At 30.2% G+C, this 72,089-nt stretch overlaps 1 long non-coding RNA gene across 1 annotated transcript; it reads left to right on the top strand.

Annotated features, from left to right (window-relative positions):
- Positions 1-46,860: 46,860 nt before the first annotated feature.
- LOC119683317 lies at positions 46,861-48,475 on the top strand. The gene is made up of 2 exons (XR_005252644.1): positions 46,861-47,029; positions 48,390-48,475. It is a non-coding gene; the product is annotated as an uncharacterized LOC119683317 (long non-coding RNA).
- Positions 48,476-72,089: the final 23,614 nt, after the last annotated feature.

The following is a 72,089-nucleotide window of genomic DNA, read 5'->3' as shown; positions in this document are numbered from 1 at the left end:
TTATGAGCTTAACTATTGCAATTCGGGGTGTAACACATAGATAGCATAGCTCTTCGTTCTACATACTTCAAAACTTGTTACGAAGGTGTAAGGAACCATAGAATGTTCCTAATTCCTTTCTCATCACTGTTGGCTATTGTCTATACTACTGCAGAACACAACAGAACCTGCACCATACCATGAGAAGAGACTCATAAAGCGTGATATTTGTTTATCGAGAGGTGCCCTTATTATTTGATTGCTTGATATTTTGGTTGAGTCTCTAGACTGACAATCTCTAGACTAAAATAACAACATCTTTCATGACTTCGAACTTATAGTTGCCAATAATGACGTGGGCTCCAAGCGTCGCAAGGAATTGATTTGCTGACAGAAAGTACTTAGTTTTCCTAATTTAAAACAAGACCACTTTGATTCGTTCGTTTTTTTATGTTGGAAAAATCGGCCATGGCGGTGCGGGTGCCAAAAATTTTAGTATCATTGGCATATCAGTATTACATTTTTATAAAATATTGTGCGAATATGGTTGAAATCTACTATTAGATTCAGATTAACGTTTTTAAGATTAGATTAAAGAAAACAAAGGGTTCAAAAAAACAAGCAAAACTTATTAAAAAGAATTAAATGGCGTTCACGTACCCTTCAAGATCTAAAACGCATAAGATCTAAAATTCCAATCAAACTCAATCGTCGAAACTAATCCATGGCAACAAATTCATATTATTCCTTTTATGATCTCAACTAAATATTTAAAATTATAAATAAGGCTGCCAGAAAATTAATTTAATATTTCTTTTGAAGTTATTAGCAAAAATTATTTTATATATTTGTTAAGAGCATTGAGTATTTTTAAGAACATGAGTAGAGTTTTTTTGAAAATCTAAATGCCAACATTTTCCTTTATAGCACCAATGATATAAATATGCAATCTTGATAGATATACTTTATATGACAATTAACATCAATTATAACGAAATAACTCAGACTTTTTGATTAAAATATTAGGATGAAGAACAACTCTTCTTCACAGAGGTATTTGAATGACTCGTCTTTTATTTTAAATATGAAGTGAATGAAAAAGCGGATAGGAGGTTTAATAATGCCTAACGTATCGTCATTATGTCGTCACAATAGTGGTATACCCGGTTTGCACGGACTAAACATAATCCTCCTCACGTATCAACCGTTTCTATCCTACAACTTTAACGGGAATACTTCAGGATAGGATCCCTATGTTGGTTTTTCATTAAAAAATTTTGTTTTTCTTTATTAGCCTGCATCCAGGCCTGGTTTAGGTTTATTTGTTTTTGGCCAATTTCTAGATAGTATTTTTTCCATTTGAGTATGGTCGTAACGAATCGGTCTATGGCGGTCTAGTTTTCTTCAGAAAGGATCATCTTCATTGTGATATTTTCGACATTTATTTCACTGACTATTGTTTCAAGTGATGTTCTTGCGGTGTTCCATCTGTTGCATTTGAAGATGGTGTGTTCAGTGTTGTCTTTGTCTGCATCTCCGCATATATATTTCGGATCATTTGCTTTGCAAATGCGAAAAAGGTATTTTTGGAAATATCCATGACCAGAAAGGGATTGAGTTAAGTAATAGTTTACTTCGCCAGTTTTCCTCTCTGACCATTTCGCTACATCTTGGATCAATCCATCTTCGAAAAGGAAGATGGAGTAATTATATTTTTGTTATGACATTTTCAAATTTAAATTTGTCTGCCTTAACAGATACATGGTATATTAAATAAAAGTGACAAATTTGCTATTATCTTTCATAAGGTTTATTAAACCTAAAATTTGTTAATACATTTTATTACTTAAATACTTTACACATATCATTGGAGTTACATGATAACTGAACCACTGTTTATCAATTGTGCTTCAGTAAACTAATTTCTTTCACACAGTATGATTACTAATATATTCTCATAGAATTATCAATTACTATCAATTGCAAATTACACATAACCAAAAACAAAACTTGTAAAAAATCTATAAATCCAGGGTTTGATTAAAAAGCACGTATGCCCTATAAGCCATTCAAATCCATATAGCAACACCTACAATAATTACAAAAATAACAAAGAGCAAACCAAATATCAAAACCAAGGCAAGAAAGACCAATTATTTTTAGCTATAACAACAAAATTGCCCATAATGAGACATAAGACGTTGTGCTTAGCCTATAATGGATTGCACCGAATTGGCAACAATTGCAGGTCAAGTCCTGCAACACCGAGTATTAGACAGCAAACGAACGTTCGAGTAAAACACAAATGAGATGTAGTCTCAGCTGCAATACCCGTACAGGCTTGGGCTTCGACTCAGGCTTTGATGCCGTTTTAATGCTGACAAGAAAATTGTGCGATCGATCCATCAATGAGCACGTAATTTTAGGATTCCCTACTTAGCTGCGGGCACTTAAAAACGATATCGTTGCAAATGTTGCATCCAGTTCAGTTCAGTTGCGCATGCTGACGTCTTATGTCTATTGGTAGCAAATTGAGGCAACGTTACCAGACACAATGTTGCCATCCAAATTGCAGTATCGCAATTTAAAAGTTTTTAGCATTAAATGACAAATTTGTTCGCCGAAATGTAAAAATATTAAAATAATTTTTTTAAACAATTGCAAACAGATATCAACAATGGTTGTTATGTATTGTTGAGTTGCTTGAAAATATGATTATAAGTTTTTACTTATATTTGTGTTGTTTTTTTTTTGTTTTATAGCAATTCAAAGTGATCATGTAACAAGTGTTGCTAGCACGTTTAGTGTTGATGATCGATCACGCTACAATTTTGTCTGATTTGAAATAATTTTTGATAGTTTTGTTTTAAAATTGCTTTTTGAAAAGCAACGGCAACGGCAGCAGCAGCAGCAGCAACAACATCAGCAACAACAGCAACAACAGCAACAACGATTATATTATCAATAGCAAAGGGAAATGTTGCGGCTTTGAGATTGTGGCTTTATTGAAGGTGTTGATTTGATTACTTTTATATAAGTTAACCAAACCACATTTCGAGGATCGTGATGCACAATTGAACAACAATTTTATATGCAGTTTTTTTTGGATTTTGGTAAAATTTATTGCAATTGCATGAACAGCACATTCCTTTTTGGCTTTAGTACAATCTTAAAATTCAAGGCATTAACCAAGCACCCAAAAATATCTCTAAATGTGAAAAATGATTTGACTTTAATGACTGCCACTGACTGTGGTTCCGTCAGTTTGGTTTGAGAATTAACGTTTTAGGCGAAATAACGCCATTCAAGTCGGTCATAGAGCTTTTTTTAGTATACTCATATAGGTGCACAGATAATGTGTTAAATTTGTGGCCAATTTTTGTTGTTGGAATATTATATAACACAAAAGTGCATAAAAATACATGTCTTCATACATTCCAACGGGTGTTAATCGCAGTTAACTAGCAATTCATGGCTGATTTTTTCATTTGATGAGATAATTTAGTTTTTGCGGCTTATTGAAATGTTTATACTGAAAATGATCGAAAAAAAAACGTGGGAATTTTTTATAGATAAGAAATTATAACAAAACAAAAAACAAAAACACTAAACTATTTTTACATAAATTTATTAAGTTTTTACAATTAGAAAATATATTAATCAATAATCAAAATGAAAACGAATTATCAATATATAAAGACACGTCATCTCTGGCGTATGTAAAATAAGACAAGGCATCTTTGGCAAGAAAAGACAAAGCATGAAAAAAAGGGGTAGATAAAAACAAAGAAGAAGAGAAAAGAGAATAGAGCAAAAGCGAAGAAAATAATAGAAGAGAAGAGAAGAGAAGAGAAGAGAAGAGAAGAGAAGAGAAGAGAAGAGAAGAGAAGAGAAGAGAAGAGAAGAGAAAAGAGGAGAGGAGAGGAGGAGAAACAAAAACGAAGACAAAGAAACGAGAAGATAGGAGAAGAGAAGAGATTAGATGAGAAAATAAAAGAAAACAAAAAAAAAAAAAGGATGAAAAGAAAAGGAGAGAGGAGAAAAGAAAAGACGAAATGAAAAGACAAGAAAAGAAATGAAAAGATAAGAAAAGAAAAGGAAAAGAAAAGAAAAGAAAAGAAAAGAAAAGAAAAGAAAAGAAAAGAAAAGAGAGGAAAAGAAAGGAAAAGAAAAGAAAATAAAATAAAAAGAAAAAAAAGATGAGAGAAGAAGAGAGAAGAAATCACACTTACGAGTACATATTAAATCTTGATATCTTATAAAGCTTTTACTACTTTCGCAATTATTTCTTAAAATAAGTTTTTAAATTTTATCATGTGGTTATATTATTGGTAAGATTGACATAAACATTATTTTTATATCACATTTCAAATAATTAAACATAATATATAATAATTTAATTTATTTAAATGTGATTTAAATATGATAAAAATAAATGGGGATATGATTGCAACGTAGGATTCCAGTAGAGCACTGCATCCATATTAATACCCTATGTTGGGTAGTTTCTAATATTAGATGAGCAAAAGCAAAGCCAAGTAGACATAAAGTATTTGGCTAGAACTCCAAAATAGAGATAATAGCATTCATTTGGATAATTCCTAAATTAACTTGTTGGCAACTTCAACTCTTTTCTACTGTGGATGCGCATTCCTATAGCCGATCAGTTAACTCAGCTCTAAGTCTAGCAGTTATTTGCACAAATGAAGAGAATCTTCTTCTTTTCAATAATATATAAATTAGAGTAGTTGTGAGTTCACTTTTTTAAATATTTCAGTATTTATGTGAATGAAATAAAAGCTTATAAATTATTTTTTATGTCTGTCTTCATATATATATATATATATATATATATATATACGTGCGTCTATATAAATATTGCTGACGTTTCAAAGCTCCTGTCTTAGGACGAATACTTCGCCTTAAGGAAAAGATCAAAAAACTTCGAATATCCGGCGATATTGATATAGAAGACTATATAAAAAACAGAAATAAAAGCTATATATGTATATGGTTTTATTTTATTGACATCTGTTTTTTTTTTTAGAAACGGAAATACATATATAAATTATTTTATTATTTTATAACAGTATTTTGTCAGTGAGTAGTAACATTTAGTTAAAAACAGTTGTATAAATGAATGTATAAATAAATAAGTTGGCTGATTTTAAAGAGAAAATATCACGTTTTGCATGTATAATGAATGCTTTTGTACTTAAATAATTAATAGGAGTTAATTGAAGTAAGACAATTAGGCGTTTTTATTTAAGTAACACATAAACCTAAGTGCAACTTCGACATTCAGAGTGAAGTCATGTCACTAATAAAGTACAATCGAATTATGAAAATAATTTAAAGCTGTTACCTTAACAATTTCCCTTTACTTGAACCTCTTAAACCTTTCAGTTACAAGTGTCTTAATGCGAATATTTGAAAATATGCGGCGATCGCGCCAGAAGCGTAATTATAAACGAAATACGACCAAAGTTTCTGTTTCCTCGAACGTTAAGTACTTACTTTATGCGAGTACTTAATCATAATTCATATTAAAACGGTTTTCGGCAATAAATTGGCATTTAATTTAATTCAATTTGAATTACGTTTTTACTTAGCTGAGTTATGCATAACGTAGAACCCCCACAGCGTAATTTTCAATCAGTAATACAACCGAAAAATTATCATGGACTCAGCGCACACAACAGCAACAAATGCGTAAACTTTCTCATAAAGTGCCACACTGTTTATACAGATTATCAAATTGATTCCAATTAACACTTGCCACCGCAGGAACCACGACGGCAACAATGCCCCAATGCAAGCCAATCCTTTCGCATTATCCGCACAAATACATTGCTGTCCTTATACCCGTACACATGAGTACGCGTAGTATCTTTCGTCGTTCGGCGTTCAGCGTTCAGCGTTCGGTTATATACAAATATTTTTATATAAATTATATTGGCATGATATAAACTTTATTGCTTGCTATTGTGGCTAAAAAATTGTTTTATTACTGGATATATGACCAGAGTGTAGTGCATTCTGGGACTTTGACCAAAATATAAGTTATATGCGCGATTTCATAAATTTGTTCAAAAATCGAATTGACAAACGTTTCGCTTTTGTGAATAAATGCGGCTTAAATGAGGCAAACTTTTTTAAGCCCTGGCACACTTAAACTCACTCACTGCCATACACGGACAGCGCGGACAGATAGTCGAAAAGGTTCGCACTACAACATGCGAAAGCACGGAAGGTGAAGTTTTGGTCTCAGGGCATAAAGTCCACCTTATCTTTTTTATTTTCTTTGTTGGCAATGCCGCGCATCTGAGTTGCAGTATGACTTGGCGTGGAATGGTAGGTTTAAGCTCAGGCTCAACGTGAAATGATAAATATTTCATAATTTCGTTTGGCATTCAATTTCTTTTTGTGTGACACATAAATTACGAATTAACGCTTTAAGCTTTTGCGATCGTTATGAGAATGTATCTGTGAGTATAAGATTCATATGATACATGGCAGTTAGGAACTCTTGCTCAGATTCAAAGATATGTTACAGCGGATACAGCATTTACATTTCGTTCAGATATGATTAGCAAATTTTTCAAAGTACGATAAGTAGACCATAAGTGAAATTTCAAAATAAATAATAGAAAAAAACATTTCTAAAAAGAAACATATTTCTAAAACATTGTAGTTCAGAGAATATACAATAACCTATAGAGTTAACTCTACTTCAGTAGTGAAAATATTAGGATTAAAATATTTTTCCATTATCAGTTTTGTCTACTTGAAACGTAATCACCCAAAATTGTTATTTGATTTGAATGGTAGCAGAACTTCATTTACTGCTTAATATGTGCAAGGTCACTTTCCTACTATGTCTTAGTATGTATTGCATGTTTGCATACAAAATTTTTAATTGGACGATTTTATATTTATATCTAGTATCTCTTGATATAATAGTTACTGGTGATATATCCGGAGATTTTGTCCCTTCGATACTTACCTTATTTGAACAACCCTTGTTTTTAGTATATTCAAACTTGGCTAATATTAACTTGGATTTTTTGCAGCCCACACTACCGATCTATTTGTATAGAAATTTAATTGAATTATACTTTTACTCAACTTTTAACAAGATCAATAATTGTTCCTTTTTAATTTTCTTTGCTTAAAATAATTATCAAAACCAAAGTGTAGTATCATGTAATTACATAGTGATAAGATTTTAAAACTTATTAGTTGTTTCATTACAATACAATAAATAAACGATACACGATACAATAAATAAATGTATACGTATTTCCAAAAAAAAAACCAAAACCCTAAAACAGCAGTAAGTTCTCTTTTCTGTTACGAAAATAGGCGGCCGATTGAACTGCAACCCGTTGTTCTCCTAGGTATTACTGCCAAGGCACAGAAGTTTAGAAGAATAACAAATTACAGATTTAAGCATAGCGGCAGCAAAATAACACCTAAACCATCAAAAAATCAAAAAAAAAAAATATAAACGTTCTATTTTTTTGTATAGTGTAATCTACTTTTTACTAATAAATAAAATAAAAAAACGCTGATAAAGTTTATACGTTTAACTATAATCACGAGTTCTTAGATACACTAACATAGCAACTAATAACTAACATAGATGCAGATGAGCTTACAGATCCTCCATTAACACTAGATTTCGCTCTTACTCTCAAATCTCATCACTAGGAAGATAAAACGAAGTGCTGTATTGTACTTACTCGCTCATCTTTGGATTAATTTCAAATACTAAAAATCTGAAAGATAATATGTATATACTATACAATAAAATGCGATAGGTATGGACCAGAGGTATTTGACAGTCTTAAACTTTACTTGTAAAAACAGCACAGACAAAAGCGCTTAGATGGTCAATATTTTCTTTTGTTACTATGATTGGAAATTCCATTATGAGAAGCTATGACATGGAAATAGCACTTTAGTAACTATAAGTATGTTACACATCAGAAAAATATATGGAAACAGTGATATATTTTGGCCTTCCTCTTTAGAGTCATTTTCTCGAATAATAGAGGTTGGAAAAATTTTTATTACTTTCTTCTAGTAACGATTCTACATTCGGCAAGTTGTACTTTAATAACAAAGATGATAAAACGAGTTACTAATCGGTCAGTTGTAGCGACAAGTCAGCAGATATCCTTTAGCTGTCCATATTTAGCGATTTTCCACATTTCTCGCAAGAAAGCTGAAGAAATAAAATGAATAAAAAGTAGTTCATCACTTTGATTTTGGGTGATAACAGATCTTTCAACCTGATCGATTAACATTTTGCAATTGCCAAAAAAATACTTCCCTTTTAACCTGTTTCTCCTGAAAGCTGGGTGACTGTGTAGTCACAGCTAAAATGCCAAATTATTTCTTTTGAAAGGAATGCGCAGTTTTTTTGCGTGAGTTCCTCCACACCAGTGATCAGAGAAAACTGTAGTTCTGGAAGTTAATGAGTACCTAAAATCTGGAGTTGTTATATAAAGGTCATGTTAATTAGAAAGTTACACATGACAATAATTTACACTAGTATATAAAAAAATAAAAATTAATCGAATTTTCAGCTAATGTTAAAATTGTTCAATCATTTTTATATCAATCAAAATGGATCTTAGTTGTTGAATGCTATCATCAAAAACAAATATCAGACTTTTGTGTGCCACACATTATAATGATGTGTGTCTGCTACAAATGTAGAACTGAATTCGATACAAATTCATTATAGTTATTTTATAAAGCATTAGTTCCATATTATAAGGGAAAAAAAACTTGTATTAGTTCGACGTATAAGTTCGTAAAAAGAAAAATTTGCATAAATTTAAAGCAATTGAAACATCAAATTCAAATATGCAAATAAATGGCCATATCGTAAAAATGGACACATTAGCTAAAAATGGTCAGTAAAATGATGTATCAGCTGTCAGCCATGTTGCGGCAACATTGTCAAATATTGGACAGCAATGTTTGATTCACTAAACCGTTGATAATTCATGTGTAAATATTTAACAATCTAACGAAACCATAATTTCTTCATATGTACGACAAATGCTGATAATGATAACGACTAAAACGATAATGAATAAAGTGTTAATGATGTTGATGACATATCCACCCGCGAGTCAGTATCATTTGCAGCATTCAAGTTTTGCATACATTAAACTTTGGTAGCAAGTAGAAAAATAATTTTCCCTCATTTTATGCACATGAAGCAGCAGTCAGGCAACAAATCAGTGTGTATAATTAAAAAATATATGCAAAGTGGCTGCTTGCACAGAGTCACTGAGCCTGAGTATCGATGTCAACGCTTTGGGCAAAGCGACATGGTTAAGGAAACGTTCGCCAATTAGGGTTAAACATCTTTTGCATATACTCATAGAGATTGTACACCATTATATAAACTAATACATACACGAGGCTGCATAATTATCGAGCTACATGCTAAATGCCACAAATTCATTTGCATAATTTTGGGCGTTGTAGACAATCACAGGACTACATATAGACGGGCACATATATGTTTTGGTCTGCTCCGTTCTTTTTGTTGGTACATTCATTAATTCATTTAATTTTCAACGCTGGTGTCCAATTTCATTAGTAGCAACCACAGTGGCTACTCTCTGACAGATTCGCGACCATCTAACCCATTATTTCATTCCTTGGCATTCATTTCATTTTCATATCCTTTTTCTGCAATTTTTTTTCGTTGTTAATAAATTTACGCTTGTTGTGAAATGATATTTCAGCAAATCTGTCATTTAAATCTGTTCGCTTGTCACATGTCTTCATTTGCATAAAATGTAAAACATATGAAATTCAATATTATCCTTTTGTTTGCTTTCGGTTTCTTTTAGACTTGCAGTTTTGCTGTAAGGTTCAACACTTTTGGACAATACTTTTAAGTTTTTACCACGTTTATCACTGTAGTTGCAAGGTACCAACTTGAGCGATAGGAATAGGTTACACCAAAATTTTTTATTTTTTAATATAATTAATTTAGTTTCATACGAATTAGTTCGTGTATTTTTTGTGTACAATTATTGTTAGAAGGAATTTGTATGTAAATAAATTCGCTTAATTAGTTGACGCTATTTTTGTTCACCATTATAGGGTAGCTTTACCTCGGTTGTCTAATGATATTTCATAAATTATAATTGATATTTTAAGATTTATGTTAAAAATGCTAATATGCAACAATTTGAATTATATGCAATCGTTTCTTTGGCCTTTGTTAAGAGGTTTTAACATAGTTCCTTTACCAATCGTAACTCATAAATCAGACAATGGAGAATTCGTTTTCAATTATATTTCACACCACATGCAAAATATGTTTAATATGTCAAAAATGCAACAAACTGTCATAGTAACAATAACAACAACAACAAGAAGAACCAGCCTCACAATACTTTCTATTAATAATTTATAACAAACGCGTACACTGTACAAAATGTACAAAAATATAAATTCACAAAATTTCTGCAACATTTTTTGCACACTTTTTTGTTTTGCTAGCGCAATATGTTGCTGAGGTTCCTACCATGGCTCACAAGACTATTCTTTTTTTCAACGATTTTAAGGCTTTTTGTTTGCAGTTTTAAAATTTAGTGTTCGTAGATTGGTACAGACCTCCCAGTGTGCCGTAGTGTAAAGCGCGTATTGCACCTTAGGAAATGCTCACTTAACAACATGTAGACTATCAAAACTTAAGTAACAACAACAGCAATGGCAGCACAAACAACTTGTAACGAGCTTTGCACATTACTCGTATTGTTGCTTCAACATGTTGCTTATGGCTGCATTTGTTGTCATTGCGATTGTTGTTGTTAGTTTAGCTGCTTCATCATAATTTTTCACCAAACAACACCTCACCAGTTGGTCCACCCGCCACGAGGAAATGCTCACACATATGCTGCATATGCTTCTACCGTTGGACTAAAGCCACCCAGGTAAGTGCGCATTTTGCGCATTAACGCTAGAAATAATAATTTTTAGTCGCTATCAAAAGACTTGAAAAATGTCCACAAATGTTCAAGAATTTTTTTGTCCGATTACGAGTTCAGTACGCAGTTTTCTAAAGATGTCCGCGTGAATGTCTAAAGTACTTAAGATGATTTGTGTACAGTTTTTCTAGCTGGTAGTATCAGTGAAAGATATTTGACAAAAAAGTCGAGTTCTTAAAGAACTCCTAATAATAAGAATTTCAAACAATATTTCAAAGCTAGTGGGAGAGTAAAGATAAACTAGAAATGTATGCAATAAATGTTTTTTTTGTTTTGTAAATCACATTAAGCCTATTTTAAATACTAGTTCAATTGGTAAGAAATTATCAAATAAAAACAGACGATTATTCTTAAGATTAAGTAGAGTTTTATAATTTGGTTTTTACGTATATGACGCAGACTATAACTAGATGTAAAGTACCTAATCAGTAAAAACAAAAGTACTATGATGACAAATAATAGCTGATTATGTGAGGCGAAAGGGTGTCTACCGATCAGTCACTACAGCTAAGAACCAGCTACAACAACCTGATCATACAAGGAACAAATATGTATGATATTCGAATTCGAAAATATTGAAATACATATATAGAGGTTTTTTTTTTAATTCCATAATGATAAATACACAGATGTGTGTTTACCTATCGCTCGTAATGATGCATAGGGCGGTAAGAATATGCACATGTAAAAGGTCTACAAACAGCTTCAGTGGATAACAAAAATAATGTTAATAGCAAACATAAATCAATGTTAATATTAAACTAATACAAGAGCTAAACTATTTTTTTTGCTTAGTAAAAAACAAGGTGTTTTATCAATCCTTAAATATTCTACATACAGGTTGATTTTTTTTTACGTTTTTTGTAATTTAGTTTCAAATATAAATTCATTTTTTTATATACATATAGTTCTCAAAATAGTGCAATTTTTAAGTTGTGGATATATCGAACGGATACTGGACAAGTCAGTTTCAATTTCGGGTTTGGTGGCAAATGTTTGCAAACACAGGTCGACAATTGGAAATGTAGGTTCCAATTCCCCAGGCGCTTCCTTGGCAATTATATGTCCGAAATATTTTGTCTTCACTACTGACATGACATTATACTTGTATAACTGATAAAAAAATGGACTTTAGAATTCTACTTCCTTTAAAAAACATCTCGTATATCACCGAATATGGTCCGAAAATATAAATATATTTTTTATTCAATGCCATATTATTTTTTCATATATTTTATTTTTTGTTGCAAGAAGAATGCTTATGTACAACATCGCCCACTTAAAATCACTTTAGAGTGATTGGTTATGGTACAATTATAAATGATTGATTATGATCGCTATTCGATATCCAATCATATTACTATACTAACAGTACACAGTCTAATAAGTAGGTATGCACTTAATGAATAAAGATTTTTGTTGAATATGTCGTTTAGAAAAGAAAGAGACGAATTTTTCATATCGGTTCTACGACTGGCACATGCCTCAAGATCTCTGTCCTTTATAGGTTCCTACTTTCTTAAATGCCTATCCGACCTAATACACAAAAAGATTGCTCAATTTTTCAGAACCATACGGTGGTTTTTTGGTTCACAATATGGATATCGTTGTGCTTAATTTTTTTTAGTCACATAGTGTATTTTAAAATTTTTCTGATTCATCTACAATCCAAAATTGACATATCGGGTAATGTACATTAATAGCATCATAATCAACTGCAAGAATTTGATAGGATATTTTATTTCGTGAAAATTCGTATCAAGAACGCAATCGTTTAGCAAGATTGTAGTGTTTCATTTTTCTATATTTCAGTTGTAATTAAGATTTATATATAAACTAGTTGCAAGAATAAAAAACATTTATAGGTTCAAATCCCTGCATAATTGACAACTCAATAGCAACTACAATTTCGTTCACAGCTCCAAAAAGTTTAATGGGCTCAACTTTTGCGGCTGGCTTTATGGTTTCCTCAAAATTGTTGTATATTTTTTCATTAAAATCACATTCAGCTACTGGATGTGGTCGTCATCTGCGTGTGGCAAAATATTCCAACTACTATTTTCAGTTATGAGTTTACGCATTACTTTTTAACTATTTTACTAAAAAACTTTACTCAAAGTAATAGTTTTAATATGATTGATGATTGCTATTTACTAAAGCAACTCTTAACTATTGTAATTTTTAGGAAAGCTTTCTCCTTAAATATATTTCTTTATTTTCATAAAAAGATTTATTTGCCAATAATCGATCAAAACTTATAGAAACACGCACTTTAAGTAATGTAGAATAGACAAATATAACAAATAACATCACACAGATGATAAAGTAAATAATCTACTAAATAAAATTGAAAGTAATTTTATAATATTTTGATATATTTTGATAATTTTATTTATATATGTATATATCGAAAATATCTATTTTGGAAGTTATTTTTAATTGTAATCACGAGTTTATATAATGGTATCAATAAAAAGTTTAAAAAATATTTTATACTGTGCTGATGACTTAAAAATTTGCTTTAAATTCTTCATAATAAAATACTTTGTAAGTAGAAATTATTACTAAAATATCTATTTTGCTATTATTTTGAGAAAAAGTGAAAACACTCAGTTCCAACCACTATATTACCAAAGGTTATTCATCATCAGCGAAGTGCAATCAAAAAAATTAAAACAGAGTTGATAAAAATGTTTACCGCAGGAAATGTGCTAAAAAACATAAATTAAAAAATTATTATTTTGCTTATTAAAACAAAAACAAGTAAATTAAAAAATTTGCATATAAATCTGAAAATTTCACTGCCCTTCATTATCGGTTGAAACAAAAACGAAGAAAATCCAAGAAAAAAATATGAATTAATCCTTGGTACTAATAATTTTATCAACTGCAAACAGTTGACAAAATCAGCAATTATTCATAAATGTGAAATGAGAAAAAAGTTCAAATATTGTTCGAATTTTCGAAGGCAATATAGACTTAAGAAGTACGCTACATAAATAACAACTCATCGTTAATATTTATTATTGCTATACTATATAATATAGGTAGATTTAGAAATTTAACTACCCAAAAGTATTCTGTTTTAGAAAAAAACCCGCTTACATAAAATTAGGTGAGATCATGAGATGTCGACCCGCTGTTTTAAGGCAAGAAGACTGATGGATGATATTCATATTTTGATCCAAAAAACTACTGCATCGTGTGATGCAGCGAACAATGTAATTAATGTGAATGTAATTAATGCGAAGAAGATACTTAACGATATGGGAATTTCTATATAGCTTCCGGCGCATTTCCGGTAGAGTAAGAACAAAAGAGCAACTCTTACTTACTTCTTCTTTAACCCACAACTTTAGTAGTCTTTAAAGGAAGTTTCCATTTGGTCGGCATGTCAACTTTATAAAGTGTTCGAATAGTATAGAATCTTTATGGACCAGGGAGAAGAGATAAAGATCAATAGATTCCATATTATATGTGCAATTTGGTCCGAGTTATAGTCTTATAACCAATTTAGCCTATTTTAAATATGTAACATCACTTTACAATGCAATAATCACTTTTAAGACACAATTACGATTCTTAATAATAACTTTGATACTAGAATTTACTACTATAATTACTTTGCTTTGTTCGAAAAAAATCTTTGAATATATAAATTTTTGAGAGCAATTATAAAAATATGAAACTAGGTCAGTTATTCTTATTTGTGTTTTTACTACTTAATACTACTTAATTAGCTTAATTAACAGAAGTATGAGCTGTAAAAAGTTTTCTACATTTCTTACCATCATCCCTTACCATCATTCGTCATCCCATTTACAAATATATTTCAATTATTCTTAAGTTTATTTATTGAAACATTCATTCAGTATCAAAAGATAAAGAGTAGATTTTTAAGCCTAATTTAAAATTAGAAGAGATAGATTAAGTGATAAAACTTAACTCACTTCAAGAGAGATGGAATTTGCCATATACTTTAATTAGTTCCGCTTAAGTAAATTAATGTTAATATTATCAGTGGACATAAAGTAAAATCAAAACCGTATTAAGGTGTATTAATTGTATTAAGAAATCAAAAGATCCTCATAAGTAAAGTTATGATTCGTCCAGTACTCAAATATAGATGAGAGGAATGAATTTCTAAATCACATCAACTACACTAGTTTTAAAGAGATTAAGTTGAAAAATATATACCTTAGTGCTACTGAATGGAACTTTGAATGCAATAAACAAAATTCCAACTTTTTAGATGTCTCAGGTATCTTCAAAGAATACATCCTAAGCAAGTGGCAAAACTAATATTTACGAAGGCGTTGGATGGTGGAATACAGGACGAGGAAAATATGGATTGATGATGTTGTACGTAATATTAAAAATATTGATGTGCGTGATAAGGAAGCTGTTATATTAGAATAAGAGAAGTGAAACGTATTGAGGAAGCAGTGGCCCATCAAGGACTGTAATGATAAAAAGAAGAGAAATACTTATTGCGTCTTTCTATTTAACTGCCTTTTTTAAGTAATCAATACAGTTAGCATTATATATCTTGGAAAAAAAATCTTTGCTCGAAAATACTTGTTAAGTATGAACACTGGAAATAAGTTCTTAATAGTGTTCATTGGACATTTAAAGGTTTAAGAATTAAGTAGTCTTTAATTAAAATCTGTATTCCATATCTATTTTATATGTTAACAGATATTTAGTTAAGGAAAATTTTAAAATATTTAATGAGAGCAATATATATTCTTTTTCTATTATCTGGTAAATTCTAAATAAACTAAGAAGTGATTCTACAAAATCTAGAGTACCTTTTCGAAATGTGGTATAATTTTCCTTTCCTTTTTTGAAGTAAATTGTGTATAAAACAGACCACGCATTTCTTACATTTTTCTTCACATAGCAGGAAATTGACTTGAACTTGTGTGCATTATGTTTGTATCTAGTATCTATGAAATGTTGTATATTTTTGTAAGTCTGCATGTAGAAAAAACAATTATTAATCATCTTTCGCGCGCATAAATTTAAAAATGCGCATCTTTGTTTTGCTGCACACCCCAGTTTTGCTTCGAGTGAGGCTGCAGGATATCCTTTTTGTTGTTTTCTTCTGTTTTACAGATTTTATTCCTTTTTCTAAGCATTACGAACCAGTAGTAGCTTATGTAGGATATCTTTTTACTTCTTTGTTTTTTTTGCTCCAATTTTGTGTGCTGGTTTCTTTTAGCTTAAAATAATGAATTTTGACGATAAAGGACTTAATAAATTTTCAAGTTAATTAAGTTCACTTTTGGTAACCACAAAATTTTAAAGGGGAAGAGATTTATACGTGTTTGGAAAATTATTTTTTTAATTTATACAAATTGTAAAATAAAAAGCAATAATTACACTTTGTTGAACAAATATAAGGTGAGTATTACTGGTGAATAAAATTACATTTAGAAGAGCTGAGTTGTTGGACGTGACATCTAGGTGCAATCGATTGCATAGATTTATTATTTAAAAAATAAAATATACCGATTTTCTCCTGATATGGAGATGACACATTTCATATTTTAATATGGATACAATTTAGATGAACTAATAAGCGGTTATAGGCGGTAAATAAATTAGCACATAACCATTATTTTTTTGCAATGCAACTATTTATAAATAAATAAACTTACAAACAAATATATAAAATTATTATAATCTAGCATTATAATCTAATAAGTCACGGTGAGTCAGTAATTCTATTAGTAGAAGCAGTCAGTTAATCAATTCCAGCTAATTATTGTATTTAAATTATTTTTCAATTATCTTGACTAATTGCAATTTGTTTATGATGTACTTCATTTTTCTGAAAATACGGTTTAACTGAAGGATTATGCTTAGAAGTTAAAATAATTAAAATGATTTATAAATCAGATGTTTGTTTTTAACTTTCTTCAACGTTCTTCACTTTGTCGATACGAGTATATATGCCATATATCAGTTATAGTGTAAAGAATCTTTTTAAATGGTGATTTATTCAAATATTAAAAAAATTAGTATTCATTCGATATGATCACTAGATTAGCAATCGTTAAACCTTTAATACACAGTAAATGAGTTTCCCAATGAAATCAAAATTTCTTACTTTTTGTAATCATACAACCGCAAAAGAATCCTGTAAAACACCTCTAAAACATTGTATAGAATACTTGAAAAAGTTTTAATAAATCAGTGACTAAGTATTTTCTTACCTTAAATACGAAAATTGTGGTGGACGGTTCATGCATACAACCAGGGTAGTTTCTCAAGGGACTGATGCCTCCCGAAATTACTAAAGTGACTATATTTATATGTATCTATATGTATTTGAAAATAAATGATTGGAAAGCTGACGTAAATATTTGGCTGTTAGCTTGAGACTATTAATGTTTTGATTTAATACTATGAATACTTTGAGACTTTGATAGCGACTCTTAATGCCTTTATTTGTACACAATTAAGTTTTCTGCTTTATTTTCAAAAACACAAAGTCACACTTGGTCGAATCTGGTGAATTTATTAGTATGCATTGTGGGTCTGACATTATAGTCAGTTCCAATAGATGAAGCTTTATTGTCACTTATAAGTGCTTCAAATATGGATTGTCTAGTGACTTTAATAAACTTTTTTGGTTACATTCATGAACCGTTGTGTTTAATAAAATGTACAATGAATTTCTAACGGAAATATGTTAGTGTTTTACACTAAATAAGGAAATGATGCTAATTCAAATAAATAGATTTATCTGTATTTGATTATATGTATTTTTAATTGAGTTTTGATGGGAACAAACAATAAAGAGATAGTTTTTCACAAACTTGCATATTTCAAATATATGAAATAGGTAAAAAGAGTTTATTTCAACATAATGTTGTTATTAAAACGAATTTAATAACAAATATATTCAAAAACCTTTTAAAAAGTCCATAAATAAATTTCTCTGATAGCCTGCAAATCACACATATATATATAATCTCTGACGAAACAAAAAATAATGAAATCGTTTCCTCTTACAGAACCACAAATATGCAAACAATCTCTACTAATTAGTGTACGTAAGCAGCTGTAGTCAAAGGCACTGGACAAAACTCAGCCGTCTTATCCTTAAAATCCCACAAATTATGTACTCATATTGACCACTTGAAAATCCGATTACCTACGCAGTGGGTTGTCCAAATAGCCACGCACACCTTCACACACAAATCACCCTCAAAACAAGGCAGAATGTGCCCGAGACTGGTTGCAAATGTCGCACGCCTCATAAACTGATTGTTTTCCCTTTGTAGTTTGAGGACATACGGCGAAGTATGCAATATTCTTGTAGAATATTTTGTACAAATTAAATTTTCTTTAAACAACAAAAATACTTTTAAGTAAATATACAAAATATACATAGTAAAAAAAAATAATAAATAAATCCGAAGTGGACATTGTAAGAAGAAAATTAGATTTTCAGCTTAGATTATGGCATAACAAAATATTTTATTTTCCACAAAAATCATCTTCCTTCTTCCTCTTCTTCTCCAATGTATGGGACATAGCAACAATGTGGCCACATTGTTTACTTACTCGTGGGCATTTTATCATGATCATGAAAATGCGTATTTTTTGGTTTAAATCTCATCTTTTCTTCTATGAAATTTTTGCTGAATTTTCTTTTTAAGAATTTCTTTAATATTTTTTCAGAGTTTGTTAAAGCAGTACAAGCCTTAGAAGATGCAAACATTATGCAACAACTGCTGCTGCTGCTGCTGCTGCTGCCGCTGCTATTTCTATTGCTTCTGGTCATTGTTCTCACAGTTGCAGTTGTTATTGTTGTCAATGATTATAGTGACATTGTCTGCTTAAATTGCACAGCACAAGCCAAACTCAGCCAGGCCGAGCCCGGTTTACTCAAGTCAAGTCATGTTGAGCCATTCTAAGCCAAGCTGGATCGTTCGTTGTAGGCCTATTGTTTTGAGAAATTTGTATCGCTTTTTTAGAATCTATTTAGCACACAATGGCGTTGAAATCGTATTATTGCTTTTTGAGTGCTCTTTATGAAAGATTTATGGGTTTTCAGATTTTCCTAGTGCTTGTCCGTTTACAAAGTTCGAAAAGTTGTAATTTATTAAATAATAAAAATATACCTAATTGATATCAACTCTGGTGTACGACAGAGACCTAAAATGTCTAATAAAAAAAATTCAGAAAAGAAACTATTTATAACTAATCAAAATTTTTAACTACATAGCTATTAACACTTTTTATAAAAATATTAGGTTAATATATACAACTACATATATATAATTGATAATAACTGACGCTATCGGAGTCGCTGTTAGGCCGATTGGAAATTATCTTGTTAGAACCTATTAAAAGGTATGTTAGGAGAGACGTTTGGCAGCAATGAACTATTCTAACAGTTGGCACCATGGTATCATTACACAAAAAAGATAGCAAGGTAAAATGTAGCAACTATAGGGGTATCACCCTGTTAATTGCAGTCTACAAGATATTTGCTTTAATTCCTAATATGTGTTTACAAACCTTCTATAAAAAAATTATTGGTAGCTACCAAGCTGGATTTAAACCAAGTGATTTTAATAAGTGATCAAATTTTCGTCATAATTTTCGACAAATTATTCAAAATTTGAACGAATGCAGCCGAGATATATATATATCTACTATTTATTAATTTCAAACAAGCGTTTGACTCAATTAATAGAGATGCAACTGTGGAAAATATTGAGATATTTCCACATACCTTAAAATTTTATAAACTTAATCAAGATGACGGCAATGGGCGTGTCAAGGTAAATCATTTATCTAAAAGTCTTGAAACGCAGAGTCTTACACCATATACTTGGTCTAGTGAGAAAAGGCAACTTCTATCGGCTGATATATTCCGACGAATGTCAAAAAGAGTTTGGTGAACCAACGATAAGCAATTGAGTAAAATTAAAGCAATTAGGTTAATGTCCAAAAAATGAACCTAGATAACCCAACAAAAAAAAAATATTCCAATGCGCACCAGAAGGAAGAAGAAGAAAAAGAGGTCAACTAAGTTTATGCTGGATAGACAACGTTGAGCACAACGCAGCTGTGTGGAGGAAGAAACTGAAGAACTCTAGCAACCGACAGAGATAATAGAAACAATTACAAATGGAAGCTAAGTTCAACTAGGATCGTTGCGCCATTAATGACGATGAACTGTTGAAGTAATTATTATTTCGAATTTTTAAATATCTAATTAATTGTAGATGTATTATTACTCATTTGTTACAACTTTTTATTTTCATTTAGAATAACATCATCGCAACTTTCTTACGTTTTGTTCCCTTTATTAGTATATCTCGATACAATCAAACTAGATACAAATAATTTATAATACGTCTTATAGGTAAACTTAAGTTTTCTTTCTTTATTCATTTTGTTTCTAATATGTATTGACTTTGCGATTTGGTCTAAGTCTTATATACATACTATATCATTTTTACATATCATCTAGCTACTATAATAGAAGTTCATTGTTAAGTCAAGATTATCGCTATATAAAAGCGTTACTAACATTTTTTATTAATTATGTTGAAAAATCTATATTGATAATTTGTTTAGTCATTTAGTTTAGAATTCGCTATACACGAATTCCCATATTTTCAGCTTTATTTGATTAATCTGCAAATTCGCTAATTATACGAGTATAAACGATTTTAAGGCAAATTAATGCTCGTCCGAAATCGTAACCATTGTTTAAAATGCAGGTGTAAAAATTATACTTATTGCTTTGCTAAAGCACTACAAAAATTTAAATTGTTTGTCATTCTTATAAATACATCTTCCTTACTAAATTGTCATCAGATCTTCATAAAAAAAACTAAAATTAATGTTACTTAATTAATAAAAAATCAAAACTACAAAAATACAATAAAAATACAAAGATTGCAACTGGAAACTTAATAAGTAGCGTAATTGACTATAAGAAACAATGCATACTATTTCCACATAATACATATATAACTTTTTTAATCACATTAAATAAAGTTTGAGGTTTATTAAATCTACAGTGGTACGCGTATCAATGTTGTTAATCCCAGAAAAGAATATTAGAAATGAATAATAGGTCTTTTGTTTTACAATAATAATACTATTTTAGATTAACTGGAAGTAGCATCCATTGTTGCACCACGTAGTCTCCAATAAATAGAGCTATACTCAATAATCATTTAGTAATACTACATTGATAATTTTCGTTTTTAAAAGCTAGTTGATTTTATCGATATCCGTCAAATGTAGTAATGTTTGACGTAACTTACAAATGCTTATGCGAACAAGGTTCCAAGGCAAGGTGAAAAGTCCCAGCATTTGCAAATACGTCTGTTCTACAGTTCCTTGCAATATCTTTACATGATGGTACCCAAAAAACGTAAATTAGAAATTGTTTGGGATTCTCGTTAAAGCATATATACCAGATATCTATAGTTCTTGTTCTTTTATTATTAGTATTTGAGTCTATTGATACAGTTATGAGAAATATCATAACTTTTGAAATGATCTATTTATTCGAAAATCTGTTTATTCATTGTAATCTAGATAACAATTTTAAGGATATCAACGCTTGTAATTGGTATACCAAGGAGACGCAATATTAAATGCAAAGTTTACCTGGTATTTCTTCTTCTAGAAGTCAGTATTCTTCACTATAAGTAAAAGATGTATAAACAGTGTATAACGATTAATTAGGATATGATATGTTTAGCGATCAATTTGTGTAATGTAATATATATGAATATAATATTTAATGTGTACGTTATAAGATTACATATTTATGAATTCTGAATTATTGTGATTATTTCACAGCAAATATTTATGTACTGTTCACTCATTCAAAAGGATTTCTGCTCTAATTGATGATATAAAACAAAAGATATTCTTCTTATAAGGAAATATTTTGCTATTATAAATAAAACAATTAAATGTTTGAATATTGGTTATCACTGAAAATTCAATTAGTATGTGAAAGTCATTTGCATGACCTCAACTCGCTTTCATATAAAAAATCTCAATAAAATTAAACTTGGAAGTAAAAATGCAAAAAAATTTTTATTGGCAGCTCTGAAGACTAATTTGACGTGTGAGTGCCAAGCTACGTTTCCAATTTATACGAGGGCTGTACATAAATTTCTTAAAATTTACAATATTTATACGATTTTAAAAATTCATGCATAAATACATATACATACACACATATATATATTTCATTAAATTTTTGTTAGTTTAATCTCTTCTCTAATTTGCTGAAAGGAAGAAATTGTAATAAATTTTTTCGCTATTAAGTAATTTTTAATAAAAATAAGATACCTCATCTATCAAATATATATTCAAGAACTTCTCAATTTACCTTGTGTTACCATTAATCATAATGATATCACAAATGGGTTGTATGAGTAGCATTCCAAGAACAGATATGATCTTCTACGTCGAAACAGTATCCAAACAACTAAACTTGGTAGATAACAAACAACAAACGATTTATATAGCCTTTACTTGACATTTAAATATTTCAAAATAGTTGGATAAGGTATTAGATTAGACTTGCAGTTAGGCTAAATTGTCATATAAATGATTTTTGTGGATATTTTATAATAAAGAGAAAGATAATTCAATTTATAATGACATTTTTTTATATTCAGTTGAAGCAAATATCTGGTTTTTAAAATTTAAGTGTTAAGAACATATTATTCTTTTACAGTTTTTACAAACTTTTTCAATATTTTTTTTTATAGGGAGGCCTGTCTTTTGATATCAAAATATGTCAAGTCACAATAAAGCCTATTTTTACCTTAACATTTTTGGGTCTTTTGAGTATATTTACACGACAACCTATCCTTATCTTAGTATTTAAAATTCAGTTTATACTATGTGCCCATTACCTTCATTAAAGCAGTTTATTTGATTTAAGTCGCTAATTACACTGATTAATCGTACAAAGAGCTTTAGTGCTTTTTAGCTTATGCAGCATTGCAAAATATATTTCCCAAAATGGAAATTATCAAAATTTGACGTATTTGACACTTGAAACAAAATGTAAATAAATAAAAAAACAAAAATTAAAATAAACAAGAAGAAAGAATTCCAAGTACAAAATGTTTTATTTTATAAATAAACATTCTTATAACTTTCTGACACAAAAAGCTCTTTTACATGCATGAACGAACTTATGCTAATGGAAACGATCAATTCATAGTTTGATTAATATATAATACATTGATTTAGCTGCAGTGGGAACATGGTATTAGTTTAATTCAAATAGGTATTGAAAGAAAATGTAAAAATAGAATCTATATTCCACGAAGAACATATTAGTTAACTACTTTGAGCAAGAAGGATATATAATACTGGATTAGAAAATACACTTTAAAAACTTTACTTACATCCCCCGTTGTATTCACTAATATACAAGTACGTGAAATTTTCGTATATAAAATTATTGAAATAAATTTAATAAGTTTGGATATAAGCACGCATTGCTTGAGGCACCCGGAATTCCAATTTGCCTCACATATTGCCTTATGCGAGGACACTCATCTAAAAATAATCATGTAAGAGAAGCGTCAAAAATATCAAGAAAAGCCATAAAAACATTTGAAGTCAATTTTCTTTAAAGCTTCACTTCACTGCAAAACGAGACTCTGCCGTTGGTTAGTTCATCAATTCAACTTTGACTGGTGTAAAATACCGAAAAACGGAAATTATAATGGACAATTTCTTTTAAAATATGGAATATTTTTGGGGTCTGTTTTATATCAAACTTTAGGTTGCCATAATTGAAAAATTATAAAATAATTTATTATAAAGAACTATGTTTTCCATTAAATTTATAAATAAATTTTGTACAATTAGTATATATAATGAATAAAGTACAAACAAAATTTGATCCATCCTACTTAAAACACTTAAGTCAGGTTTAAGAATTAAAACTATTACACGCCTCATTGTAAATCACTCCCAAATACCTGTAAATATATTTTTAATAACAATTTTGTTTTTTTTTTCTTTTTTAGTTTAGTCGCAACAACAATAAACAAAAAGACAATTTACTTAAAATATTCTTCCTCATGCTGAGCGCGATTTGAAATGTCGATTAACGTAAGATACGTAAATTTACAGTTTTCATTGGAAAAAAATTGCATAAAAAAATTATAAAAGTAATGATGAAAAGCGCGCTTGGACTCGCCTTCACACAGTTTTCAGTTGAATTGCACACACTTTAGCCTTTATTGTGAGCCAGCCGATTTACCGAAGACCTCAAACTGATTTCAGCAATAAGCATTAGTAAAAATTGCAATTGTTCGGACCGCGCACATGCAGCGCTGCAGCACTAAGTTCATTTTGATAAGAGTTACGAGTGGTGTGAGTGAGCGAGTAACCTAACCTATGCTGGTAAGATTGCACGATTCCAATGGCACATCACACATAGTAAAGTGTTTCATCGAAGATCGATGAATGCTGCTGTGACGCTATGCGATTGAAGGTATCTGCTCCTAATGGCCTTTTAACGAAATCGAAAAAGGAAAATAAGTGCTGAAAATTGAAAAATAAAAAACGAAACTCTAAACCAAAAATAAAGTGGAAAAATCGTACCGTTCAATTGCAACTAACGAATTTCACTTCACTATAAAAGCAGCCTAACAATCTGAGGTGTATATTGAAATAACATCGCCGTACAAAAGAGGATTCCAGTGAAGAGCATATAAACACCATTAAATGTTGTAACTCAAATTGTGGCAGATAATGCAATGTTGCACTTTGGTTCCTCCTTGTAGTGATCTTGGTATGGTTCTCGACTAAAAACAATTTTCACAGGAATAAGATGAATGGCCAAGCCTGCTGGTTGATGTATAGTGCTTTTTTTATTGGTCAGCTGGTGATAAAAAGTGGCAAATATTTCTAAAAACAAGCTGAAGTAAATTTTCTAGATACAATATTTGGAATAGGGAGAAAAAATAATTTGTTAGCAAATTTTGCATAAAAAAGATATTTCAATACGATGATATCATCAAGTATAGTTAGTTTTGTAGTAAGTTTTTATAACTTCAATACATTCAGCGGTTGAAAAACGATCCTAGTAAAATAGCAAACAAACTAAACATATTATGTCGAGATAAGAGATAATTAAATAATAACTTAATTGTTTTTAAGACCGGTATGGAAGATCTGTGTTTACTCTAAGGTTTGTCTTAGAGGTGAGGTTTGCGGATGGCGACTATTACTCAATAGTATAAAATTTTAGTACTGCCCGTAAGGGTTGTATTATTGCTAGTAAACGTACATCAAATTATCTAATTAATATAAACTATTTGAACTATCTACTATCAAAATTAAGTTGAACTGGATATACAATATATATTAAAAAATTTAGCAGTCTCCCAAAAAATGTTTAAAGTGAAACACCTCGGATGATGAAGTTCTCATGTCATTTTTTATTAGGTCGTTATATTTCGGTTACTTCACTACAGAACTATAAATCAACATTATTTCAAGGATTTGTGTTTTATTGACCGTAATTATCAAATAAATTCTCTTATATCTTAAAAACTTAGTTCTATATATTTGATTTGTCAGGGAATGAAATAAACAAAGGACAATAGAATTATATATGTTATCCGAAGATGGAAATCTTTTTATGGAAGACTGAATCCTTCCAAAAATTTAAATTTGTTTCAAAGCTTCAATGAAATTGATACATGCTAGTGTATAAATGCCTATGTCATTGTTATTTAGACTTTAGACGAATACTAGTTGTACCCATATATGTTGCTTACTGATTAACAACTGGGTTTCTAATAATTATATTCGTGAATACTTACAAAAGTTTTTAAAAATCAAGTACTTAGCTAAATACTTCCAAATCACATTTGTTAGCATATGTAACTGTGCCCAAGAAATACTTTTTCTTAAAATTTAATTTTTTTCCAAATAATTTCGTTTAGAGATCATTGATACTATATTCCGTATCAAACAAATTGTACTAAAAATATCGATCAAACCCATATTTAACGAAATTTTTTTCAATTTAGGAATGGAGAGTTAATCGAGAGTCTTAAAAATTGATTTGGAAGGAAGGAGGTTCGGTGTAAACTCATCTAAATAAACTTTTTTGGCTACAATTTCTTATCAATAAATAACATTGAAATACACTAAATGGTGTGATAATCGGTGCAGAATAACCGCAAACCTTTAAATATGGTGAATAAATATGAATTAGAATAGAATTATATTATCATAATTTTACAGTTCTCAGTACTCTCCATAAGCTCCATATTCATATTCATAACAATTCTTTATTCAAAGAGCTTAGAAACGCAAGACGTGATGCAGTGAATTCATTCAAAATTGCATTAAGATGAAAGTAACAGTATCTTTAGATACCAACATTTATATGTTATTAATTTGTCAGATATGAAATGCCATAAAAAACATCACGATCAGAATTTATTCACAGAAGCAAGAAGCTAATACGAAAAATTATTTCAAATTGATGTGCTAAATAATCAGATTAATAACACCGAAAATACCTATAATTCGTGCATCCTAAACAAGCCGCCGTACTGCAACTCCATTTACGAGATACGTGCACCAAATCGCAGTTGATGGTGCGATGCATTGTGCCGCATGTATTATTTAATTGCATTAAACCACAATCTGCATATACAGTGCCACTTATGGTTTATAAGGATATGAAAGGCAAATCCGCATTTGGAATTATCATTCATGGTGTAATTTTTATTTTAGCTGCATTTGCGGTAACTGATTTGGTTATAATGGCAAATCGGCAAGAAAGAGCACCAGAAGCGTTGCAGCGTTACAAGGAAGTTACGATAATCGCTCTACTTACTACGGCGATAAGAGTTTGGATAAAATAAAAGGATGTTGGAACATTCGACAGGTGTTGATTGCTGGATATGCTTCAGTTGCTGTTGGAAATGCACTACGGACTGCGAGACACATATATTCACAAGAAAACATGAACTGCACGCATACGCTGCGGAATTTATTGAGATACTCGTGCAGTAATTGTTGTTGTACAAGCGTGAAACAAATTATTACAATTCGTACGTGATTTTAATCAAATCTTAGCAGGAATATCATAAATTTAATGCGGAAAATAAGAAGCTGAAATTGGCCACATAAATTAACTTGGATGAAATGTGCAAGTACTCATACGCAAAAATCGGATGTGATGTGGAAATGTGTGATGGAGAAGAATTGTAATAAGTAGCCAAAAATTAATAAAGAGTAAGTAAGCATTATGTTATACCCGTACATACACAATATATATGTATATTAAAAATTAGGAAAACATATACAGAAATGTCACTCCGCTAAAAATTCCTAGAACAATATCCTAAGGCTACTAAGGGAACGTAGATATCAGTCGTAACTTGTAGAAATGAGGGGACTTACTAGAATCTATATATTTGATATGCTGATTAAATTCGTAAACTTTTAAGAAAATTATATATGTAAGCTAACATATAATATAAATAAAGTATAAGCTCAAATTGGATTATATTTCTTTTTCCTGTCATTGTTAATTTAGTTCATTTAATTAAATATATATTTTTTATATATATTTGTATGTACATAAAGAGCCATTGCTGAACATATACGAGGTTTTGTCGTATATGCTCTATATACAATTAAGTTTAATTCTTTTTGTAGAAACTCGAGTCAAATTCCAGTTATAGCAGGCACGGATAGTTGGCTAGCGCTGCTTAGATCGGTAATAGGTGTGCTATCTTAATGCAAAATTATTCAGTCTTGAGTCTTCTGATTCTGCTGCTGACACATGTGGTTGGTACTGACATTTCGTTTAGACACCAGATCTCAGATATCTCGCTAAGTACTCGGTTGTCAGCGCATGTATTGTTGAAATAGAAGCTATCACGGGAAAGTAGAGGTTGACGTTAACTCATGAGAGGCTTTGAGAAACGCATCATGAGCCTTGGCCCTCGGTAAGTTTTTAATATTTACCGAGGTTTAAAGTTTATCAGTCAACTCTATTATATATCAGAAATCCTTAATATATAAAAATTTTTCATTTGACAACTTTACTGTTTGATAGAAATACCATACACATATAATGTGGAAAGAAAAAAAATTACTAGGATTTTAACACAAATTAATATCAATAGCTTATTAGTTTTGCACGTTTATTTAAGTTTAGAACTTCTTCAGATTAAACATTCTAGATGTTGTATGAAAAAGTGGTATAATATCTCTTAACTAGAACGCAGGTTACTCATAAGAGATGTGGAACCAAGTTTTTATTTAATAAATATAACAGCACTATTAAAGCTGTCAATAAAGAATATTTATTAAAGTGTCTTTCATCTTAAATATTTGATATTCCTCTATGTTGCTTTGATATCAGATAGTCCATAAAAGGACTTGCAACTAACTTTATGTTAGCAGCTTATTTGCATGGCAGTTTCAGATTCTACTGTTTTTAAATATAGGGGTTTAGGAATCTAATATTAGAAAACTGTTGCACCTAATTGCTTTGTGATGCTTTTGTATCGTGTATGAAGGTAGAAAACTACCTTCAGTGTATCTTAGCTGCATGGTTCACTTTTTTCCATGTGCATTCGCTATACAATCTTCAATTACGGCAGTTTTCCCATGAACAGAAGACGAATCGTCTTAATTATAAATCGTTTAACTCAGTTTTAATCTATTAGTATTTAATTTATGATACAGAAAATGTAACAAAGAAAAATTATTGTTTTTCATATAAAATGTGATATATTCTGCGATCTTGTTTTGGACTAGTAACAATTTTATGTCGTTTGGGTTGTCTTTACTCCTATCATTTTTTTCTTAAAGTAATACTGGGTATCAAGAAGTCTTTAGAGATATTTCAAATAATTAGTTTTCTACAGTAAATATTCATAGGCTTTAATTAGAAAGATTTGGAACGATTTCTGTTTTTTTGGCTAATTTCGATCTTACCGGAGTATGGCTCCTTCTAGTTTAGAATCTTTGTTCTTTTTCTTCGAGTTTAAGAATATTTATTTTATTCAAGTGAGAATTCTATAATTCTTATAAGATTATATATTTATTATTATATATTTATATTATATATTTATTTTGGGACTTTGTCATCCCTGGAAGAGTTTATGGTCCCTAACTATCATTTCAATGTTTTTTTTAGTTATATTAGTATATTTTGAAAGCTTCCGAGTAATTTCAGACCTATACAAGTACTTTTAAATAATTTCAGAATTTTACAAGTACTTTTATCATTATTTCAGCAGTTTTCAAAACGTTACTTGACATTTTTAATTAAAAAAAAAATATTAACCAAATTTGTTATGATATAATTTTTAGAAGCACAAATAATACTGGAAAATTGAACCCAATTAAAAGCACGTTTCTTCTCAAAGTTAAATCAAATAAATCAATTTTTTCTTATCTGCCAAATTTACTGACTTATAATTTATTTTTAAGGGTTAAGCAAAGTTCAGGCACTGCAGCTACTGAATTTGTAAAATTTTGAAGTTTTAACTCGCTGATATATCTTAGAAGATATTATGATAAAGATCATTAAAACGACAAAGAAAAAAGAAACTAACAACGAATTTTTAAAACCAAAAATCCAAAGGAAAAAAATTCAATTTCAAAGCACAACGTGCCAAAAGTTTGCTACCGCATTTTGCTTGTCTTGAATCATAAAATTTTGCAGATATTCTTAAGCGCACGTTTTATTTGTTGAAAAATTTTAAAACAACAAAAATATCTTGTTAAGATTTTAATTCATAGATACAACGAACAGTAATAACAAGTAGACTTAATTATCATTTTTCATGTTCAACACAAATAATACAACTGCGACTTTTACGGTTAGGAAAGATACTTTTAATTTTTATTCTATTTATTTTTTGTGAACAAAGCTTTGAAAGGATTTGTCAACCATTTTGTTATTTAACTTAATTTTGGTTTTGGTTTATCAATAATATTATTGTTTTTGTTTTTTTCAAGAAAAATGTATAGTATTAACAGAAAAAAGTCTCACAGCACAACAGTAACAGTAAAAATATCTATTTAAATTATCTGGCACACCAAAAATGTATTTCTAAAATGCAAATTTTGTATCTTCTGCACTAAACTAAAGATACTTGCAAACTCTAAACTCGCAGAAAACATATTTTCCATGTCGATATAATCGATTGCGTTATGCAAAATACCAAAATACCAAAATGCAAAAACACTAACGCAGACAATAATTCCATAAGCTCCGACAGCATTTATTCAGCTGCTTGTAAAAAGATACATAACTCAGTGGAGAAATCCTGCTCAAATGCGGATTTCTGGATTCTGGATTTGTGGCAACTGGCAACTATAGAAATGTCTTATTTTGCATTAGAAATCATTTCGATTTGCCGATAGATTTGTAAATTTATCTGGTGGGTGTAGAATACTAAAAAATTTGGCTAAAAGCGTGAGCATCACTTGTGCTTGGCTTAACTTCGGCTGTGGCTTAAGTTCTGGCTTTGGTGTTTGCGGTGGCAGTTACGTGTGGAAAGTTATTTTTCATTGTAAATCCGTAGATTATTGACATCATTAAGTATTTAAATTGCTTAAACTGTAAATGGAGTTCGATTAAAAAGCCAACAATAACAACATTAACAGTGATGACAACAACAATGCAGTCATATCTTTGAATTACAATTTAATCACGACATTAACCCAGTCGCATTGCAGCATAAAACCAATTCGCATAATTATAGCAAATATGATAAATTTTTTTCAGAAATACAATAAAGTGGCATTCAAAATAAAGTGGGAAACTTTTAATGCGAATGCGAATGTGAATTGATACTAACTCAAAATAGTATTAAAATTAAGCCTAATTTTAAGAGAAAGAATTCTAAAAAAATCACTTCAATCTTTCTCAAGATTAATTTGCTTATGGTTTATGAGCATATTAGAGAAATAAAATAAGAATTTATCATATATCTTGTAAACATATTTAATTTTTATACTTTCCTTTTAAAAAATTGATGGAATTACTAAATAAAGCACATAGATGGAATTACTAAATAAAGCACAAACAAGTCAGCAGTCAATCAAAATTTATTTTGTCATCTTCAAAGCCCCCATTATCTGTAATTGCTATGATAGCGCTTGATCCAATCCTTCATTTAATTTTCCTTAAGGTTCCGCCTTCAGCTCCCTCAATTTCTTCAACTAATTTTTTATTATGGCCGCAATTGATTAGTAATCTTTTTTTTTAATTAACAATTTTGGCTACTACTGACTTTAGAAAAAAATCACACAGGGCTAAAACAGCTGAGTTTGGTGCTTACTCGATGACATTCGTTGCGTATTTTTGCCAAAAACTTTTACTAAGCGTTGGCTTCACTGCTAATGGTAAAGACTTATAAGTCTTATTGTAAAAACAGCTGATATAAATGCAGTGAGTAATAGATCACGCTAAAATCTTGCATAATGATGTAGTATATACGTAGTAATTACAACTGACCGAAAAAAGTAAATGTATCTTTTACCCGGTTTTTTGAAATCAAAAATTCCACAAACAATTCACTATGTTTGATTGAATGCTGAACGTGCTGGATTAGGGAAAGAACAAAATTAATATTTCTTACAACTAAAAAGTATCTGTAATTTGTATTTGAAATGATGCGTACTCTACTCTCTTCATTTTATTCTAAATATTAATTTATTCAGCAGATTGATAACTTATTTACGCAATCATGTTCAAAAACGTCCGAATGAGCTGGTATATATAAATTTTGATACTTCTATTTAAGATGATAGTCGTCATTAGTATTACCAAAAAGGTTTATTAAATATTATAAGTGATCATTATATCATTTAAATTTCAAATTTGATATCATTTTTGGTCATAAGACAATCTAAATCGATAATACGAATATTAAATATAATAGGAAAAGATGAAAATAGACTGCAATGCAATAAAAGTCACATCAAATTACTGAGAAAGCAATTAAAGGAAAGACTAATTGAATATCTTAAAAAGTTTAACAAGGTTCCACAAAAGATGATATGGTTGTCAAGCATTAAAGTGGTCTACATAAGTTCTCATAAAAAAATGATGTTCATGATATCAATAAAGAAAATTATAAATGAGTATAAAATATAATTTCTTTAAAGAAGTAATTTTTTTCGAACAGTAGTGAACTACAACAAAAAAAATTCATTTTTATATTATTTTAATTTAAAATTTAATTAATTGAATTTTTGGCTGACCATATAACTGTTTCGAGTATTGCCAAATACCCATCATCAGTGGTCTTAGAAATAATTCTTGTATTTAATTATTCGTAAATAGATTTTTGAGAATGCAAGTACCAGGAATCGAACTCATGCTCTGCCAGATTTGAAGCTCAGAGTCAGTACTTCTTAACCAACTGATCCAAAGCCGTACTTGACTTGACTTGACTTTTTCTGTTCGCACATTTTTCTGGAGTTTTGTTACTTTTGCTATGAAAGTTTTTTAATAAATTCACTTGCTGTGTCTATATTAGAACGAAATCCAGAACCAGCTGTAGAATAATTGAATTAATTAATTATATTTTTCTTTTTTAATTATTAAATTTCAACACTATTCTGTTTGTAGAGGTATTATTTGTTGCATGATTAGTTCTTTTTTATGTATAGGACCTAATCTAGGAATGTAATGCTGAGAAAGTCAGGCTAACGTTAAAAGTTATTAATCACAAGTGGTTTTACTAAAATTCCTTGATACAATTACTATGTAAAATTACTATGTATAATTTCAAAAACTACTGAAATCGTTTTTTGGTTAGTTAATATTGATATATTATCAAAAATGGATTAAATTTAGTCTTGCATTCTTTATTACAGAAAATATAACATACCACGGTAAAGTAGATGTTAAAAAAAACTGTTAAATTAAAAATTGAAAACAAATCCGAAACATTGAAAATGCAGTAGTACAAATCCGAAAATGAAATGACAACACCACATATCACAGAACTACAAGCAACTAACATAAGACAACATTGGGGGGGAAAAGCAGAAAATATTTGAAAAAATTTAATACTGCAACAGTTTTTATGTTGCACGTCGCTTGAAAGTTGTCTCCATACAAATCCTTAAGCTTGAATTGCTATTTGTAATACAGCGCAACTCCTGCACCAACGACATCACCAAAACCAAAAAAAAAAACAAGCCATCCAACAAGCAGGCACATCGTCTTTTGCAGATACTCAAAATGTGTAGTTGCAGTATGGAAAATATTCCAAGTCGTGTACGGTGTTTTGTTTGCTGTCGTCGTTTGCTTGTTTTGATTTGTAACTCACCGGGATCCTTTTGTTTCAACAGCAAACCAACTGATGTATTGTGTCATCATCAAAAAGGACCAAACAAGGAGCAGGAAGGCGCTCATTGACTTTGCCCCTGATAATGCGAGTTCCTTACTGCCAACGCTGCTGCTGCGCTATTGACCGGCAGCAGCGAATGCAATCTTGCTCAGATATCGCAGCATGTAGCCATTAAATCCGTTTTGTTTTCCATTTCTGTATCTTTTTTGTTTGTTGTTTGAAGTATTTTAGCGGAATTTCTGTTGTTACTTGGTCATTTCATTTTGGTCTTTTATGTCAACTCATTTATTTTTTTTTCTTGTATTTACATTTATTTTACATTGTTTATTTTCAATTTTGATTGAGTTTCGAGTGTTTCTTTGCTTTTGTATTTGTTGCTTTTATTCGATAATTTATGACGATATTGATCATTGCATATCTACCGATATTCACCATATGCGGGATGTCCCGTTCGTAGCCGAGAATGCTTGGCATACGCTTTGTAGCACCTTTGCTTGTTCCTACAAGAAAAGTGACAATATTTTCTTGTTGCAATGTTGGAAATGTTTTGCCTTTTACTCGCTTACTAATACACAGCATTTCTGTTTAGATATTTTTGTTCTTCTGGTCCTTCTGTTTTAGCTTAACACCCGATTTCGAATAACTACTCGAGCAGCAGTTGTTATAGTTGGCAGTTGCTAATACAATTTATTCATCTTTCGTTCTGTTATTTGTTTGTTTTTTTTTTGTTCTGTAAATTCCGAACAATGAAATAATACAAATGAAAAATTCACTTTTTTTACTGTGGATTGTTTTGCTGTCGCATGGAATTAGTAACTACAACTTTGCTAAATGGTTCATTCATGTACAACATCATTTGTTTTCCCGTTTGTTTGGGGCTGAAACGGTCAATACCAGATTTTATTAACAGCTTCACGGTGTCCTTAATAAGATTTTGTAGAAAATATTACAAATAGATTTGAGAGGTATTGTAATTAATATATTAGAGAACAAATTACTTAACATATAAATCTGTCTGAAAAGTGTTCATACATATGTATGTACGTACAAAATTCATTATTAAAATAATGAAAGTAATTGAAATAATCAACTTTTTTGATTCACATAAATTCAACTATTTAATTATTTACATACTGGTCAACATCTAACAGGCATATATTGATTGTGTAATATGGAAGAAATCGAATTATTAGGATATTGCGTGGGTAGGTGTCCCCTCGTAAAAGACAATACTTTACCGAGGAAAATATTGTAAATATTTTTAATGTTCCAGAGCACAAGTGGGTTAATATAACTCGTTTTCTTAAAAATACATTACCATACACAAAAAAATATCATTGTAGAGTTCAACAGATTTATTACTTATAGTTTTTTCATGCACTACCAATTTTTCGGCAGACGATCAAATAGGTCATAACAGTATATGGTTTATGTATTTTTTTTAAAACTAGTATAACTGAAAAATATTGGTAAATTTAATACACAAAATATAAATTAAACTATGAATAATAATAACAATAATTAATAATGGTAATAAAAAATAATCACTCTAATTCAATGCTAAATTAGCTAAAGTTTCGTTCTATCCTAACTTTAAATATATATAGGTATAGAAAAACGCACACTAACAAACGAATAGATGTTGTTTGTATCTACAAAAACGTCCGGATATAACCTAAATGGAACATTAAGAGATCGACCTACAAAATAGAGTAGAGGTATTGTATGACGACATAACTATACACAATAAAATAGATACATAAATCTAAAAGTTTTTATAACTTGTAGATATACTACTTAAAGAAGGGATTATAAAAAGTTATTTGTAATGCCCTTATTTGTAATGTCACATTACTTATATACCCTATGTATGTTATATGTAAATACTCTTTGCCAGTTAAATAAAAAGGATCAGTTTAGCAGGATGCATTTGTCTTTCCAATTTTTTACAGGAGGATTAAATCAGTACCACATATTTTTTTAACGTTAAAGTGATTTTTTCTTAATGTTTCCACTAAAATTGTTAGTGGTTTGTGTGAACCAAAGTCTCAATAAAAATCAGGAATAATCACTTAAAGGTGGTTCTTAAGAACTTGCACTTCCTTTTGGCACTACATCCAATATTCAACATGATGATTTATATTTTAGAACCCATAAAATCTAGTTCACCCAAGAACTAAAACTAATTGATGGTTTATAGTTTAGAAATTTTGCAGACTGTGCTTTGGAACAATTTGAAAATGAGAGTTCGAATATTTTAAGATTACTTAAAATTAAAATCAGACGATCATAGCGATCAAAAGCTAGCGATCAAAAGCTAGAGTAGGCACTCTCTCAATTTATTCATATTAGATTTTTGTAATAAAACTATACATTGTGTATTTCAATTAATGAGTTTAAGTCTACATCACTAGTTAAAAATCTAAACTATATCAGTTTAATAATATAGTCCCAAGATTGTTTCAAATGTTTTAAAGAAAGTTTCACAATTTTGAGATCTAAAATTATTTAGGAAACTTGTTTCTGGTAAAAAAAGTTACTATTGAAAGTAGTTTGATGGAATTATTTTTAGTTGTTCTGTATGACTTAAGTCCCATATTTGTGCAGAATATAAAATTGCAGTCGCTCTCACACTATCAAAGTGATTGCTTTTTTGCTAAAGTCTATTTTGAATTCATATAGATTTAGTAAGATAATAAAAGAATTCGAAGGACGAAAAAAAATCAAAATCGTTTCGTTGATATGGTAAGACAGTGACTATAGCCGTATTTCCTTCTTCAATTTTCAGATTCATTTAACATTTACCTTTTTAAATGTTTTTGAAGAATTTTTCTTTTGTTTCTCATCCTTTTTGGACCGCTGAATTTTTAGCGATATATACACAACGACTTTTAATATCTCCAGAATAAGGGTACGCATGAAATTGGTCAGATAGGTTGAACTGTTTGTCGCTGAACACGAGTAAATATTAGTGTTTAATTAATTTTTTAATATTCAAAAACAATTCATTTGTTATTAACTCATATAGAAGTACTAGATATTTGTTTATATGGCTTTTAGACTCATGAGTATAAAAAACTTAATTGTTAACAATAAAGAGGATATTGATAGTGCTTAATTAAAGTTTTTAAATTTTAGTTAACGATTTTCATATAAGCCTATTAAATGCTTTATTATAAAGAATATTTATTACCTCTTTTTAAAATATTTTCATATTTTCGTTAATATTTGAGCACATAAAATTTATAGCGAATAAAACTTATGTGCGCGCATGAAGGGCATGTATAAGGGTCACACTTAAAGTCAAAATTTAATGAAAAAGAGATCCATCATTTAAGTGAATAAATTTTCTAATATCAATTAAAAGCGAATAATAAAAAGAACCGCATCGCACACTACTCACCACGTTCCCAACAGAAATATGACGAAATCCTACGACATAAAAAGCGGGTCAAATTAGAATAAATAGTCGCACCAAAATGTGAATGTGATGAGTTGGACCCCCTCTGGAAAAAATTAGAATGTTAGAGATGAATTAGAAAAATTGTAACAAATCAAAAAATTAAAAATAAATAAAAATTGAATTGAATAATTTAGGTCATATTTGTTATTATTACAACGAAACTCAATATATAGTAGGCACGATAACTATGATAAAGGCAATACTGGTAAGAATGCGTTAATGGGTAAATGTAAATGGGTGAATTGTTTAACGATTGAATGGGTGAGTCAGAGATCTGTTTTGGCTGTGGTTTTGGTGGTGAAGTTTTGCTGTTGCTTATTAGTTAATTAATTGATGTAATATTAGTTTAATGTCTGACTCAATTTCTTAATATTGTGTATGGAAGAAAGGGTGCTTTGAAATTATTGAGGACAAGTCATGTAACTCCACATAAGAACTTTATTTCTACTTTATTTGTTTAAATTCAATATTTATTCGATTTGCAAACAAAACATTTCCTCAACTTTTCGATCATCACCCTTTACTACACACACTATGTCGTGAATCTATTATGAAGAATAATGCTGGTTTAGCTATTTAATCAAACTAAAATACTCTTCATTTTTGTTCCATTTTTGTTTTTGTTTTTCTAAAATAAATTATTTTGTATTTCGTAATTTAAGGCCGTCTTCAGTTCTCATGCAACGAATTTTACTCGTAAGAGAATTTTCTACAATTATGCATTCATCAAGATTACGGAGCGACATGCATGCACATCGTCTGATCAATGGCATATTAAGTAAATGAAATTAATTTGTACTCCAGTTACTTTGACAAGATATTTGTTAGTTAATTTAGATACAAAAATAATGTTTTGGTGTCTTAGATGTGGAAAGCACGCGAACTTACAGCGGCACCGAAAACTCAGCTAAATGAGTTTAATTGCAGCTATCGTTGCATCTTTTGGTTTCTGCAATGTCGCTGAAAGAGTTTGATTGTAGATATTCTGAGGAATTATAGTTCATAGTCTATTATAATTTTTTATTTTATAAAATGTCTTTTATTAAAGAATATTTTTCTGAGAATCAAGCTTAAAATTCAATTAAATGTGTAATAATCTTAATAATAAGATGGATTTAACAGTATTTAGAATAGTGGTAAAGAAAGTGTGTAGAAAGTTAATTTTTTATAAATTATTTTTTGGGCTACATAAAAATCAAAGTTTGATTGAAAAAAATTAAAAAAACAAAATTAATTTTATTTATGGATAATATTTATTTTTCATTTTCTGCTCCAAACGTCCATAGCTGTAGAAACTGTAAAATGCATCTCAGAAGAATTGTTGCCATATAGTCGCTTTTTCAACTAGAGGTAAAGAAAAGCTGACTTATTATTTAATGGTTCTTAGTTCCTACACTTTTGCATAATTCTGTCTAAGAGTATCTTACAGAAATATAACGGAAAACAGAAGTCCAGAACGGAGAAAAAGTCTTTTCGTAGATCTCTATTTTTTCTTAAAGATCTTACTTGCTTTTGTGATAGACTGCATTCGTTTAATGTACGAACGGTTTTATCAATATCTGATTTTTATGATGTACGGCCTATCGATATCTGCTACTATCTTTTAAGCTCGAATGCGATCGCTAATTAAACCGAGTAAACCGAGCCGGTAAGAATAAGTCGATAAGAAAAAGGGTTTGAAAGATACTGCGACCGGCATAAGACGCGCATTGATATGTAAGATGAAACTCACTTTTTCCCTCTTCAGCAAAACTGTCACCACTGCAAAAATTATTATATTAAAATTTTCTGAAGCTGTTTTGAATATTTATATATTAAATATAAATTAGATAAATTGGATTAGATAGCACATATTTAGTTGTACTAATTGGTTTTCACTAAACCATACAAAAACTGTTATTTTTTCTGATATACTTTTTGTATTGTTAATTTTTTTTCCATTTAAAATTGTTCTTTAATGAATAGTCTCATATATTGGTTTAAGATAATGGATAAAAGTTAGTCATTTCAGATTCCCGACATCACGGTCGTCTCTGTTACAATGTTATAATTGCTTCCTTTTGGTAGTTGTATATATAAAGGGAAATAAAAGTAAATAAATAAATATACAATTGTATCCTGGTATGTCCGTTAAATTTAGCATTTTCAAATAAGTTATTCTATCCAATGAAGAAATATTTAATAGTTGATAGAACGGGAATAATAATATCCAGTAGTCTCTACATGATCCAAGCAACTATTTCATTATTTTAAACATTAGACATGAAATGATTTACTTTTAAATCTAAATCCATCTACATCACATATTGATAATATATGTGAAGACATTCCTGCAGTTCTCATTTCATTACTACTTGTGTAAAGCCTTCAGAATTTTACTCAATTGATTCCAACGTTCCTCTTAAGTTTGGGAGTCGTTTGACCAAATCCACGCTTATTTCACTTGTATTAGCACATTTTTCGTTCCGAACTTATTTACGTAATGGTTACTGTGGGTCGGCCAGGATTAGATTATATTATGTACTAAATGGTAGATTAGATACAAAATTAAATTGTTATTAATAATTTAATATATAACACTTCATAAAATTGAATTTATAAACTTGGATATAATTGTCGTAAAACCTAACGAGCCGGAAACAAATTTTTCTTCGGATCCTGTTACATTTTAAAATTAATTCTTTCTTAAACCGTAATAGAAGTATTTGTGGATATTTTATAATTTTATAATATGGTTGATTTGTATAGTTGCTTGGATAAAATTTTCTAATACCAATCCTCTTAACATATTGTCAATATATTGTATATACTGTCAATTGATTTATGAAAAAGATATTTAAGCTAAATCAAAGCTAAAATTATCTTATTTTTGTTAATTCATTATATATGACAAACATTTCCTAGTTGATTTTTTGATTCTTAATACTTGTATAATATACCAACAATAATTTAAACTATAGTATTATAATGGCGTTAAAATTTTAATAATATTTTAAAACTCATCGTTATTAGTAAACACTTTGAAACTAATTACTTAAGGAAGAAAGTGGTTAACTTCTAATAATGCAAAAAAAAAACTAGACAGAAACAATATTTTGCGAACTTCACTTCAACTTCATGAATTTTTAATTTCCTTAATAGCTTTTGTCTCCGACAAAAATGAACAGCAAAATTTAACGACGTTTCTAAAATTGACAGCGCATTGATGTACGGAAACAAAAATAATATTTAAATCAACAAAACACATGCAAATATGTTTGCTTTAACAAGAAAAAAATAAAAGTAAAAATTGATATAAAAACTTTAATATTTGTTATAAGTAATGATATTAGAAGGATAACTATTAAGTGATAAAAAAAAATCTTTTCAAAAATCAATAATAAAGCCGATCCCATAATAAATGACATTAATATCAAACTAATAGCTAAAAAGATATAACTAAACTAAAACAAAAAAAAACTAAATAATCATAAACCATTGACATAATATATTGATATACGAGGGCGGTTTGATAAGTCAGTGACTTTTTGAATTCTCCGCGCAGTTACTCCAAATGCAACAGTGCTGCCGTCAGCTGTAATCTACCAGTGGGCAACTTTCTAATTTTGAGCAAGCTATGTCATTCAGTTGGTGTTTGATAGCCGTTCAAAGCAGACAACCTCGTGAATTTTTTCGAAAATGGAAAAAAGTGAATTTCATGTGTTGATTAAGCATAGTCTCCAGATTTAGACCACTGGGACTATTTTCTGTTTCCAAACCTAAAGAAATGGCTGGGCGGTAAGAGATTTGTGTCGAATGAAGAAGTCATTACCGAAACAAACGCGTATTTTGAAAGCTTTGAGAATACCTATTATTTGTAGGGAATTAGAAAATTAGAAAAACGCTGTACTAAATGTAGTGAGCTAAAAGCTGATTAAGTACAAAAATAAAATGTTTATTTGCAGAAAAAAATATGTTTTATTCAAAAAGTCACTGACTTATCAAACCGCCCTCGTGTTTTCATCTACAGTACGTAGTAAGTTTCAATATGAGTATGTATTGCATAATTAGAAAACTTAGAGTTAAAAAAACTGTATACAATATCCATAATTTTAAACATTTATGTTTTTATCTTAATGTGGGTGAATCATCTGCTTCTACTAGAAGCTTACAATCTGTTTAGACAAATTTTTGTTGCTACCCTTAAAGCACGTCCAGCTTCATCATAGCCTCATACATCAAATTTAATTAAAAAAAGTCCCAAAAAGTTTTGTGACTCTGTTTTTTTGGTATTGCAAGAGTTTTCGTTTATATTTCAAATTTTTCCTATTTCAAGCTAAAAGATTAAAAAGTGCCAATACCGCTGACATGGCTTTCCAACTTCGGCCGCAGTACGTTCAACTATCCCATACCAAGCGCTGCACATCATTTATCACCTTTGTTAGACAATTTTCAACTTAACAATTTATGCTCACCCCAACACACCCCGCGCATTTGACAATTTTGTCAAAAACCACAAATGATAAATTGGCTTTATTGCATATCGCCAGCTCAACTTTTGTGAGCTTGTGTTAGCGCATATAACTTTGGCACAATAAGCATTGCATACTTTTCGGCGTTTATACAATTTTGCGTTCAATTTGCCATGACAATTGTTTTGGCAACATTGCAAAAGGAAGATATCCTTTAAGTGTTACACATTTTGTGGCATGTTTTTCGAAAATGCAAGTTCAACTCCTTCTCCTGAAATTGAAAACTTTTGTTGCAACGCATGCCGCGAACGGAATAAAATAAAATGTAACGCAGGAGTTGCTTCAGTAAGATTTGCGATGTCGAATTGCAGAAATGGAAAACTGCAACATTGTAAAAAGTCAGCATTTATTCACAGTTTGTAAATAATAATACCAAATTCAGATATATTTTTTTAAATAGTAGTAATATTAGTAACACGTGGTAAATTTCTTAAGCATAAATAGAGTTAACTAATTGTAGATACAGCTTAATCTAAATAAAAATAAATACGAAGCATTAACTGCTGTTCACATTATAATATATTATAATTATAGTACAATATTATAATTATAAATTTTTATAAGAAAAATCAAAAAGTAAATAAGTTAAATTGTATCTTAAGCGGTTTCAAAAAAAATGAATTAAATAAGCGAGAGGTATTGTTGTTTCATATATTATTTTTAAAATAAGCGGTCGCTCTTTTGTGATATGTTTAAAAAAAAAGGCATTTTTTGTATTTTTTGCTGGCTTGTTCAGTCCAATATTTTTGAAACCGCTTAATTAATACGCAGCTCAAAATTAAAAATTTAATTTATTAACTAATGTTGAAATTTCGGCTCTTTACCGAGAATGTTTATATGTCTCTCTAGTACTTATACCAGTAAGCAACTTTACTATATCCCCGATTTCAGTTTGGGTACAGTATACAGAATATAAAGTATAGAATAGATTTTTAAAATAAATAATGCAGAGTATAATAAGTAATCATATTGGCAATCATATTAGTAAATTAAATATGTTTATATTATAAACACAATTTGATTTCAAAGTTCTGCGGTCAAAGTAATATATTAATAAGTATTTATTAGTTTTTGATTGTATTGCCAAATGTTAATACATTCCAGAGACGGAATCAAATAGATAAGATCTATGAACTAAAAAGTATATTTGTACCTTAACATCTTATTAAACAAATAATAGATATTTTGTATACTTATTGATGAATAAGAACGTTTCTTGCATTTGCAATGATATCAAAAGTTATTGTCTTAATATTCTCTTTCAACACTAAATCTGAGCAGTTCTAAGCAGTCATATAAAATACAATATGTAGTCTGTTATTCTCATAATAACAAACTTTTTCTTTTAGAATTAAAGTTTTTTTTAGTTTTGTTAAAGTTTTGAGATAGAACCTTTTGCTTGATTTTCTTTCGAAAATCACGCGTAGTGAAGCATTTTATCTATAAATCAATTTCCATTTGGAATTTTAACCAAAAGTTCTAGTTCTACAGTAAAGTTTTCATCCAATGAATCATAAAGGTTAACACATTTCTTGTAAGCCCCATGATCAGATTTCAAAATGACAGGGTTTCCAGCAAAGCACAACAAAGCGTATATTTACAACTGAGTATAAAAGTCTCGGTCACATGTTAAGAATTCAGTCTGATAACGCCATGACGCCACATTACTTCATTCTGTACCATTGTGTGATGAAACCAGACAGCATCATGACAAAACTATGTTTTGTCATCAAACTTGCTTGTCATCAATACTATTATGATTCAATACTTAAAACAAGACACACTTTTACAATGGATGTTGGAAGTAAATGGAAGTAAAACACCGTGCACAATTTTAACTATGAACTCATAAAATTGAATTTCATCTGGGCCATTTTGGAGAGCTATGGCAGAACTAAAAAATATGTCAGTAGTGATGCGCTAAAGAAAGCCATTGTTCAGAAATAGGTCAAAATACCGGTATATCATATTCGTGAAGAATGCAACTCATTTTTTAACCGTTTGAAGGTCATAGTGGTCACATCGATCTAGAATGAATGGATTCTGAAATTTTGTTTATTTCCACAAATTTTTGTTATTTCAATCAAAAAGAATAATTTCACACAAAAAAGATATGGTCGGTTGAATAGGTAACACTTCAATCACTGTAGATACAATTATCATAAAACTTCCATTTTTAAAATAAAATTTTATATATCTATTTCTTATATATATAATTAATATAAAATACTTTTATTTGTGACCAAAAATTATTATTATAATAATTTGTTATCGGGCTAATTGGTCAAATTTAAATATAAATAAAAAGACACTAACTTATTATTTATATTTAAAAATCGTTTATACTTTATTTCCGATATTTCGACTATCTTCGATAGTAATCTTCAGGGAAAACTACACAAAATATAGGATATTCCATTTTTATAGCGGATTATACAGAAAAATCATACAATAAATACAATTGTAGTTAATTAATCTTCCTGACGCTGAAGACTTTTTATACCATTGAAAGTGAATTTGGTTATTATGTCTAATTAATTCAACATCTAAATAAGGAAGCCTGTTATTCTTTTCTTCTTCTATGGTGAATTTTAAATTTGTGTGAAAAGAATTCAAAATTTGAAGTATTTGAGTTATTTTATTTTTGCGTATTATCGCGAAGATATCATCTACATACTTCGTTAACAATCTTGGTTTATATTCCTGGTCATCCATACACTTTTCCAATAATTCTTCCATCACGATATCTGCTATAATGGGTGATAACGGTGAGCCCATTGGTATGCCTTTACGTTGTTTATAAATTTTGTTGTCTAGCATGAAGTAATTATTTTCTTTAAGACAGAAATTTAAAATTTCGAAGAAAAGTGATTTTGTAATCTTAGTGAATGTCTTGATTATATTCCACTTATTTTCCAAAATTTTAATGGCTAGTTCAACAGGTATATTCGGAAATAAGGATACTACATCAAAGGATACCATTATTTCATCATCGAATATATATGAATTACTGACCTTATGTTTATAATTAATATATATATTTATAGTGTTATATGTTAAAGTGTATATTACACAATATGAGTTATATTACACAAAATGTTTAGTATGTAAGCTTTTGTTATTTTATATGGTAATAAAGTTAGTCTGTACTAGAATTCGAAAGCGTGCGTTTTACTTTGGTAAAGAGAGCTATTCATTATTTTCTTGCCTTTATTTCAAGTTTTTCTTTTTAAAGGATAGACTTTTCTTCGAAGTTTATTTTATGACATACAGTACCAAATAAAGAGAACTGTTTAATACTGTTTTACTTGTATTTTAATTATAAATAAATATAGTAGTAACCTTGAACATTTCTTACCACTCATTAATAGACTTCATAGCTTCATATATTCATGTCTCGATGAACAGGATTTCTACTGTGAAGCCCATTTCAATAGTAAACAAAACCCATGACACAGCACACATAATTAAAAGCTAACGATTTTTGACATGAAAATGAGATACAAAACACTGTCAACACTATAGATAAATATTAAGCGTGGAGCGTAAATAAAAACAACAAGTTGGGAATTTATTTAAACATTTCAGTAAATATTTAACAACTGCAAACAGAAATACAGAAACACAAAAGCAGCAAAAGCAACAAAATTCAACTAATAACAAAAAGTGTCCTTAACATGTCCTTAAATGCGTGTTGCGCGCATTTGTGTTTATTTTAAATATTACCACATAAATCGCAACCGCAAACCGCAACCGCAAGGAGCGGGGTGTTGTCGGCATATGCGGCGTATCCTGCAGATAATTTTAAAACGCAAGTGAAGTGAGTGTATGTGTATGTGTGGGTTGAATTTTGTAATTAAAAATATTATAAAACTTTTTAGGGTAACCAAAAATTAAATATTTAATTGAAAACCCGATATTGTTTGCGTATGCGTTATATGTATGTTTTTTTACTGTGGGGTTGTTACATTGTGTTTAGATATTCGGATATATACACTCAGCCATGGATACTTTTTCGCCTATGTATTCTGCTTCTGTTTGAATGGCTGTGCATTTCGATATAAATTCGTGCTTGATTGATTTGTTAACTTGATTAACTTTGTATAATCAAATTTGACACCGGAGAACGCGAGCCATGAATAAATTTTCAACTTAAAATAATAAGGTCTCGATATGGTGTAAAATAATCACAAAATGTAAATTTTTTGCAAACATAAAATTAATATAATATTTAACATTTTTTTATATATAACATATTCATATTTAATATAATTTAAACATCATTTAGATACAATAAGATAATGATGCGAAACAATACTATTATTTAATATTTACCATCATTCAAATAACTAAGTGTTTACACTTACAGATATAGAGCCTTATTATTAATTGCGTTAGTGTAAACATGTAACGATCTTTCAAGCAGACAAACTCGCAAGAAGAAGCGTAGCTTCAATAATGATAGGCCCAGATCCTATCTGTGGTCTAAGCAAAGGAACTCTATCCTTTCTTATGAACAACGCAGAGGAAAAGGAAAGAGAACTCTATTTCCTAAACGCTTTAAGGATTGCAAAGAACAAACAAAGAATAACATAAGAATTGTTACGGGAATATTATACGGTCACTGCAGATTGCATATTCACCTAACAAAGGTAGGAATCCAATCCAACTCAGACTGCAGATACTGTAGAGAAGCGAGAGAAACCGCATACCATGTGCTAGAGAAGTGCCTGCCACTGATGCGCAAGCGGAAAAAACACCTAAGAGGGTATTTTATGGAACATAAGGATTCAGGACTAAGAAAGATAAACGCTATACTATCTTTTATTAAAGAAATCGGACTTGGAGAAACACTCTAATCCGACAAAGGTGCACATTCGATTTTTTTATTCAATCAATTAATTTTATTTTTAACAAAGTCATCAGGAATAACTCAAATTTTCTGACAAACTCGATTGAATACTTTATTTAGTTTTAAATTTTTATAATACATATTTGTTTCAAAAATTACTCTTAGAAATTTTTTTCTTGGCGGAACATCCTAAACTTTTCATCATTTCGGCTATAATTGTTTTAGTGCTTTACCTTTTGAGTTTCTAAAATGAAGCGCCGTCGCTGGTATCGGGATGCGAATATGCATCCTAAATATTTTCCTCGGCGCCTGTCAAAAGAGAAATGCTTTATGCTACTGCAAATACTTAATGCAGGTTTAAGAGGACCAATACAAAAAGAAACAATTTTGCCGATATATACAGTGAATCCTTCTAACAAAAATGTAACTTCTCCAGAACCATGTAACTTAAATTCCAAAGTATCTGACGTGCAGAAAGCAGAAGTAAAGAAGTATCTTCCAGTGCATCCAGTGGGAAGTCTCAACACCATACTTAGTGCTCAAACAGTTTTCCTTTCCAAGAAAGTTCGAAAATCAGTAAAATTATCACAAAGAATTTCATACTTCGTAATTGTACCAAGTGTGTAAAATCATTAGTGGTAACGTCTTGAACAACCCATTGTTAATTGCTGTGTATGGCTTGAGCTATCTGCTTGAGCGGTTTGTATAAATCTTCAGCTAATGATGTGATAAGAAGAAAAACAACACCAGACATCTTCCACTAATCACTTAATACCAAACCCAAGTGTGTTTAGCAATGAAAAATATATGAAAATGTAAGTATTTAACCATTTTGTTTCTATTTAAATATTTTTAAATACTTTTATATAAAATATATGAGAAGACAGCACGATATACATGATATATAGAACAAGATTTATAATATAAAACTGAAAAGGTGCTCGTATGAAATTCAAAGATATGTCATTAAAAATATACAATTTAACGATCACATTTAAAAAATTGTATATGTTATGTTCAGAGTTGACAATGTATTATTAAAAGAAGTAGTAACATTATTGGGATCGAATAAAGTTGATCCGAAAGTTTTGACCCATCCATTGCATAATCTTGAAATTCATTATCTGATTCTCATTTGTTTCGATGGCTGCATCAATCCTTAGCTAAGACTAAATTTAGTAGATTGTAAAAAGAACTGATACAAATATGAATAAAACCCAAACATTTTCTGGCAATTGATTGCAATAGAGTGGTTCACTACATATAAACGACAAAAATTCTTTAACCGCAGTTAAATTTATGTGCTTCTACATAAAAATTATTCCCATTAAAAGCCGTATGTGAAAAAATTGTTAAAAACTCAAAATTGAATGTGATTGAAACATTGGGAAACAGTTTTCAAGAAAAACTACTAAAAAAACCTTGTAGTGGATATTGATAAATATATTTCAGACACGTTATTGTATTCAAAAAAATTCGCTACAACAGCTCCACAAAACCAACGATTCGCAATCGTATATAACCACGAGCTTCATCCAAACATAATTTAAAACTATAATGATAATTAAGAATATCAACGGAATAACACTAGGGAGTTGGGAGAAAAATGTACCTATGGAGATAGAGATATTTAACAAAATCAAAAGCATAACGCTACCTAATACAATTTACAGGAACACAGAATATGTCACTGATAGATTTATGGAATGGTATAAAGGAATATTCCCTGCGTAGTATGGATCCATAACTTCACTTCGGAATCAAAACGATCATCATCTGAGTGGACTGCAGCCGGTTGGTCTCACGACGTATTGAGTGATGTGTTACAGTTAAACATGTGATTTTTTCCAAAACTTGAACCCCGCAAACTTTGATATTCAAATAATTGCTAAGAGGTTATGGTACGAGTTATCTTCCAATGATGTATATGTACTTTGAATCAAAAAAGAAGAGCATAACTTTTTACTACTACTCGTAATATAAATAATAGAAAATAAATGTCTTGTCTGAACACAGGTTAACATACAACTCCGTTTTGTCTACATATTTTTTTTTAATTAGTTATAAATATGAATAATTTTTTATACGTGGGTAGCTGTAGTCTGTTATATATCTGTTTTATAATTCTATATTACTTTAGCAGAAAATAAAATGATCGTTTTTGTTTTTTTCAAGGAAAAAGCAGTTTATTTATAGAAGAGTTGCGGTAATCTTTGATTCGGGCCTGATTTATGATTTATCCAAAAACATTAAAACAAAAATAAAAACCTGACGAAATATAAAAACCTAACGAAAAATAAAAACTTAACAAAAATGGTGGCAGCGGAGTGTTAATTATTTTATTCCAAAAACTATTTAAAATATGAACTATTATTTTTAAAAGAAATGCATTAAGGTATTAATTCAACGTGTCTACTTTTTTAATTAAATTTAATCATTTTTATTTGTATTTATAACAGTCTAAGATGCAACTAGAGTCGGTGTCGGCTTTTCACTAGAATAGTGAATGATTTCAAAATTAGCTAATGGACGGCAACCAAAAACGTAAATGCACTTTTTAGCGCAAACAAAAAAGAAAATTACTGGAAGTACACAATGCATCCATTAGGCGGAAAGAACCAATTGTATAGTTTTATTCTTATATTTCAACAACAGACGAATAGATTTATTTTAAAAACGTACACATTGTATACAAAATTTGCGGTGGATACTAATACACATTTACCTAATTTTAAAAAGCCAGTATTAACAAAATTATAAAATTTAAATATACATATTTTATTTTTAAATCGTATTTGATAAAAATGTAAGCATAAATTATATTTTTTTTATTAATTGATATTGTAAAATTAATAAAAAAAATAAAATCTATACTAACAAAAAAAATAAACTTTCAATTACTACAACGTAAGCTTCACTAGAAGGTAAAGCATAAATTATTCACTTGCGAAAAATATTAATCATGGGTGATTACTCTTCATCCAAATATATTTCACTTTAATTAATAAAATATAATATAGCCATTCAAATCACTCACTCTGTATAATGCAGAACATGGACGCTATCACAGCATTGGCAGAGTTCAAAAGAAAATTTCTTCACAAGAAGTTTGTTCTCTACGAGTTGTCAACGATTACTGTATGCGAATAAACCTTGAGGTATACGAGCTTTATCACGACATTAACATTATGCAACGAATCAACACTTACTGGCATCATTAGTTTATTCAAATCCTGGGAATGGCTGACAGTGCTCTAGCAAAAACTGTGTTTGAAGCACTATTTAAATGGAAAAGACGTGAAGAAAGGCCAGGTCTCCGATAGAACTAATAAGTTGAGGATCAAGTTCAGCTATGAAGTTTAGACACTAATAGCGCCTGATGTATAAGACTGAAAAAGGCACTTGGAGAGATCTATTGCATCAAGCCGAAACCTGGTAAGAGTTCGTGTAGCCCAAAATTAAGTAAGCAATTTCTCATATATTATGTTAAACATATTTTAACCTTTAGCTACTAGTGGATATCATCATTACGACTACATACTATAACCAGGGATCATAATTATGCTACTATATTGCCTGTATAGTCACATGTACGATATATGACGAAAACTTACAGACATGGACCAAAGTATTATACTCGTTTTCATAATAAACATAGTATAAAATAAAAGATATGGATTAAAAAACGTTGGGTAAGCATAACCACATTTTTACTCTTGACATATGAGTGAAATTGATAAAACTTCTTTTAAAATAATATCTCTAATATAACACACTACAATTCGCGAAATGTACAGAAACCTTGGTATAAGGCTTGGTATTGGTCCCCTCTGCGGATAAAATAATTTATGTTAATCAAATTAAGATTTGGTCCTTTCCATTGGTATAAGTTGATTTATGCAGGAGGAGCTTTTAAGGAGCTCCTGAAGGAAGGAACTTTTATGTGTTAAAAAGTTGTGTGAAAGTTCGAGGAGAACTCATATGTGTGAAATGAGCAACACATTATATTCTTTTAAAATACAGTAAATCGACCAGCTTATGCGTATTAGAAAATTAACTTTCTATAAGTTTAATTTTGTATATATTGGAGAGAAACAAGATGTTTACGGGTCATATAGCTTATATATAGGTACATCACTTAGTAGAATTTCCAGGCAACATTAAGATTGGAATTGCTGACAGTTGCGTAAGCACGCGCCTTTAAATCTAATCTAACCCATTAGAATACTATCATTTATATCTCTTTAATTTATTACTGTACGATCCTGAATTTTATATCTGTTCCTATTATCAACTATCTTAATATATCCAGATTTTAGCAATCGAAGCCAACATATTTTCTTGTAGAAAATTCTTGTTTATTTAAAAGCAAAATATTCATCGCACCTGATTAAATTAATATATTACCTTAGACTGTTATAAAGGATTTTCTCAATTAATTTTTAATGGCCAATGTTTAGAAAAGAATGTGTGAAACCATAATCAATAAACCAATTCTTCTACTATTTCTACTAAATTTATTTTCTCTACTATTATCTATGTCTATCTATTATCACTCCTCCAAGAGTGAGTGTTTGCGACACGGAGATACAGTGGGAGGATTACATAAAATATCTGGGGGTCACTTTTGACAAACGGTTCAATTGAAATACAAACGGAGTAGCTGCTCTAAGATTCTACATTTATTAAAGCCGCTATTTAATAATTATCACTTCAACTTTAAAACAGAAAGTTACTTTATACGCAAGTAATTAGACCTGCACTACTGTACGATGTGTTACATATTGCAAAGCCTCAATACTACCTTAAGCAATTACAGATAGCTCAAAACCGTGCTTTAGAGAAACTGTTTAAGATTCCATGGTATATTAGATCAACAGATATACATAGAGATCTTAGGATTGATTCAGTGAAAAAATATATCACTAAAGTTGATACGCTAATTAACCCCGCCCTAACAATCCTCAAGTCCACTTCTGGACTCTCAGGAAGATATGCTGATTTAAGGTCCGTTACAGATTAAATGACAAATAAATGATATGATTTTTTTTTTTTTAGCCTAGTTAATGCCTAGTGTGGGGTAGAGATAAGCCCCCCAGCCATTATAGAGTAAAAGTGCGTAATAGCACTAACTCAAGAAGAAGAAGAATCAAGAATAGTTATTGTCAAACTTTTCAAAATAAAACTTGGTAGCCTCTTCAATAATTTTCAGTTACTTATGTTGATTTTTAAATCATTTCTACCAAATAAATGAACAAGCCAATGTGGTTTCAATAAGTGAAAAACAAGAACAACAGGGGTCATAATGAAAAAATATATGAAGACTAACTCAAAAACGTGACAAGTTTGGATTGATATTAAAATAATATTATGTATATGATCGATTTCACATTAATCGAGATAATGTAGTATTTGATATACCATTATAATATACACTAAGAAATTGTAGAATTATAAGTTGTCTCTACGAAAATTGGACAATTGTGGAAATCTTTCCACTCTTCATTATTTATTATTTTTTGTACAAATCTATAAGATTTCATTATAGTTATAATTTCAAGAAGAAAGTTTTCTGAAAATTTGAAATAGACCACCAAATGTGAAAGTGAAAGCCTTCAATTTCAAAACAAAAATGTCATAAAAGTAATTAATCAGAAATTGTGTAAATTTTAATTTGAGGGAAAATGAAGTAATTAATCATTTTCCTTAGAGAATCTTAACAATGTAAACGCATCCTAGTTACATATGAATCAACAACAAAGAATCAATAAAAGTGAACAAATATCAGATAAACTGTCTAATAGCAATTATGCAGTTCAATGGCAGGAAACTCACATATCTGGTCAATGTAGATACACGCATTTACCCAACGCAGATTTCCTTATGTTAAATGTCAAACGTTAACGATTTGGGCTCGTTGTATTTATGTATCTTTTGTCCTTTGCACAGTGAGGGGGTGTGCGTCTATTTACATGTTCTAACCATTGGCTAAATCTCATAAATACAAATGCGATTAGTTAACAAATAACAATTAATTATGGTGAATGTAAACAGCAAGTGGCCAAGTTGTTAATCTTCAATAATTGCTAGAGGGCATAGAAAATCATTCTTCTTGATGCAGATACTTATTTGAAGGCAGTCAGATAACTCTTAGAAGCCTTGAAGCGCAAGCACTAATATTAATTAATTTATATAGCATAAGATTTGTTTTTTTTAATCATTTTTAAATACTTAAAAATGTAATTTAGAAAATAATAATGCGGCGTGGAAGTTCTAATAATAAATTCCAGCAGTTACAACATAATTTCCAAGTAACTATCAATCTGCAGCAGTAATTAACAAAAATAATTACCACAAAGTTTCGTAAAATTATAAAAATACAAAAGACATTTTAATGGGTATCATATTTATTTAAGTGGCTATAATAATCATGGCCGAGCGATAAAAGAAAAAACAAATGATTTAATAAGTCCATTCTTAAAAAAAAAGACAAACAAAAATATAGCATTGAATTATGGCAATAAATTTGTTCTTAATTTAGAGAAAAATTTTAAAAAATTTAAAAACAAATTCTTTTAAGACTTTTCGACACTCTATATTCAGATAATATTTTAAAGACTTTTTCATATATATTATTTTTTATATATTTTTATGTTAGTATTTAAAATCAACACCTTTATATATGTTACGACAAAAATGTTTGGTTCCTACCATTTTCAATTATAGTATATATCAAACACAATACAAAACCTATTACTTTTATGTGTAAGTAATATAACAAGATACGACAAGAATATGTGCTTTTAAGATAATTGATTTAGTGTTGCCAGATATATGAATACCAGCACCATCTAGTGACAAAAAACGACAGATACCGATTACAAAAAATAGTATCGAAAAGACAAAAAAAATTTATTGGTGATAAATAGAAATAAAAATAGAAATAGCTTATATGACACAATTAAATACTAAACTTATCATATAATAGCGACTGGAAAGATCAGCTTAGACTAATTGGGATAATGTAACTACAGACAAGTTAAAGAATTCATGCCAAATCGCTCAAAAGCCAAAGCAAGAAGCTGCTAATGCAGGAAAGGTATTCGGATTTCTCGCTCGACATTGCGGAGTTAAGAAGAATCTATTGAAACAAAGTATCATAAGAGATGATAGCTGCAGACTTTGTCATGAAAAAGAGGAAGCAGCAGAACACATTCTGTGTCACTGTGATAGTCTCGCTGGACTCAGACTTCGGCACTTATCAACTGCTTATCCAATTATATTGAAAATAGATAATATCTCTCCAAGGGATATAATGAAATTTTTAACTAAAATAATGGCGCATATAAAACTAAAATAGGTCTGTCATAATAATTCTTAAAGATACAGTGACGTGGTGACATAGTTCGCAGCTTCTTCTTAAATCTAATCATAGAACACAAGAAAAATGTGCTGTATTATATATAAGACTATTGGAAAACGTTACAATTCTGTTTAAATTACTTCTTATTAAATAACTTCACAAAGTCGCAGCAACAAATCTTCGGCACTACATTTCGTTGCACAAATTTATCAAAAAATCTAACAATCTAATTCTTTGAGTGCGTAGAGCAGCAAAATTATGCCTAACAATATTTCGCGTTGTAGATAACCCCTTTAACTTCAAAGGACACAAAATATATATAGCAAAAGGGTTGCAATGCAAAAAAATACCTTAATTTATTAACTCTTCACTTTGGGTAAAGCAATTCGGAATCTCTAGAATTTTTTTTTATTTTTAAAATTTGTGAAATAGAATTTACAGATAAATTTTCGTTTATTATTCCCAAAGCTCAAACAAAGCCTGTTGACAATAAAACTGCTATTGTAGCCGTTAATGTTGATGATGATGTCATACAATAAATTGGACAGGATATCATTACAACATTATTAAACCAATAGCGCTATTTCGTTTATCCTTTGAAATTAGCTATTAAATAAGATATAAGCTGAATGTTTTTTTGATGTTGATGTTTTTTTAGAATTTATAAAGTTGTAAAATATTCTTAATTTAAAAGAATATTAAAGTCACATTTATAATTACGTCAGACGAAATTTTAATTAATACTTGCGTCAAAAATGAAAGTAACTAAATTTTAATTATAAACTTTAAAATTCATTTTGTAAGAAAGTAACTTACTTTAACAATTCTCAAACAAATAATTGTTTGATTCTCAATATTAAGACCATTCAATTTCATTGAAAGAGCAACGAAATGTATTGGAATTCTATCCAATATTATACCTCTGGGCTGTCCAAAGCCGGACAGCCCAGCATATGGTTCGTGGATATGCGGCATGCGGCTAATGCGTAATGGTTAAACCACATTATTTTATTTTTATAGTATACCAAATAAATGAATTTATTTATGTTGATGCTATTTGAGCCAGTGTATTTGAGCACTTTTACTCTTTCTTAACTCGAGGTATTTTCAAAACCGCTCTTTACAACTTGACTGGATTATTCTTTATCACTTCATTAGACTAAACAATAATTGACCTCAGATCTGCATACCTCCCCGGAGAGCCTGTCACAATTCTGAGATTCGATAACGCGGTGTTGGTAAGTCTGTCAGTTTTCGTAAATAATTTCAAGACTCTATCCTTTATGTATTTTTTCATCGGATCAATCTTGAGGTCCTTGAGGATGTCATTCGTCCTAATGTACCATGGTACCTTGAAAAGTCTTTTTAGAGCCTGGCTTTGTGCAATTTCTAGCTGGCGAATAATATTGTTGGAGGGGTTGATAAACGCTACACATCCATATAAATTGATAAATTAATAAAACTAAATTTAAAATTTATTCGAAAATAACTATGAACGTGTGTATTTGTTTCTGTGGCCCTCCAATAAGTACAATGATTTGTATTTGGCCGCGATCGCATCCGGGCTGGACAGCCCTGTAATAACTAATGCCGTAATTATAATTACTGCCTTCCTACCTTCAAACGCAATCAAGAAAACAAAAAAACTCTCCAGTTTTTTTTTAAATTTCTCTTAACATTAAAATAATTTTCTTTACAGAATTCTGAACTGAGAGTGAAATTTTTCTATTTTTACCTAATACTCGCATATAAAGATAGAAATTATATTTCAGCAATGAAAAAATTAAATAATGAACTTTAAACGACCATAAATTAAAATTTACTAAAACAAAAACTTTTTTATAAACACTGATAACACGTGCAATCCTTTAAAAAAATGAAGCAGAAAAGCACCAACAAAACTAATAAATAATTTGAGCGCATCTGTCTGGCAGGATTAAACCATCTTCATGTACGGTACCACCGCAATCGCGTGAAAATTGGAATAACGCTAAATAGCAGACGAGTTCTGGCTCGAACTTCTTATATTTTTAGGTCTTTTTTGGACTCTGTGTATTTTTATCAGCTATACTGATGACTTCATAATAACCCTTTTTTATCACGTTGAACTTCTCCCGGTTTTATGTTTGCAATGGTACGATACTGTCAACAAACGCATTTGCGCGCTCCACTGCGTAATCGATTGGCCTGAAAATATTAAAGGACTCAAATGCTTCACTTTAATTTTGATGCAAAACAAGCGAAGAGGCAATTGTTTTAAGTTTCAATTATTTTTTCTTTAGTTGATCTTTGAACTGCATATGGCAACTAGTTACTAGTAATTTTATTTCTAAGTTTTATTACGTCGGACTTTCTTCTTAGCAAGTAGACAACAACAATTTAAGTGATAATTTATTCTAATAAATTAACTCAACCGTCAATGTTCCATTTTTCCTATTTGGTTTCTTGTCGGTTTGCGAAATTGCAAATTCTTCTTCTGACACAATAGCTTGATAGTCATCTCGAAAGTAATTACTAATAATTAACATAATGAAACAATAACAAGTGGAAAAGTCCAATGACATTTCTGATTGTTAATTGAAATACTTTTTCTGCACCATATCAACTAGACTGGGGAGATAGTAAGTGAAAGCACATTAATTAAGCACATATGAAGTCACGCCTCATAAATTAATTTATCTCAAACACTTGAGAAAGTGGTGAGAACAGCACCAAAAGTTATCGTTTGATTAAGGAAAGCAGCAGGGATAGAAAAAGACATATATTGGGTATAAAATAAGCGTTTTCTATCAAGTCTGTTAATAAGTTTAAATATAAAACAATTTTATAAAATTAAAATAATTAAAATTTAAATAAAAATTTAAATTAAATTTAATTAAAAGTTAAGAGAAGTTGATATTTTTTCGGATATTCATTGGATAAAAATCGGGCCGATACCAATGTCAATGCAATGTTTTAGAATTTTTTTAGAAAAATCCAGATCTCTGAACTAAGAGATCAGAATTATTAAAGATAAGAACAATATAAATAGTTTTTTAAATATAAAAATGTTATTAATTTTTTTAGAGAAGTCCAGATCTCTGAACTAAGAGATCAGAATTATTAAAGATAAGAACAATATAAACGGTCCTTTATTAGCTTGTAGTTATAATAGTAGTCCTCTTTTTTTAAATTGTTTTCAATAAAAAATATCTCATATTAGATATATGAGGAGTGTAAAGAAAAAACATTATATTCGTAAATTCTGGTGTCAAATCTGGTTGATCTGGTCTAAATTGGACAAAAAAAAGTACCAATCAGCTACTTCAATTAAGATGGAACTTTCTCAGCACTACTGTATTGGTGCTGACAAGTCACTGCAGAATAGGTTAGTATGCTATGAGACTGGATCTACTCTATAATGACTTTTGTCGCGGTTGTGGCTCTGAAGATGAGAAAGAAACTGTGCTCCATCTCATATTCGGGGTCCCTGATCTTACTTACCTGACCAAATTGTCATCTTGCCAAATTAGGGAATTAGCCGAATTCATAGAACAATCAGGTTGGTTCACTTTTAGCTGTTGGGGGATTCGTTACCTTTCGGCCTTGATCGTATACAGACCTTATAATCTATATACGAACTAACGCAATTCCTGTGGTACCAGAAATGCTTATATAATTTGAGCTTAAGTGGGCTTCCTTGGACACAAGGCAGCCACACCAACCTAACTTAACCTAACCTAACTCAAATTATACTTTTTACTTCTTTTGATATATGATGCACAATAAGACTCTGAGTAACCAAGACATGTTTGCAAAAGACACAAGAATTAACTAATATAAATAAAAAGGGACTCATCCGTATATCAAGAAGAAGTGTACTTAATCATTGTTATTAATAACAATTAAGTTTTATCATTTCCATTTTTACAATTACAACAAAGAAAGGCTATAGGAATATTTTTAAAGTGAAAGCCTTTCATGATGTTTTCTTTTCTCCGGCATAGCTGCACTTATATTAATTAACATATTCATATATAAGTGTGTTCGTTATAATTCCGTAAGTAACGAAAAATGCGCCGAACTCAAAATATTATAGAAGTCGAACCCAGCAATACTTGTGGCGCATTGATAGAGCAGAGTATGTACATAATATTTGCTGCTAACTCCATAATTATTTTGAGTATTTCCAAAGAGCAACATATGGGTCCACTCACTTGTGCGGTTGCTAGTAGTAGAGCGTCTATCTTAGTTAATTACAGAGATAGATGCGTGTCGCGCGCACAGGCTAATTAACCCCCATTACAAGTGCAGAATGCATGGATTGGTGTCCTGTTCTGATGTCGTTTTCATTATTACATTAATATATACTCATGATTCTATATGCGGCCAGAGTTTGTTAGTTTGGCAGAGCAGAGCGGCGCAGAGGAGTTTGCCAAATGATGCCACAAGTACATTGGGCGTATGAGTTCAGCAATACGAGGTCAAGCGTTGCGCAAGTAATTAAGATTTCCAATTTTTTTTCGTTCATTGCTGCAACATATTTGCAACCAGTTGAACTTATTTTTGTTGTTGTTTGTGTTGTTGTAGTAAATATTTACTAAGGGGACAACAATAACAAACACAAATAATATTTTCTTCTTCTATGTGGTTGAGAGTGAAGTTTATGTTAATGGATGCCATCTGGACTGGACATAGCACAGCACCCAGAAGAATATGAAAGCAAAAAAAATGCACAAAAAGCAAGGAAAATTATGTTAATAACAAACATGTTTTTGCTGACATTTTAAGTGATTTAAGGTTATTGCTTGGTGTCAGTATTTGGCATAAGGAAGATACTTGCCAGTGCCTGCATAGATAACCAACGTTTTAATGAATATTAATGCGTTTCAAAATAATTGAAATGCTTCATCTTTAACATTTTTTTTAAATGGCAAGTATTCGAATACAGTTTGAAGTACTTCTATGTGGATCTTTGCAATAAAAAGCAGCACAAATAAAAAACAATTCAATTAATTTTAATTATTTAAATCAAATTTTTATTTGCATTCTTGCTTTCGCTGCTTCTTCACTTTAAATTTTCATTTCAACTTTATCAAGGCCCATCAATTGTCATGCGTACTATATGTGTTAAGTACGTGCTCACATGAAACTGTCACCAGTCAATTCATTCAATTCATTCAATTCATTTGCAAATTCGATTGGATCACAACTGCCAATGGAAAAGGTAAGTCATGCCACTGTCAATTGTTTGTCAAAAAGCCATTTCGATTTGGATCGAATTTCACTGAAAAAACGTGAGCGAGCGCCAATGACACAAAAAGTAGCTTTCCCAAAAAAAAACTTATCGATGCAAAACAAAGCAGCTTACACAAAAAATTGTTAAAAAATACATTGAAAGAAAAATTATACACTCGTACTTGATGGAAATGGTTGCCGAAAATGTTCCCCAGAGTATTTAAACAGTAATGCGCCGACTTACCCAAATTCACGGCACATCGCACGGTGCCGTTAGATGCTCTGCCTCTCATACCACAAAGTTTACACACAATCACCGCGTCGATTTAATGGAAAATGTTTTGGTTTATTTTCTGAAAATTTTTCTTTTTTCCAGTTGACACAAAAGCAACACAGCAAATGAATGCGATATTTTTATGCACTACAGCACCTGAAGCGGCCAATTTAGTTTACACAAGTTAAGGGAAATAACAAAGAAGAGGAATAAAGATTTGTTGATATTTAATTAAAATCTCTGCAAGAAAGTACGGAGAGCTCTTAGAAAGGATTTTTAAATCTACCAGCTGAAGAAAGTTGCTTACTACAACAGAGAATTAAGTAGTTATAATGTTGCTCATATGTGTAGAAAGGAATATATTACATATATGGAAGGAAACAAAGAATTCATATTCGACTAAACACAAACCTTGAAAATGAACTATGTATAAGTTTCTTGTTTGTAAGGATCATTTAAGTAACTAGTGTGCTAGTGTGATTTACGGACGAGCTTGCCAAGGTAGGCACTTTTCTCCCTGACACTCACTTCTCAGATATTGGCGTAACACTTACAACAGTTAAACTGGCAATTAAACAAAAACAAACGAATTCTGCTGTCAGATCTCTATGTTGATATGCTCCAAATTCAACCAAAAACAACCAGTCATGCACTTTAACCAACGCGGTACCTACTCAGCACTACCGTATCGGTGATGACATGCCACTGGGAGGAATACTATAGGCAGGAGCATCCTAAGAGACTGAGTCTACCCTATACTGAATTTGTGGTCGTTGTGGCTCTGATGATGAATATGAAACTGTGTTCCATCTCATGTGGTTATATTCATCTTCAGTTAGGAGAATATCTATAAGCTTCGGGGTCCCTTTTCATACTAACTTGACCGAGTTGTCATCTTGCAAAATTAGGGTCTTAGCCAAGTTCATAGAACTGTCAGGTTACTTCACCTTTACTTAATGGGAGTATACATTTGCGATTTAAAAAATTAGTCTGAATTTGTATATGGTTTCTTGAGTTTATTTTTAAATATTATTGGATTCATTTTTATTTTTGGGTACTCATTTTTAATGCGCTACACCGAAATATATGGAGAAAATATATACACAATATTTTAAATCAATAGGACATGGACAGTAAAATATTTATATTGTTAGTCGCACACCATGTGAGAATTTAAACTTAGAGAGGTAACATTTAACCTATAGAGGTTTTTTAATTGTAAAAACTTGATCTAACGAAATTGTCTATACAAATAATGAATCAAATGCAAAAGCGCTAATTAGATTCATGGACTGAGTCACCACTTTGAGCAATCAACAATACCACATTAGAATTAGACAAAACATTAAAATTGCGGGGAATTTTAATAATATATATATATATATATTTATATATATATTTATATATATATTTATATATATATATTTATATATATATATATATTTCCTAAAATAGAATGTATTTACGCTCTTGTATTATTTTTCAAACCACCTCAAGGAAAGTTAAGTCTGAAGAATAAGATTCTGTTTTATAAGCAAATAATGAAACCTAACCTACTTAATGGCTGTGTGCGTATAGCTATACTGCTCCATTCACTATTAGAAATCTTTAAACTTATTAGAATATTGTTCTAAGTCGTGTACTAAAATCTCCATGGTATGTCAGAAATAAAGATATACACAAAGACTGTTCAAAAGTACATTAAAGATAGAACGCTGCTCCACTAATTCTTAATTTCACTCTTTTAAAGCAAATGCCATATATATTTCGACTTCTAACGATTCGTATAGTTCTGTGAATTCACTTCATTCGCCTAATGATTAATCGTTATCAGAATTCAACAGAGCTCTTGTCACAGTGAAACACTCAAGTCGTCACAGACACTACTGAGTAAGTATCTTTTAGACACTAACTCGTGTTTCATGAAGTAAAGAATACTAAATTCTTATTCGACTTTGTATTTACTTACTAAATCCTGTAGTATCATAGAAGCACGTATTGGCTAGAATGAGTCTTCGTTTATTATTGAGGCTAATATCACTACTTGTTATGTTATAATTTTGGGATTTTTTGCTTTTCCTTGAATTAAATAATGTTTATTTAAATGCTAATATATCTTTCGATTAAGCTTTAATCATATATTCCTTCTTTAGAAATGTAGCACCATTCGGTACTGCAAAAGTGTTAGAGAAAAACTCTACTACTTACAATGATATTTCATTTCTTTCATACGAAAAAGCATGAATCAAAAATGTACTTTCGATACGTTTTCTGTTGCTGCGGCTTAGCATTTACAAAAATATTGCCTTTATATCTATTTTTTTTTTAATAAATCTCTTCATGACATACATATGAGTATAAAGTGCAATGGAAGCTCCCACCAAGCCCACAACCAATTTACGATTGAACCTACTATGTTTGCGGAATCGATTGAAATTTTAATATTTAACAATACTTTTAACTGCACATCCCGGGGTTTTAATACAATTGAACTCACATATGTATTGTCAAAAAATATTTTAATTAATTATGGTGTGGGTGATTTGAGAGAAGAAAAAAAGAGATATTGACTTCCGTTGTAAAATAGTATGCTTTTTAACAAATGCATAAAGGAGATTGTACGAGTACATACTGGGAAAATGTTAGCAATTTGAACAATGATTGTCTCGCTTTGGTAACGCGATAACAAGTGTGAAACGGATAGGAAATTAAATTTTTTCCAATCAAAAAATTTTCAATAGCACTTTACAACCCTCACACTAACATTGATGAGGTGACATCTAATACGAGAATACACACATTGGACCTATGGAAAATGTATCTATGTCAACATGTAACTATGCACAAAATATTAAAAATTATATTTGGATTGATGCATTTGTAAGATAAAATTTTAAATTTAGTTTTGTAAACAGAATGGCATTTTTACGAAACAATAGTATTAAAAATTGATATATTTCTGAGATGTAGAAAAAACAACTACGAGTATCTCTCAAGTCAATTTTCCATTTACTATTTTATGAGCTTTTATGAGCTGATAGCTTTTATTTTAGCATAAAATCACAAAGTCTGTATGAGTGCACTTAAAATTTGTCACAATACCTCAGAGTTATAAATAATTAATGACATTGCAATTAGTAGCACTCAAACTATAGAAAATCCATTAAACCACTTGGAACACAACATGCTATGTAACGTACTATGAAATACAATGCTGCAGATATGTTTGAGTAGAGACACACAATATGACTTTAAAAGCGAAATCAGCACTCAAAATCTGATAATAATGCCGCATATAAAAGATGTCCTTTAAAGTCAACATAAGTACAACAAATTCATCTCCTCCATGAACACTCAAACCCTTGCAAATTTTCGCATAAATTTGCATAACCAAAACTAGGTGGTTGAGTGGGCTTCATGGTCATATGCAAGCGGAAGGGTTGTTGGGTGTAGTCCTGCGTGCATTGCTCTTGCAACAATTAGAACATGAACCACAAATGAAAACGAGAAAAAAACTGAAGTTGAAATTGAAAAATTGTAGCAACCACAAATTAAATTACGTAAAGAGTTAGTTATTTTCTGTTTCTGTTGGAGATGAAGAAATTTTTAAACAAGCCAAATGAAATCTCTTTCAGCTTGGACAAGCTTCAACGCCCTTTACTGTAGTTGGAAACTCGCATCGCTGTTACCACATCAGCTTTGGTTGACATGGTAAACATGCTGTTTCTGCTTCATGAGTTGATGAGTTGATTAGGTGTCTGATATATTAGAATGGAGCTATAAGTGATTAAATATAGCTGCAATATATGGTATACATATATTAATTGGAAAATGATAAGGCAAAAGGTGCTATATAAATATATTAGTATATATATGGCAGTATAGGCGTGCTCCAAAGGAGAAGGATAATGTCAGTAAATGCAATGCATACTAGATGTAATGCATACTAGATATTGTAAACATAAAAGTCAATACATCAGTACTTGCTACAATAATAACTGATTTATTGATTGATTGATAAAAGGCAACACCATGTTACCAGGATTACTACTTCTCACCTACTTTCTATGCTACTACAATCAAGTATCACAATTCAACGATCATATTGAACATTTATCAGCTATATAGCTTATATTGGTTGAATATATTTTCTTATGAATTAATCCCCTTTGACAACTAGACTTTGATGCTCAACACAAATATGTTTCTAGCAAGTTGATTATTATTATTATTATTATTATTGAGTAAGGGATCGTGCACTGCGACCTAAAAGATCTATTGTGCCCCTTTGTCGGGTTAGAGTATTTCTCCAAGTCCGATTTCTTTAATGAAAGACAGTAAGGACCCTATCTTCCCCAGTCTTGAATCCTTATGATCCATGAAATACCCTCCTAGGTGTTTCTTTCGCTTATGCATCAGTGCCGGGCACTCCCCAAGCACATGGTATGCCGTTTCTCTTCCCTCTTCCCTGCAGTATCTGCAGTCTGAGTGGGATTTAATTCCTAACTTCGATAGGTGATTATTCAATCTGCAGTGACCGGTCAGTAATCCCGTAATAATTCTTATGTTAGTTTTTGATTGTACTATACAATCTTTAAAGCATTTAAGGTTGTAAGTCCCTAAAAACATTTTAGATTGTGAGAGTCTTGGTAGCATTACCCAATAGAGTTCTCTCTCTCTTTTTTCTCTGCGTCATTCATAATAATGGATAGAGCTCCTTTGCCTAGACCACAGAATGGTTCTGGGCCTATCATTCTTGATGCCGCGCCTCTTCTTGCAAGTTTGTCTGCCGTTTCATTACCTTGGATACCAGTATGTCCCGGAATCCATAAAAGGTGCACCTGATTGATCGCACCGAGTGTGTTCAGTTTGGATGTTACCTGGTAAGATATGAGTGCCATTATAGCTGCCCGGCTGTCAGTCAGTATTGCAATTTTACGGTTCCGGTAGTTACGTTCAAGATTGAAACTAGCAAGTTGATATGAAAACAGCTTTTTCGCTAGGAAAAAATGGTTAACGCACTGTTAAAACACATAAATAAGATGACTTAAACGATGATTTAAGATGATATGAGAAGATGATGAAGAGTTTATGTCGGTATTTTCCAAAATGTTATGTAAAAAACTTTTAACAACCTGTAGAAATGAGATAAAATATGTAATTTAGGAGCTTATATATTCTAATAAAATGTAGAGTATATTTTTTTAATATGACTGAGGCTACCCATTAACTTAGCTACCGCAGTCCCAACTATGCTTTAAAGACACAGCCTTAAATTTGTACAAATATCTTTGTTTAATAGTGAACAATTATAGGGAAAGAATACAATGGCTTGTATAAGAAATCAACTGAATACTGACACTGAGACGTATATTCTCAGTCAAAATATCGACAATAAAAGGTTAGATTTGAAACCCAATAATTTTTTTAAGTTCATATAACTTTCATTATCACTTTTTATCAAATTTAGGTGTATTGCATAGTGTTGAACAAAATTTTGTTGCGCAAGATCATAATTACACTGCAATGGGAAACATAGCGTAAAATAAATATAGTAGAGCTTAAAGTATCACTTGAAAATTTTTCCCTTTGAAAACACTCTTGTTCGATTTTAGACTACTTAAACTCAGTATCTACGATAAACCAAATGCACTATTCTATACTATAAAGTATAAACTCATGTTAATATAAAAGTTTCTTTAACCAAATAACAATTTTATGAGAGAATATATTCTATAAGAAGAATACAATTTTAGAATTTTGTTATTAGAAACATTTAAAAAATAATATAAAATAATGTAGACTGAGAGCAAAAATAAAATGTCGAGATATGCCGGAAAGTATAAATATCAGCTAAACCCCTAAATTCACATCTAAGTTCAAAATATGCATAGCGTTAGATTGCAAACTATAAAGAGATTGCTTCTACTCTAGAAGTTATAGGTTATATGTTATATACCATATAATATTTCTAATATTGAAAAGGCATAGACATCTTATCACACAATCCTGCGACTCTAACATCTTCGACTACGGTCTATGTGCAAATTCAAAGTAGATGCATAAGTTAGATTACCTAGTTACTTTCAAGGTTACTTTTAATTTTTCTTGGCTTCTAAAATTGAAAAATGGAGAAGAATGACGATTTACAAACATCATTTGACATTTAACGCATTTGTTATATGGTATATGTTATAGACAATATATGTTATATGGAAATAGATAAGCGAAATGCAACTCACATTTATTTTGTTGTTTTGTTAGTTCACCGCGTTAGTGCTTTTTTTCAAGGGCTTAAGTTAATGTTTGTCATAAATAATTAGTGTTAAAAATATAAAATATGTTAAATTATCTATAAAAAATATTCACATAATTTTATTTTTTAATTTCAAATCTGTAATTAAAAAAATTATTTTAAATAATTTTGTTATTTTCTCTTTATTAAAACCCAAGTTTTACAAAATATAACAATCCATAGCTTATTTGTACTATCATGTTAAAAATAGTGAACTTCTTTTCGACATGTATGAATCAGGCAATATATAAAAAAATCATATGTTCGTAAGAACCGGCATAAAGTTCCATGATTCCATATGCAAAATATATGGAAGCCTTTTTATATTGTTAAAATTTATTTAGGTAAATAGCAGTATCAGCAGTAATGATTAGAAAAATATAAGGAAATATAATGTAAAAAACGAAAAAAAAAAATTCAGAGTTTAGTTATATATAAAATATTTTCAATGTTAATATAATTAAAGGAATTTTTTTTAAGTAAAATTTGCAGTTGAACAACTTCAACAAGAATCGGACAAATAACATAATTTAAATCCATTCAAAAAAATGCAATCCAATTCATCTAAACAACAGCAAAGGAGTTCGGAATCAAAAGCCATACCTAAGTGGATTTTCCACCCCTTTTATCCTAACAAAATCAACGGCCTATTCGCACACTCGCAAGAGTATATCCACCAACTCTACGTCGTACAGTGGTAATCTCACAATGAGCTGCTACAATAGGCAAGCAAATTTGTAGGCTTTGTGCTCATATTGCGGCTGTAATGATTTTAGGATTTCAGGATTTTGTGGTTCGCAATGTGGCGTGTAACGTGCATTCATGTGCGGTTAGATAGATTGACTTACGTAAGTACGCTTAACATTTGCGGTTTGTCACTTTTGCAACATTTTTGCAGTGGCAATGGCAGTGTGGACGAACAGGAACAGGAACAAGAACATGAACAAGGGCCAGAGCCAGAGCCAGAGCCAGCTAAGCTGAAGGGTGGCGCATTTATTGAGAACATAGAACGAGAGCATTGATTGTACGCAATAGGGTGGAAAGTTAAAGTGTGTTTGTGGTCAGTTAATGGTTGGAGGATATGCGAGTATTAGCAAAGTCAGGCCAGAGCAAAAAGTGGGCGTTCGTCGCACAGGTTGAGTTAAAGTTTAGCATGTGCCAGGTTGTTGGATAAATTGTTGGTTGAGTTGAGATCTGCGTATGTATGGCTCGATGCAATGTTGTGACAGACAAAACGTTGTGTTTGTTGATTCCTGTAGCTAAATTAGAAAATGAGACTTTTGTTATTATGCGAATTATGAGCTGGATAAAAGGTATTAAACATTCCTGTCTGTCGGTGGATTAATGTCTAAAGTGGTTGCAAATTATGCTGGATATGGTTTTAGGCTAATTGAAAAATTTTTATGTGAAACAGGTGCGCCTACAAATATGCCATTCAATTAGCTTGGGACATTTAAACATTTTTAAAGTTTCTACATAAAATTTCACATATCCATGATTTAATAAATGCACATATAGACATATTGATATAGTATATATAATTTAAATGCCTTTTTTAAAATTTTTATCAGCTTTACGCTTGACAACATTTTTAAGCATTCTCAAATTTGAAATACTCTTTGGCAAAAAAATATTTTGATGATAATCTACAAATGTGACAACATTTTTCGACATTTTACACATCAAATTTGACAGTTGTGTATTTGAATGTGCCATATGTAATATCCACAATAAAATATATATATATATAATTGAATATGTAAAAATGTTTTTCATGAACACGTTCTAACCCTTTGTGGTGTAGTCACAAAGAATTCACCGGTATTTAATACCGGTGAATTAATTTATTATTCAAATTATAAAATAATACTTAGATCATTATGCTTACAAATAAAAGTTTAATAATAACTTAATATAAATAAAAAAATTTTAAAATATCTGTTATATAAAAAAAATTTATTCTACCCTTCTTTCTCTCTATTATAATATTATTATTATATAATATATGTTAATATTAAGAATTTTAGGTATGTGTCGAAGGTAAAGAATATCTCTTTATATATAACTGAAACCATGTTGAAAACAAAAGCGAACAACTCTATAAAACGGACTCTTCACCTCGCAGCTTTGTTTATTAATTCCATCATCTTGTTATATATATGATAAGAAAAATATGTTACTTCTATTTTTTATATATAGTAAAAGTTAAATAATTTTTTTTTTTAAAAAAATTTAAATTTTTTTTACTCCTAAAAATATGCAATTTTTTAAAAACGCGTCGCACACCATAAAATTCATTAAATATGTTAGTAAAAATAAACATTTCGAACTTATAGACGAACAATTACAATAAAGTTAAAGTAAAGTTGTACAATAAAGGTTAACCCCGAGAAACTAATTAAATTCGGGCTTCGAATTTAATCAATCAGTGGGTCACAGTTGTTTCAAGCTACGATGTATAAAAACCCACCCATTGAAATACCGCCTTCTCTTCAAAATTTATCGCAGTAGTTGCAGAAAATTTGACGAAAAATAATCACACACTTTCTCTGTGGCTGCATACTTTCATCAGTCGTCTTGAAAATAATTCTTGTATTTAATTATTCCTAAATAAATGTTTTTTTTTTGAGACTGCAAGTACCAGGAATCGAACTCGTGTCCTGCCAAATTTGAATCTCAGAGTCAGCGCTCCATAACGAACTGACTCGAAGCTGCACTTGACTTCTATGTTCGCACATTTTTCTGAATTTTTATTAATATGCTGTGAAAGTTTTATTAACAAATTCACTTGCGAAGACATTGGATGCTCTGGAATAGTGGAATTAGCGAAACAATCCGGATTAGATCAGGTAAATGTGGAAGACGTCGAAGAAATATGATGATGAGCTTAAGGAATTAACTGACCAAGAAGAAAACAAAAATATTAATAGTCGTGATTTCGAATGAGAGCAAAAAGAACTTTCGATGGCGTTTGTAAAAAAGGAGTTTGACCACTACAACTGAAATTATGGACCAACTTGTTGAAAATGATCCAAATTTTGACAGGAATTCAAAAGCAATATGAGGTGGTATAGATGCTTTATCCACTTATCAACAACTTGTAACAGAACGCAAGATGAAATTGCAAACTACATTAGATGCCTTCTTGACAAAAAAGCAGAAAATTGAAATCACAGAATAGAATGAATGATCTGACTGATATAGAATTTTATTTCTTTTTATATATATTCGTTTACATTGTTTTTTTAAGAAATATTTGGTTTTATTATTATTGAAAAAAACAAAATTTAATACCTAAGCCATTTTATATTAATCTTCCCAAAACTCCATTATTCACATGTTAAGATAGCCTCGTTTACGGCTGTTTTGCATTAGGCTCTATTTTGATGGAATGTGTTCTACGCGTTAAGCGGGGTCTTACTGTACATATATTAGTAGTAATTGAAAAGCTTTATAATATTTTTGTACTCAATGCAAAGTATGTTTAAATAGTCGGCTATAAACTCGCATCGTTGACTTTTATAAATTGCATTGATCATTAACGATATTCTGTTTTTCCTTAAAAAAAAAAAAACAAATACATAGACGTAGACGCAATTGAAAATAAATAGACAAGAAAGATTTCTAAAAACCATCGCTTACCTTATAAAGGCATTAATGTGATTGGCTTGTTTTGCGAATTGTTTACATTCTTCATAATCCTTTCATTTTGATTTGTTGACCATCCTTATTTGACTTCTACAACAAACACTATATTGACTTATTTTTTGAGATTCCTTTTCAACCTTAAATTCAGACATAATGCACAGTTTTTCATTATCAAATGAACTTTTTACCTCACAACCCCTAAACTTCAACTCTTCACTTAAAATTATAATAATTAATAAAAACTTCAAACAAATTCGGAATAAAAAAATAAAAATGCAAACAAAACAAAGATATCCTGCTGTGCAACTTTTGCACATGTTTTTACAGGATTACACTTGCTTTCATAGAGATTTTATGTAATTCTACTTAGGAAAGGTTGTGCTATCAATGGAAACGTCAAAACATATATAGAGTAAACCTGAAGTGAGTCGATGTAAGGGAAGTAATTTTTAATCTACTAACATTGACTCCCGCTGGGAATGATCAATCAATTCAAATCAAACTCTAAGCCATAAAGCAACAAATCCTTTTTGGTTTCGAGCCCACAAATTTCCATGTATGCAATTCATAAATCTTAATTCGTTGATTCAATGAAATTAGGAGATATGGCAGATATACGAATGAAAATTATAAGAATTCCAAAGGCGTAATAGTGATTATTCCAATTTTATGCTCATATATGCTTCAGCAGCTCGAAATTATTACCTATAATCCAGTAGCTATTATTAAATTGATACGGCACCACACAATACCATTATCGTAGTCCCTGTTGTGCTAGTGGGCTAAAAATACCCTCACCGCACGCATTCTAGCATTAATTAATGCTGAGTAGTCGACAAGTTGACTGGACATTTTGTTTGCATTACTGAAACAGAAGTCCAGTCAACAAATCATTCTCTTTGTGCACGAATTATATAAAAACTTAATCATCTTCAGCATCTTCTTGGCAAGCGCATAATACACTTTGCGTGGGTAATTATTTTGCTGGTGTAATAACTAGTGCAGACGGACAATTTGATTTCCGGTAATGTAAGACGGAAACGCCAAGTACTTGTTTAATAAATATTTTGCCATTAATTGCGTATAACGTCTTATCGTATGTAACTTTTTAATACAGGATTAATTAATGCAATTAATCTGCTGCAAAATATATAAATAATGCTGATAATAAAACTGGAATATACAAACACCGTAACTCAAATACGAAGAAGATAAAATTAAAAGAAATTACATTGAGTCTATTAGGCATTTCTCTTTAATAATTATCCAAAATATTTTATTTTTTTGTCTTTTGAAATGTTTCTACAGGTATGTTCTACTAAAATTTTTTTAAAAATATTTCTTCTCTTTAAATTATCATCTTCCTTACGAAAATATTGGAGTATAGCATACGTCTCATTACGAGTTTCTAGATTCGAATTGAAGCAATTAGAATATACGCCTTCGAACGATTTTAGAGTTAATACTAGGTTAGCACTACTTACATTATGTTTCCACTGCAACTCAAATAACTTTTGTTAATCAAATTAAGATATGATAGTTTCCATTGGCATAAGTTGATTATATAAGTTGAATGATTGATTAAATGTTATAGTAAACCTTTTGTTTGATTACATTTCAATTGTAACCAAATAATATTCAGTTTTATATTATTAGCAGAAATGAATTATTTCATCATGCAAATTCATCATATTTGACATATAAGCTCATTTATATATTTTTATATATCAACAAAATAAACCAGAAGAACATAACATAAACTATGACCAATTATTAATCTTTAATAATAATAATAATAATACGCCTTGCCCGACGTCTATGATTTCGAACAGCCTCTTATATTGGGCATGGACTGTCTAACATATAAGCCGCTTCCACCTTTCGCTCCGTAACGCTACGTCCTTTATGTCTATAATGTTGCTTGCTTATGTTTCTTCCTAGAGGCTGCAAAATGTTGTTTATTTCATTCTCCATGTTATTTTTGGACGGCCTCTGCCTCTACTACCTTGCGGGTTGTATACCAACGCCTGTTAACAAATTTCGGTGGGAGCTTTTCGAAGTGTATGCCCGATCCATCCAAATTTTCTTTTACGAATTTCAAGATTGACGGTTAACAAATACTCTCAGCTTGCTTTGTATGTTTTCTGTAACAAACCAGGTTTCGCAACCATACAGGAGAACTGAAAGAACGTATGCTTTAAAGATTTTTATCTTTGTGCTTAAACTATAAGTATTGGAACTCTACACTTTACGAAGCCTTGTAAAAGTACCAAAGGCTTTCTTTATTTTACTAATCACATCTTGCGCTGTACCTCCATTTTCAGACACAATACTCCCTAGATACTGGAATTCATTTACGCGCTCAATGGTCTCCGTTTCCAACTTCAAAGGTTCGTCAAATCGATTGTTTATTCGAACTTCTTTCTTACGAATCAAACGTCTTTTCAAAATCGATGAAAAGCAGATAAAGAGGAAATCGCATCTCTATAGATTCTTCTATGATAATTCTAAGACTGTTAATGTGGTCAACACAGGATCTTGTGCTTCTGAAACCCGCTTGCTCTAGTCGTAGTAGTACTTCAACAACTGTTACCATTCTTTCTAGAATAATTTTCATAAATATTTTCATCACAGAACTTAGAACCGTAATGCCGCTCCAGTTGTTACAGTCCCTTAGGTCTCCTTTCTTGGGTATTTTGATTAATCTATACCCTCCACAAATTCCTCAATTACTCAAATTTATAATCCCAGCTAAAACAATTCCTATATGAGCAACAGAAGAATAAGCAATTAATGATTTTAAATTAACTTGTCGTAAACAATTCAATCTAACCAAAATTCCTCCTATTAAAGAAATTCTAATAAAAAAATAATTAAATTTTAAACAAACAATATGATTTTCATATCCCTCTAATTTTAAATATTTTAAAAAATTTGTTTGATTAGTTGGTTTTTTGTTTATGTTCATTTCATTTTATACATCAAATATGTCAAATTTTGATCATTTTCCTTTTGGAAAATATATTTTACCACATTTGATATTTTAGATCTAATTTTCTTTGATTTGTTCATAACTAA

Source organism: Teleopsis dalmanni, chromosome 2 (genome assembly GCF_002237135.1).
Source record: "Teleopsis dalmanni isolate 2A chromosome 2, ASM223713v2, whole genome shotgun sequence".
NCBI lineage: Eukaryota > Metazoa > Arthropoda > Insecta > Diptera > Diopsidae > Teleopsis > Teleopsis dalmanni.
The sequence above is the reverse complement of the archived record's forward strand: the minus strand, read 5'-3'. Positions and strand labels throughout refer to the sequence as shown.